Source organism: Cavia porcellus, unplaced genomic scaffold (genome assembly GCF_034190915.1).
Source record: "Cavia porcellus strain 051 isolate PalLab524CR breed Dunkin Hartley unplaced genomic scaffold, mCavPor4.1 scaffold_8, whole genome shotgun sequence".
NCBI lineage: Eukaryota > Metazoa > Chordata > Mammalia > Rodentia > Caviidae > Cavia > Cavia porcellus.
The window spans coordinates 16,092,412-16,163,340 of NW_026947491.1; the positions used below are offsets into that span (position 1 = coordinate 16,092,412).

Genomic DNA, 70,929 nt, shown 5'->3' on the forward strand with positions numbered 1-70,929 from the left:
AGGGGATGGATAACAATCCTAATCTCACCACTTGGAACTTTCCTTTTTTTCTCCGTACAGGATGGAGCTCACCAGCCCTTCTGAGACAAGGCCTTGCTAAGTCAGATTTGTCAGGCGAGGCTTGCGCTTAACTCCTACTGGCTCAGCCCCTAGTGGCTGGAATTACAGGCATGTGCCACCACTTCCAGCTTCATTTTCTATCTTGATTTTCTAATAAAAAATACTGTCATTTGCTTCTTCCAGAATTTTATCCCTTTGATAGGTTTACGAAAATCTTGATTCAACCACGCAGATGAAGTAGGAGGCAGTAGGGGTCAAAGTTAGGGGCAGAGGGTCTGCAGGCTAAAAGAGGGGAGGGTGTTTTGTTCTTATTGTTTTAAGACCCTGACTCAAAATAGGCTGGCCTTGAACTCACAGTGATCCTCCTGCCTCAGCCTCCCAGAGTGCTGGCCTTGTGGAAATTCTCAGAGCTACTCAGTGAAGTTGACTCCTGCAACTGTGCTTGAGGGGTGGTCAGGGTGTGTGGGAGGCGGGGTGGGTGGAGACGATGCCTGACAGTCTTCTAGACTGAAAAGCCTAGGCAATGGTGCAGAGTGCCCTGAATCTGCTGGTTCTGCCAAGGTGGGGATAGATGGCATGACTCCATCAGGGGCCTGGGGACAGGTACAGAGGAGGCAGCCACTAGATTTAAGAAGGGCCTGTATACTTTGTACTTGGTGAGGCTGAGGCAGGAGGATCCATGTTACAGCACAACCTGGGCCTTTTAGCAACTTAACGAGACCCTGACTCAAAACATAGGGCTGGGAATGGAGCTCAGTGTGAGGGCAGTGGGCTCAAGCCCCAGCCTGCAAGAGAGGTTGTGTTCTCCAGATAGACCTGGGTTCTCTGTAGAGCAGATGGTGCGCCCTACATGCCAGGACAGGCCAGGCCCGGCAGTGTGGAAGAGGGACCAGCAGAGAGGTTCAAAGGGCTCCAGGCATAAACTAGAAACCTCTACTTGTGGCAGATGACCTCATCCCAGTGGAACCCAGCCAGGGGCTCAAGACCTCAACTTGAGGTCTCCTCATCCAAGGTCCTCTGGGAACAAATTGACTCCCAAGTCTGGTGCTCCTCTTGCAGCCCCTCACTGCTTGGGGGTGCTTCTCAGAGGGCCCAGCTCTCTGCCTTCCTGTTGCTCTGGACAAGAATACAACTTTTAACTCATTTTAACTGCTTAGACCCTTTGCCCACCCCCTTCCCTGCCCAGAAATCAGTCTAGGCAAAGACTGTACTGGGGGAAGGAAAGGACACACACATCACGGAACACTCTCTGCTTCCAAGTCTGTAAATGCCACCTGACAGTAGTGCCTGCTTCTAACCCAGTGCTTGGGAAGCTGAGGCAGGAAGATCACTGGGAGTTTGAGGGCAGGCTGGCTACACAGTGAAATCAGAACCAGCCTTGGCTACACAGAGTAATCCTGTCTCAAAAAAACAGAAAAGAGAGGAAGAGTCAGTGGAGGAATATCGTGAGCTTGTGGAAGAGTCAGTCCTTCAAAAAATGCACACTCCCCTTCACGGGAGCCGGTGTTCACTTCTCCAGACAGAACTCAGAGACGCTGAAAGCAGCAGACACACAGGCGGTGCTTTGAAACTAATCGGCTTTAATGACACAAATTAGAAAAAGGAAGAACACATATGTTAAAAAACAGCTGTCACACCCAGCACTCATCCACTGGTCCAGCTCAGGGGGTGGCCATGGGTTTGTCCCATCATGGGGCAGGGGGGACAGAGGCAGCTCCCGTTGGCCTCACAAGACCTGGTTTATAGGTCTGTTGAAAAATAACACTTCTTTAGAAAAATATTTTAGAGTGCTAAAAACAGAAAGCACAGCCCACATGAGGCCCCTATCCCCCCACACCCAGGAGGAAGTATAAACACTGCCCTTGGAGGCCTGGGGTTGGGATGCTGGCAGTGACTGCTGGGGATGACTGAGAGCCATGGATGTGGCTGGCGGGGGGGGGGGGCAGCAGGGATGGGGCCACAGCCCTCACTTCCCCAGGATCATCGTGACCTCCACTTGTCCTTGTGTCGTGGCCCCAGCAGGTGACAAGTGACCGACTGGCTGGGGAGAAATCTGTGTTCCATGCTTCAGTCCTCTGGCCTCACAACCCAACTGATCTTCCACTGACCACACAGCGCGGCCAGAAATCCAAATACTATGGATGGCAAAAGGCAGAACCAGAAAGCCCGTCGGACTGTGTGTCTGTCTTTCACAAGGACAGACAGGAATATGGACAAACCAGTTTCTCAAAGGAGTGAACCCCAAGCAGAGATCAAGCTGGATAGTCATGGAAAAGTCCAGTAACCAGCAGCTGGTCACTTCCTCCATCCCAAGAGTGCTACTGGGAGATCACTGGGTAATTGTGGTTTCTTGTCATATTTCCATTTTCTATTTATATCTACAAAATTTGATTAAAACCTGGCTGTGAAGACAGCTGACGGTTACTGGGTAAGCTTTGGATGCCTCTGGATAGGTGTTGCATGGGTCTTTCTGTTACTATTTTACATAACATGTAGTCGTGGGCCTTTTTTCTTTGCTTTATAAAAGTTGTACTAAAGGGGCTGGGAATTTAGCTCAGCGGCATAAGCACCTGCCTTGCAAGCAGGTGGTCGTGAGTTCAATCCCCGGTACCGGAAAAAAGAAAAAAAAAAAAATTAAAAAAAAAAAAAAGTTGTATTCAAGAGCCAGGATCAGTCGTCAAAGGTGAGATAAATTAGTTGGCATGAAAATGTACCTCTAGGATCTGTTTCATGAAGCTTTTCCAATCAATGATCTACAGAGCTTGTCAGTTCTTTATTGGGGTAGGCATGGTATTAAAAATCTATTAAAATAAATATTACTTTAAAACATAGAAAACATTAAGCAGCCTGCCAATTTAAATGTCACTGGCTGCATCCTTTGTACAACAGGAGCCGGAAGAGGCAGCTAACTGGCTGACAGAGCATTCCTACAAAACAGCACTGTGAAAATTTTCATTTCCCATTTTCTTCCATAAGGAGAGTTGCAATACACAGACTTGACGGCAAGGTGTGGCAGGAAAACACTGAAGACCCCTACATTCTGAAACTTTCAATTCAAATTTCAGAGTGAATTTCATTTTTTAAAATGCAGTCTCAAGGCCAGGTATGGTGATGCATACCTGTAATTCTAGCACTTGAGAGGCTGAAGCAGGAGGATCGCCAGAAGGTCAAGGCCAACCTGGACTACATAGTAAGTTCAAGGAGAGCCTGAACATAGCAAGACTCCATCCCAAAAAACCAGACAAAAGAAAATGCAGTCTCTCCCTGCATTGTTGAGAGCCAGGATGGATGTAAACCCATGGTATGAGTACAGCAGGAGGCAGACATTCAGTGTCAGAGAGACCCAGACGCACGACCAGCTACTCACGGAGCTTCCAGGACAAGAGCAGTATCTGTGTGAGTGCCTCCGGGGTTGTGGGGAGCGCATGGACAGTGTTACTTACAATTCTATGCCTTCATTAGATTTCACCCAGGATGGAATCTAAATGCTTGAATTACCCCCACTAATACTGGTTTATACCTAAAAGTTTAAACAAGTTCTTAGCAGACACAGTAGGCAGGCACCTGTGTAGACACGAGAATTCTCAAGTAACTTTTCTTTCAATGGCAATTAGAACACTTAGCTGGGTGTGATAGCTCACATTTGTGATCCAGCACCTCAGGAGGCTGAGGCAGGAGGATCCGTGCAATTTTGATCCTGTCTCAAAAGAAAGAAAAGGAGAGAGAAGAAATTTTTAAAAACAACTAAGAATTATGAAGAACAGAAGTAAATGTAAATGTCCAAGTTTGTCTGTAAATATACTATTTACGAGCTATAAATTTTAAATAAGTTTTTTTTGTCCTAGCCTGTGCAACTGTTATAATGACAAAATTTTAAAGAAATTGTCTTCTGTAGTTTAAAATAAAGGTTAACCAAATTCTTGGAACACCATATATTTTGAGAAGTTTCGTAGCAGTAAACCCAGTCAGAAACGTGATTGTTTTGAGACAGGGCTGCACTATGTACCCCAGGCTGGCTTTGAACTTGGGGTGACCTCCCCACCTCAGCCTCTGGAGTGCTGGATGATGGGTATGCACCTCCACACCTCCAGGCTAGGAAGTGTACCTTCAGTAGAAGACAACCCAGTCATGTCACCTAGCAAAAAATCTAGAGTGGCAGAGAAGGCAGAAAGACTCCCGCCCCTCCCCCCAGGAGAGCCTGTTTCTCTATGAAAGACTCGTTTGAAGGGCTAGACAGGAGAAATGGCACAAAGGTGTCACCTTCTGACTGAATGGATTAAAAGGATTTCCTGTTGCCATGACAACCCTCCCAGTGCTAACTGACGTGGGGGTGGTGTGGCAGTTCTTAGTGAATCCACCCTGGACTCCTGTGGACCCTTTCTCTAGCGGAGGGGACTTGTGGGGTAGAGTGGGAAGGCCAGGGCTCCCCAACCAGCCCTTCCCTCAGTTTCCTCCAAGTGGTTTGTGAGCACACTGGGAGGCTGAGGCAGAGGGGCCCCGAGTTTGAACTCAGCCTGGGCAATATAAGTGACCCTGTCTCAAAAATATAAAAAGGGCAGGTACATAGCTCAGTGGGAAGGCCTTGGGTTCAGTCCTCTGTAGCACAAGCGCATGCACACACACACACAATAGTGTGTGTGAAAATCAAGTGTATGAGTGTCATATATGCTGGGAACCAAAGTTTCAGCCACGTGGATGGTGCTGGCTGATGAGAGATGTGCTAGCTACACTGTTTCAAATCCAGTAAATCCACTTTATCACTCAGTATTTCAGAAACAAAATGAACTTCCCCAATCACCCTTAGCACCAATAAAAATGCTTATATTCTGTTTTTTTGAGACAGGGTCTTGCTATGTAGCCCAGGCTGGCCTCAAGCTCTCAGTAAGCCTCTTGCCTCAGCCTCCTAAGTGCTCTGCTTCCAAGTGTGCACCACCACACCCAGCAAAAATGTGCATTTTACAAAAAAGAATGAGCCACTCCTAAAACGGTGGCAGCTGAGACATTTCAGATTAAATGAATTATTGTTTCACTGAAACGAAATCAAGGGAAGAATAATTATTTTCCCTTGAGAAGTATATAATGAACCAGTATAAATACAATGATCATTGATCATCTCTGAGAGTTTCTGAGCTGTCTGAAGAGTGAACAAATAATATAAATATTTGCTGAATCCCGTTTTGTAAATCCTAGCACTCAGGAGGCTGAGGAAGGCTGGATCACTGTGAGCTCCAGCCTAGCCTGGGCTACAAAGTGAGTTCAAGGGCAGCCTGGACTACAAAAGAGGGGAAGGGAGGGGTGGGGAAGGAGAAGAGAGGAGAGGAGAGGAGAGGCAGGGAAGGAGGAAGGCAGGAGAGAGGGAGAGGAAACAAGGCAAAGTATTTCTAAACTTCTAAAACCACTATCATTTTGCTTCCTTTAACTGAAGCACTGCGCAGCCTCAGCCAAACCATTTCGCCCTTCACATCATTTACACGTCTGTTAGTGATCACAGACTCATCTTAGACTGATGACTTGCATCTCATTAAAACTTTTAAGGCAAAAAGGAAATAAATCTACAAAAGATCAGTCAAAGGACAGAGATGCCTTTGTCAAAGGACAAAAGCCAGAGATGCCCCTGCGCTGGCCCCTCGTCCTCATCCCCCCTAACTCTAAGCCCTCACGGGCTTGGTGCCCTGCGAGAGCCCATAACCCCCATATCTGTACTCCGCTGGCTCAGGGCTGGAGGTGAGGCTCCCGTGTGAGCAGGTTGGACGCACACACTGCACAGTTCTCCAGAGCGCCACTCAGACTGGCCACTGAGCTGTCATTTCCCCTGCGGCTCCCCTGTCATCACCACCCGGGAACCAAAGTGACCCCAAGTAAAAAAGGGGTTAGCCAAAGAGGTACCCTAGTTACCAGGGATTGCTTTAAAACCTTCCAGCCAGCCACCACCGCTTCCTCACCTCTGTGAATGTTGTGTTACCTGTCCTGTGTGTTCTCTGAGCCATTGTCTCCCTAGGTGGTCTAGTGTGTGGCCTTCAAGTCACGATGTAGCCTAGGCATGGTAATCTTTCTGCCTCAGCTTCCCAAGCACTGGGATCACAGGTATATAACATACCTGTCTGAATTTTATATAGTTTATGCTTGATAAACTCCACTGAGAAGCAAGTTATTACACCTCACGTAGCTCCCTGAAGCAGAAAGGGAACATCCTGCCTTTGGCTGCAGGTTGGCCAGCCTTCTCTCTCTTTTTTTTTAAGAACATAAGATTAAAATACCACATTACCAAATCTTTAATTATGCTTAAAATTCCTCCTGGTGGGGCCCTCTGACCACCACAAGGTAATTAAGCTTTCCAGTGAAACTAGCTAGCTATAATTTGGCAACCCAAACTGCAGACAGTTTCGCTGTGAATTTTACTCTCCTTATTTTTGGTAGTTTTTTTGAGACAGGTTCTCCTTAGGTAGTCCTGGCTGGCCTTGAGCTCACTATGTGGCCCAGCTGGCCTCAGATTCTATGGTCTTCCTGCTTCAGTCTCCTCTCCAGTATGTTGGGGTGACAGGCTTGTGCCACAACGCCCAGCTCGCTCTGTGTTAGCTAGGAGATACTTTAAGAAAATCCTTCAAATACTGAGATGTTTATTGCGCTTTTAAAAATTCTCCACAACCTTAAATACCCGGTTTCAGATTCTCCCTAATCCCTCTACAGCATGGACATGGGATCCTGAGGCCGGCTCTGCATACCCTTCCCCCTCGAAGACCACAAGCAGCAACAGCTTCCCAAAGAGAGGGTTTAAGGCAAGACATCCATGTGGGAAGGTGAATCCATCGCCAGCAGGGCCGCAAGGACGCTGCCATTTCTTCGGCGGCCAGGATGCACAGGGCAGGCGCTGGGCCGGGGCCGGCAGGGGACACCAGTGGGCGGGAAAGGTCACCTGCGCCCACCCACGGAGGCCAGGACACCCCAGTAAGGCGTGGCCAGGGCAGTGGCAGGGCTGCGGGTCCCTGGGGCCAGCCATGCCCTCCACGCGTCCCATTCCCACCAATCTGCACAGTGAGGACTGAGCTGTGCCACCGAGAGACGCGTCAGGGCTGCGGGGACCACCGATGTCTGCAGCCCCCCTGCTCCTGCCCCTGCTCCGGCTTCACACTGCTCACGCTGTTCATCACAGGGGTGCTGTTCCACCCCGAGGAGCTGTTCCTCTCCTCTTGCTTTCCAGAAGGGGCCGGGTGCTGGTTTCCATGCACCATCTCTCCTCTCCGAGTTTTCTTCACTGGCAACAACAATAAAACTAAGATTGCACAGATGTGAAGGCAGTAATACCAGGAGCTGAAAGAAAAAGGGAAACCGTTTCATTTCTTGCACTGAGACAATCTCGCTGGAATGTGAGGGGATCCTTCTGCCACAGCCTCTGGAGTGCTGGGATCCCAGGCGTGTGCCGCACGTCTGGGTAGGTCTATCAAATTCTGATAGTAATCCGTGAGACACGCACCTGTGTCCACGCACTACAGGCCCCCTCGGGATGCATTCACTCACTAATTATTCTTCTCTCTTTTCCCTCAGGAAGTAGAACTCCAGAGCGTAGCTGAGGGTGTTTATTTTTAATTTTGGGTTTACTTTAGTTTACTTATTTTTTTCAAGACAAGGTATTGCTATACACTTCAAGCCGTCTTTGAACTCAACTATGTAATCCAGGCTGGCCTTGAACCTGCAGTGCTCCTCCCATCTCAGCCTTCTGAGGTCTGCATTAGCGCATGCTCTCCCAACTCAGCAGCAGAGTGTTTATGAGCCACTGTGTACCCTGGCTGGGGTAAGCTGGGTAAGCCAGAGCCTAGGGAAAGGGTTTCAGAGCCACTGCTAGAGGACATGAACAGAAAGGCACCGATCGCCATCATCCCTGTGAGGCACTCTCTGGTCCACCCTCCCGTCGCTGCCTTCCCACAATCCGGAGCTTGGCAGCAGTGCCGTCTACACCACAGCCCAGACAGGGCTCAGGAGCTGTCAGTCCCAGGGAGACACAGCACTGCTTGGTGTTGAGAAGAAGAGGAATAATGCATAAAGGTCTATGGCACTTTTTCTTTCAGATTCAGATTTTCTTCCAGAAACACCACTCAGCCAGGCGTGGTAGCACACATCTGTCTTCCCAGTGCTCAGAGGGTAAAACAGGAGGATCTCTACCCTGCTGGAAGCCATCCTGGCTTATGTAATAAGTTCAAGGCCAGCCTGGCCCCCACAGCCAGATACTATCTCAGCAAAACAAAACACAGCTGCCACTGCCCCCCCCCACTCTCCACATGAGCCTGAGGAGGGGCGCTTACCTGTAGAAGGTGAGGGATGGCTTCACAGACAGCAGCACGAAGGGCACGACGGTGTAGCTCACTGCAATCTGCGTCACCGACCACGTGAGGACATCGTAGCAGAGCTTCAGCTGTGGGGGCTCCAGGAAGCACTGTCTGAAGTTGCTCCTCATCTGAGACCCAGACACAGGAAGGGCTCACTGTCTCTAAGGCCAGGACCTCAGTGATGCTCGGGCAAGGTCTACAGTATGGTCCACAGTGCGGGAAAGGCTCATGTGTGCATGGTGTATATGAGTGTGTATGCATGCACACACTTGCTGTGGGTGGAGTAAGATGTAAATTGGCGACTGTGAGGGCCGGGCCTTAAGAGCTTATGGCAACTTTTCTGTAGGTTTGCGTGTTTTTGTTTGTTTGCTTCTGAGACAAGGTCTCACTATATAACCCAGGCTGGCTCAAGTTTGCAGTAATCAAACCTGCCCAGTGCTGAAAGTGCAGACAAGTGATATTCTCCAAGTGCTTCTGTGTGCCAGGCATTCGAGCAGTGCGCTGCTTACAGGACTCAGGGCTGGGCCAGGCACGTGGTCCCACCCGCGTTCCCCTCGGTACCCGAGACCCAGGTGCTGAGGTGCAGGTACAGCTCCCATACTCACAGCCCGGGCGGCAACCGTCATGAGCACGCCGGTGAGGAAGGTCAGGTAGTAGCCAGGGTATACGCCGTGCCAGATGGCCGACAGGAAGAAGGTCTGCACCGTGGGGCTGAAGGAGGCGCGCTCATAACACACCCTGGTGATGGGGGACAGCCTACATAAGTGGCGGGCTCCCTACCCCATCACTCAGTGCCCTGGCAGCAGCAAGGCGGGGCAGCCAGAGGGGCAAATGCCATCTAGGGCAGGGGACATCCCTGGTTGCCACCCCAGTGGTGCAGGTACAGGTCCCATTGAGGAACAGAAATTGAACTCCCACTTCTTCCTGGTACACAGCATCACCAAAACGATTATTCCTGGTGTTGGAGTCTACACAATTTAAAGGAATAAACCTTACTAGGTATTACGGTCAGGATTTTAGTGTACATTATTTCAGTACTTTAAGAACTTTTTTTTTTTTTTTTTTAGACAGGGCACTGCTACAAAATCCAGGCGAGGCCCTAAGCTTGCAGTGATCCTCCTACCTCAGTTTCCCAAGTGCTGAGATTTCAGGTGTGCACCACCACAGCTGGCTACAATATCTCCAGCAAAGGGGAGGACCCCGGTGGAAGACAGAGGTCTGAAGCAGGCCAAGGGGACTCAACCCAGAGAGCTCTTGCAGGGTGGCTGTGCACTATCTCCTGGGGACCCCTGCCCCACCCAACCCACAGCCTGTGACAGTGGTGACCCTCAGCTGTGAGGACATGCAGCCCCAGGACGCACCTTTTGAGCCACAGCGCTGTCTGGATGTTCCAGTTATCCAGGAACATCTTGAAACTGGTTGACATCTGAAAAACAAGGGGTTTTTTGTGGGTAGAAGTCATGATGCAAGGGGCTAGGGATTTAGCTCAGCGGCATAAGCACCTGCCTTGCAAGCAGGCGGTCCTGAGTTCGATCCCCAGTACCAATAAAAAGGAAAAAAGCCAAAAAAAAAAAAAAAAAAAAAAAAAAAAAGAAGTCGTAATGCATGATGGTGCCGGAAATAAAAGCTCATCTTAGAAGAGCAACCCGAAATATTAGATAAATGAAAGCAAAGGTAAAGATGGATGCAGGGAAGGGGGCTAAGGACTAGGGAGGGAGAGGCAGGGGATATGAAAAGAATCACAGTGCGTCACGTGCGTGCATTGGCTGAATTCGATTCTTACATATTACAAAACACTGACAATGCAAAATTTAAAAAAAAGAAAAAAATCTAAGAATTACTTCACAATGATAGTTTAACTATTTCTGCTTCTTTTCTTTTCTTTTTCAAGACAGGGTCTCACTGTGTAGCCTAGGCTTGGCTTCAAACTATAAGTGATCCTCCTGCCTTGGCCTCCTGAGTATTGGGATTAAGGTGTAAGCCACCATGCCAGGCTCCTTTCTGTTGTATTATACTGTTTTTCTGATATAGTAACGCCCTTCCATAATGCAGTTTACTTCATGTTAGGACAGCAGAAGGTAAATAAGCATCACCACTTTCTTTGGTGTGGTGACATTCACAAAGCTGTCAGAAGACAGTGACAGTAAAGTCCTGATAGAAACCACCAAGGCCCATACTGACCAACCCTCCCATGGGAACCAGTGCATCCCCAGCATTGTCTGCGAGCTCAGGTACCCAGAGTTATGGCCCCTCCTACTGTCACCCCTCAGGCCCCTGGTGACTTGAGTCTGGGTGCTACCTGGCCCCACCCCCATTAAGAAGAGCAGGTGTTGTCTACCTGCACCCCTGGGCGAGGCTCCCACCTGGGCCCCTGCTTATGCAAGGCACTGTGGGAGCAGCCTGCCATCCCAGGGACATTCTCATGTCGTCCCGTCTTTCTTACCAGATGTAGGAAAAAACCAAAAACAGGGGCCCACTACATGCTCTTCCACTCACCTCTCCCATCTCCCCAGGATTCTGTCGCCCTGGGACCAGCTTTCCCAAGCTCCTACTCAAAGCCAATTCAGAGCTGTTTTTCCCCTCTCTTTTTGAGACAGGGGTCTTGCTATGCAGTTGAGGCCGGCCTTGAACTTGAAATGATCCTCCTCCCTCAGCCTCCTGACTGCTGGGGTTACATGTGTGTGCCACCACGGCAGCTGAGTCGGGTTTTTTTGAACTGCACAGGCTCCACCTCGCAGATCCAGACCCCTTTCCTGACCTTAGACACACACTCCGCAGGGGCTGCACCAGGACCTGTGGCATTTGCTAGACCCTTGGTGCCCTGGTCACAAGGCCACCATCAGCAGTCCCCACCACCACTGGTGACGATGCTGACACCTCCCCACCACACCCTCCACCAGCCTTCGCCCCAGGGCAGTGCACACCCAGAACCCACTGACCTCTATCTGCTGAATCCTCAGGTTGGAGACCAGGTCCCAGCGAGCCACTCCGTTCCTGTCGTAGCCTCTGAAGCCAAAGCCTGCAGCGTTATTAATAGCATCCGCTGTGGCACAGGGAAAGCGAGAAAAAAGAAAACACTTAAGAACTTCAGCACTGCTGTCACCGCCATCCTCCAAGCCTCATCCGCCCTGGTTTAGATCTAGGGGTCCCCAGGGCTCGCCAGGACGTGGCGCGGCTTCAGGGAGGCCATTGATTGATGGAAGCTTAGCAATGATTGGCTGAGGTGGGCCTAAGTGTGGCCTGGAGGGTTTCCCCAACCCTTGCTCTGCCCCCTTCCCTGGGATGCTCTGCGGTGCCCAAGGCCAATGCGGCAGTGGCCATAGACTGAGATGTGCACCCACTAGAATCTTTCCTCTTCTCACTTGCAGGCATCAGTGATGAACAAAGGGATTAAGACACTGCCTCGAATTTAACCTTCGTCTTCAGTCACCTAGAGGGTCGTACACATCTTTGCCCTCTTTCCTGGATCCCCAGAACCCCATCTGTGCAAGGTCCCTGAGCCCGTTTCCTGACCCTCCGCAGCCTCTCACTCTGCACCCCTGCTGGGTGAAGCTGCAGAGGAAGTTTCTTCCTCCCACTGGCTCTTTCCCAAGCAACTGGAAAAGCGCTATGGTTTATTCTGTTCGTGCCAGGACAAAAGCAGGAAGAAGCCCAAGCCTATCAAAACCCCGCAAATAACAAACATCTTTAGATTGTTTTAGTCTTTATAAGTGTGTTCCAGTCAACACATGGGATCTTAAAGTAATTAGGCCTAAGGGAAAAAGGAATAAACAAGTGAGATCTGTTCCTCTGTGGGGTAACCAAGGTCAGCCACAATGGACCAACAACCACGAGCCTTCAGGTCCACTGATCCACACAGCTATGGTCCCGTTTAATAGAATTCCAAGAGAAGTCCATGACTAATAGCTGCATCCCCCCGTGGTCACCATGGTCACCAACTCCTCAAATCTTCACTCTCTCCATCCTCCCTCATTCCCCTAACCACCTGCTGGGCCCCAGAGGGCCAACCCACACTGGGAGAATCAAACCGGAAGTCAGAGTTCAGTCCCCACCCTCCAAGCCCTAGGGTGGGCGTGGCCGGAACTGTCCCTCTGGCAGCTGCATCCTGGCCAAGCTCCACAGGACCCCTCCACAGAGGCAGATTCTGATGCAGCAGCTGTGGTCTCTCTATGGAGCTGAAAATGACCTTGAACTCTCATAGCAATCTTCCTGCCTCAGCCTCCCAAACGGCAGAATTAGCAGCTCGCACCACCATGCCTTGCTCATCCATGGACTCTTATCGTATAGTAATAAAATAGACTTTGATCTAGTTAGGATTATTCTTACAAGCTGAGCACCAAATGGTTTCTTCTACACCGATGGTCTCCAGAGGGCGCTCATGAGCCAGAGTGTGGTGGTGCTGGCCTGCAGCGCCAGCTACTGGGGAGGCCAAGACAGGTGCCATCCCTGGAGCCCAGGAGCCCAGGGCCAGCCTGGCCAACCCAGGGAGTCCCCATCACAAAGCAGCCTCCCCTGCCACCCCGGGCCGCCACTCACCTAAGGTCCAGGCAAAGTAGTATTTGGGTCGGGCAGCCAGCAAGGAGATGTAGAGGTAGGCCACCCTGGTGGGCCAGGAGGCCGTGGCTCGGAACTGCTCATCGATGTTGTAGCCCACGGGCAGCACACTGCAGACCGTCAGGTGCACCAGCAGCGACAGCACGCACACCAGGAGCTTCTGCGTCACTGCTGCCTGTGGGAGGTGGGGGTGTCACCGTCAGCCCCTCAGGCTCCAAGAGGGTCCAATCTAGTCTTCAGTGTATACCACAGTCGGTGCACCAACTTAACACATCATAATCCCTCTCTCCTACCTGCTCCCTCCCCTCCCACTGCTCACTGTATCTCGGTCCCCTTCACTCTGACAAAGATCCATCTCCCTACTTCTATTTTTTATTCTACTTATTTTTTAGTACCAGGGATTGAACTCACAATCTCACACTTGCCAGGCAAGCTCTTATGCTGCTGAGCTAAATCCCTAGCCTCTCTACTCTTTATTTACTTTGGACTTCTTATAGAAACCACGGGACATTTAAGCTTGTGTATCTGATTTTAACATTATAGTCTGAAAGTGCATCCCTCTGCCCACAAATGACTCGCGTTTGTCCTTTACGGCAGAGTAGTACTCCACTGTGTGCAAACACCACTTTCCTTGCATCTGTGGATAGAAGTAAGGGCTCCTTTCAAGGTGCAACTGTTAGGAGTTGTGTTGCTGGAACATGGGATGCATGGGTCACTGTGGGATTCTAAACTCTTTCAGGAGATAACAGAAAGGGAATCCCTCTTAGCTTTTTTCACTATTTTCTCAGGGCCAGCGACACAGCACAAACAAGAGAAAAACCCGGGCAAGTGGCTCTTTCAGAGGGGCTGTGCGATACCCCACACTACACAGCCTTATTTTCTTGAGCAACTGACAGTTTCTAAAAATCTGTTCCCCCTTCCTTCCAGGGTACTGAGGATTGAACCCGAGGCCTTTGCCCTGAGCTACAGCCAAGCCCTTTTCTTTGAGGCAGGCTTTCCCTAAGTCAATAGGTCGTCCAAGTTGGGTTCTGCCTTGCAATCCTCCCGCATCAGCCTCCCAGAGTTTGGGGACCCCAGGCGTGCACCACCATGCCTGGCTGTTGCCCTTTAATCACGATTGCACCTTAGTGAACAACCTAGTTGAGAGCCAGTGTGAGGAGTCGGTACCGGTGGCACCTTCAGAAAGTCACGTCTGGGGAAACAGACCGTGGGAACAAACCCTGTCAGGAGAGAGGAAGATGGGGAACACAAACATGCATGCGCACCTTTGGAGACGGGTCCGTGTGCTGCTCCCATGGTGCTGCCTCCTCCCCGCCGGGTCCCGGCTGTGCTCCGCGATATGAGCGGCCCTCGATGAATGCTACGTAGTCCTTGTAAGAGCACAGAGGGCCGGCCAGGATGCCCATGAAGTTGCACGTGTAGCTCACGTACTCCAGGAGGCTGGGCATGCGCCTGCAACGGAAAAACTGCGACTCAGCCTCGGAGACCAGTGGTGTGGTGGCCTGCACCCCGGATCCCAGCACTCGGGAGGCTGAAGCAAGAGTATCGCAAGTTCAAATTCAGCTGAGCAACTCAGCAAGTCCCTGTCTCAAAAACAGCAAATGGAAGGGATGCAGCTGGGGATGTAGCTCTGGGTGAAAGCTCTGGGTCAACCCCAACACTGCCCCCAAGTCGGCTGCATCCACTGACCAACTAAGCACTCGGCAAGCTCCAGGGCCGGGACACAAAACCTGCACCTGGAGACATGCACTAAGTGTGAACACAGTGCACGCCACGAGGCTGTGCCAGCCCAGGGTGTTCTCCTGGAGGAGGAAGCCAGGGACCCTGGCTGCTCCGCAGGGGTAGGGGTACAGGAAGTGAGGGGCAGGGTGAATGCTGGTGCCCAGGACCTGGGCTAGGCTAGCACTCAAGAGGATGCCAAGCCGCACACATCTGGTGCCACTCAGGGCAGAGGAGGAGTAGGAAAGGCAGGGCTGAGGGGAGTCGGGAGGGGCTGCATCATGGGCCACAGAGGGGAACCACACACTTTATCCTGAATGTGACAAAAAACAACAGTAAGGCTTCTTGCAGTTTTGAGACAGGCTTTTGCTGCCTCACCTAGGCTGGCCTTGAACTTGCTATGGAGCCCAGGATGGCTTTGAACTGAAGACCCTCCTGCCTCAGCTTCCCAAGTGCTAGGATCACAGGCCTGTGCCACCATACCCAGCTCAAAAATGTTCTGGCTCCTGTGCTTGGGATAGGGCTGGATGGCATAGGTATCACAAGTTTACCAAGCACGCAGGAAACAGGCAAAAATGGCCAATCAACACGGAAGGCCATGCAGACTACACAGGTCATCACACATGTGGCCAGGGGCTCCCTTAACCAATACCACCACCCCTGCCCACTGCTGCTGCCCCTCCTGAGACGGGCAAGCAGGGCACTAGCCTGTCCTCCTTCTGGCCAAGCTCCACTCTGCTTGAAAATGCTGCAGGGAGAGAAGCTGAGACTCCCACGTGTCCCTGGCCATTAATCTGATTCTAAAACAACCAGAACAGCGCCCATGCCCTGCCCTCGACTACTGTCTACCAAAATGCTGAGCCAGGAGGGTTCTGAGTTTTCCAGAATCATTTTTCCTATGTGGAGGTGCCCTGGGTCTCAGACTTGTTCCTTTTAGCCTTGAAGCCAAGGGAGGGACCATGTTGCTGGCAGGTCTCCTCCTCCTCAGCACGGCCTGGTGCCCGGACGGTCGGGGGTACAATGCAGCCCTTGTCCCCAAGAAGCCCAGCCCCACTGTGAACAGCAATTATGTCCAGCCTGAATCAAGGTCAGGCTACGCCGCAGGGCCTACTCTCAACGAGTCCAACGATGTATCAGAGTTACAAGGGCAAGACAGCATTCTTTTAATTTGGGTTTTTGAGGCGGAATCTGTGTAGCTCAGACTGGTTTTGAACTGGCAGTTTGAGGCAGTTAACTCCTGCCTCAACCTCCTGAGTGCTGGAATTAAAGGCGTGCACCACCAGGCCCAAGTCAAAAATAGAGTATTTTTCAAGAAAGAGAAAATGTAAGAAGATTCCGGAGACCTGCTAGCTGGGATCAAAGGAAAACAATGGGTCCAGGCCTACCTACTTGTTTAGGATTCCCTCCTTCCAGCAGCTGTGTGATTATTGATTCTGTACTGAACAAGACACTGGAAGGAGAGGTTTCTTTGAGTGTAATGAGTATATGATCTCTAATCACACTGGGCTGAGACCAGGAGTAAACCAGGGCTACTCTCAGGGGGAAGCCTGTCTCAGAACGGACCCTCAAAGAGCAGGCAGCAGTATCTGCCTGGTCCTCCAGTATCTTAAACAGGGTATCGGTGTGCTGCTGGCTCAGCAGCTGTCACAAGCGGGGCCCACACCCAAGGCTTCGCCTGCTGTCACTTCCACCAGGTGGATATGCTAGCTTCCCACCTTCTAGCAAATTGAGTCTCCAAGACAGAACTCTGGTGGACTGCCTGGTGGCCCCCAGAGGGGACCCTGTGTCTAAGGACCCAGGCAAGACTCTGGGGCCCCACAAGAGACACCCAGCCTCGCACAGCAAGATTTGTTGGCAAAGACAAGACGGCCTGACACCTTAAATCCAGCACTCAGGAGGCTGAGACAGGAGGGTTCCCCTAAGTGCAAGGCCCATCTGGGCTACATACAGTGAGAAGCTGTCACAGAAAACTGGTGGCAGAGAGGTGGAAGAAGAAGATGGCTTGAGGCTCACAAGCTTAGCACCCTGGAAGACTCAGCTATGGATGCAATGGGCAATGTGGTCCAGAGCCAGGGCAGGTCCAAGACGGCGTCACCTACCTTACGGCAAGATCTCGCTGCGATGGGGTCAGGTCTTCATCCTTCCGGAACATCCCTGCAAACCCAGTCAGGTGCACTGGTCAACCTCAACTGTTCATAGGACGGCAGCTAGTCCCCTCGCTCAGCACTGGGGCTTGAACCTGGGGCCTGAGCTGCACCCAGCATCTTTTGTTCTTTTTATGTTATTATCCCTATATCTTTTTTTGTTGCTATTTTTTATTTTGTTTTCATTCACTACTTGCTGGGTTCCCCAGGCTGGGATCCCATTTGCAATCCTCCTGCCTCAACCTCCCAGGGTGCTCAGATTATAGGTGTGTACCAACACACCTGGCTGCCAGTCGTTTTTCTCAATTCACAAATTTATCTTCCTTAACAGTAAAGGCTATGACTTTTCTTTTTTTTTTTTTTACCAGTACCAGGGATCGAACTCATGACCACACGCTTGCAAGGCAGGCACTTATGCTGCTGAGCTAAATCCTCAGCCCCAAGGCTATGACTTTTCAAAAAGTCCTATTATGAATTTTTTTTTTTAGCTTTTTGAATGACTAAACACCAGTAATTCGGACAAGTTGGGTATAAAGCGAGTACTGACAGCCTTCCCCCACTGCAGAAGGTCATGCACAGAGCCAGGTGCCAGCCTTCTTAATCCATTTGCTTTTAAAAACACATCCTCATCCTAGGGCTGGGGATTTAGCTCGGAGGCATAAGCACCTGCCTGGCAAGTGCAAGGTCCTGAATTCAGTTCCCAGCACCAAAAAAAAAAAAAAACAACCTTCCATCCAATGTGAAGAATAACTAAATCAAGAAGCAAAGAGCATACTCAAAATATCTGCAGCAAATAAAACATTAATACCCCACAGCAAAAAACAAAACCTAATGCAATTTAAGAAACACTGAGAGCTGAATGTGGTGGCACATGCCTGTAATCCCAGCACTAAGGAGGCTGAGGCAGGACGATGGCTGTGAGTTTGAAGCCAGCCTGGGCTCCACACTGAGTTCAGGGTCAGCCTAGGCTATATATTCACACTTCGACAACAATACATCGAGAGACAAAAACAGAAACACCAAAAACCATTAAAAAAATACAAGGATCAAGCCAGATGTAGTTGCTCACACCTGTAATCCCAGCACTCAGGAGACTGAGGCAAGAGGATTGTTGCAAGTTTGAGGCCAGCCTAGGCTACAAATTGAGCTCAAGGCCAGCCCAAACTGCATAGAGAGACCCTGTCTCAAAGAGACAAAAAAAAAGAAAGAAAGAAATACAAGGATCCAATTAACATATAAATACTAATTTTAAAAATTTACTAATTTAATGGAGAATGAAAACATTAGTTATTAAGAAACGTGAATAAAAGGATGAGACACATGACTTTAAATGGCCCCATTCATAAAGCCCAGGCTCGCCTGCTGGACAGACAGTTTTCTGTATTTTATATGCACACAAAACAGAAATGAATGCCACTATGGCCTCTGAACATCCCCAGGAGCCAGGCATGGCATTGCACTTCTGGAATCCCAGCACTTAGGAGGTTGATGCAGGACGCACCCTGAGTTCGGGGCCATTCTGGGCTATACAGCGAGTTCAACACCAAGACCTTGTTTCCCCCAGCAAGAAAATTGTCCCCAGGAACCGTTCATGGAATGATGGAAACATAAACCCTTTACATGCTACAGGAGAGAAAGGAACTAACAAATAACTCAGTGGAGCACTGAGAGGGGTCACGTGATCCTCCAGAAACCAAGCCACAAACCCAGTCTTAGCCCAACCCTCAGCGGAGGTCACAGTGAGAGCTGCCATCTGGGTCGAGGACTCTCACGGCCTCACACGTGGTGCAAAGCAAGCCAGGTCCCCAGCAGCGAGGGTCTGGGATCACTGCCCAGTCATCCTGGGAAGCAAGAGGGGACACTCAGACCCCTGGAGCAAGCGCGAGTGGCCCCCAAGCCTGGGCGGGACATAGGCACCTCCACCCTGGACCTGTGTTCTCTGTGGCTTGGTGGGTGCTGCACTTGGTAGATGCTCTGGCACCCACCGCCACTACCACTGTGAGCTCTGCTACCTGTGAAATGCTGGCTCTCCTCTTCTGGACACTTGGTGCTCGATGCTTAGTGCACATTGCTTCCCATAGCAGCTCTGAGCTGATCACACAGGTTGGGCCATTTCACAACTGCAAATCGCCTGAGCCACACAGGGTGGATGGATTTCCATGCAGTTTTGGGTTTAAACTACATGCCCAACAGGCCCAGGACCTCTGGGTTAACCCTAACCCCAAGGAACCAGGAATAGAGTAACCAAGACTAGATGACTGATGAGATGCCACTGGGTGGTGCTGTTGTTGGCTTTTGTTTTGTTTAGTGTTAGCAAGGTCTCTCCTGCCTCAGCCTCCTGAGTGCTGGGATTTAGAGGCGTTTGCACCACAATGCCTGGCCATGAGATACTGTTTTTTTTTTGGGTCTTTTTCCTTTACTCATGACTGCCTGCTTGCAAGGCAGGCGCTTATGCCGCTGAGCTAAATCCCCAGCCCCTGAGATGCTGTTTTTTAAAGCTAGTATTTTTTGCAGCCTTGCATGAGGGGAAACAGAACTCCACACTCTTATCAGGCACAAACACCATGTCAACGATGCTGCCCGAGACTGAGGCCCAGCACACCGTCACAGGTCCAGAACCAGGTGAGAAGTCTCAAATTATGCTTAAAAAGTTCCCCAAGTCAGCTGAGAGTGGTGGCGCATGCCTGTAATGCCGGCATTTGGGAGGCTGAGGCAGGAGGATGGCCACAAATTCAAGACTGGCCTGGGCTACGTAGTGAGTTTGAGGGCAGCCTGCAATCCACAGCAAGACCCTGTCTCAAAGATCAAAATGAAAGAAAAAAAATAATAATAACTTGTCTAAAAAACTTAAAGGCTGGAATTCTGAAAGACTCTGCCAAGGCTGATCAAAGCCCAAAATGTTCTAAACCCACAGCTCCCGTAGCGCCACTGGGGAAGTCGGGGGCCAAATCTGGCTGGACTTTGGTCGAGGTGGGCTCTCCGTGGTCAGCAGCCACACCCAGGACAGGGCCCTGGGCGCTATGCAGGGTCTCAGCCCCCAGAGATGATCACACCTTCCCCCTGTACTTCACAGAGCAAGGTCCCTATTACAGCTCAGCGCCAGGACCACCTGGCCCTGGCCACCTGTGAAGAGGCCTCCAGGCAGACATCCTGTGAGCTCACAGAGGGGCACACTTGCTCCCAGCCTGTAGGTGATGCACCTCGAGGGAGTCCTGCGAGAGCTCCCGCCCCCAGTGCATGGAGGCGGGGGCTGCTCACGCCCACCCTCGCTGAGGCGAACTCCCAAGCCTTCCTGATATGGTGTTTTGGACAGGTACTTGGTATGTGATCCAGTCTGGCCTTGGCTTCATAGGCATCTTCCTGCCTCAGCCACCCCAGTACTGCATTCACAGGCGCACAGTGCCATGCCAGACTCTAGACAAGTTCCAGAGATTTTTTAAAGGTATGGACTTTTCCTCCATTCTCTGCAAACTGAGGTAGTTATTAATTCTTCTACTTGTCAGCCGGGAAAGGAAGAAGAAGAAAAGATCCTTCCTTCCTTTACAAGTGTTACAGAGTACAAAGCTGCAGGGCACCTCAAGCAACACATGGTCTGGACAGAAAAGCTAATTTCAGAATTCTTACCATCGTGGATTTCAAAGGCCAAACTCGTGATCTTCTGAGTAATGATCATCATCGGGCTGTGACAAGACAAAAGGTAAATATTTTAAACAGTGAAAGTTAAAACTGCCACCGATGGGACAGTTTTGTTTAAACACCCACAGCAATGACAGGGCATCCTCAAGGCCAGTGCTGCTAGTAATATCGCTTTTTGGCCAGAACACAGACCAGTAGCCTATGGGCCGAGGCAGCCGGAGTCCTGCTGCTCCACTTCCTGTTACTTCCAGCTGGAAATATCCAGCGGATGCTTCCAGAAAAAGCAGCGCCTGAGACCAAAGCCATGTGCCTTTCTGGGCAGTAGGGTGGACAGGGGCAGTCAGAGTCAAGGACGTGCACTGAGCTGGCCAGGACACGACAGTGACCAAAGGAAAGAGAATGGCTGGCACCAGAGAAGAAGAGAACCCTTCAGAGCAATGGGGTATAGCACTCTCCCACCACAGGTGGAGAGAGACAGTGAGAGACACAGAGACAGGGACAGAGGGAGGGAGGAAGAGAGAGGAGGGCAGGAAGAATGGAGGCTCGTGTGCTGTCTTCAATAATCATAAATAATTGCTGAAATCTCTACCAGAATTAGAAAATGCTCTCAATACCAGAATGCCATAGAGAGGTGTAATTACTACATTTTTTAGAAATCTTATATAAGACAATTTAAAGGCACAGGTTACTTTTGTGACACACATTATTATAAATAACCAATAACAAGACAGAAAAAATCTGAACTCACGAAGAAGTTCCGAGCTAAAATGGAAGAACGGCTTTGGCTGGGCTTCTGACCTGCCTATATTTTGTTAAAACCGATGAAACAGGCTCCTGAATCACGGTTTCAATCTTACCCTGAAAAATCTGCAGAATACTGTCCATAATCGAAGATGTAGACTCTGGTGATTTGGCAGACTGTGAGGTACCCCAGAGCAAAGATGAAACAGTATCTGGAAAACAAAAGTAAGCTGCTTTGGTGAAAAGAGAAGATCATTTTATTTGTTTGTTTGTTTGTTTTTGAGACAGGGTCTCACCATGGGCTCCAGCCTAGCCTTGAGGTAACTCATAGCCCAAGATGACTCTGAACTCTCAGAGATCTTCCTGCTTCAGCCTCCCAAGTGCTGGGATTACAGGTGTGTGTCACACACGTGGCTTGACTTCTACCTCAGAGCAGGAACGCTCTCCCTCCTGTTCACACCATCCTACCACCCAGAGAGGATTTCTGCTCTTCACAGCCAGAAGCACCCTGACACTGCCACTACTGATATCACAATGTGCAAAATAACACAGTCCATTTTCTTACTCATTAAAAACACCAACGCTGAACTGGTTTCCCACACCTGATTTCAGAAGGTGAAACTGGACCTGAAATATGTATTTCACTGTGGCACTCGACACGGAAGGCAAACTGTGCAGGGAAAGTCACGCTGCTCGGGGGCAATGGGAGTTAATGAACTAGAAACACACAGACGGGTTATAACAGGACGAAGATGGCATCTGCAGTAAGTCATGCTGAGACAGCCAGACGCACATGGAGAAGAAACTGAATCATCATGAAGAAACATCGTGACACACATAAAAGCCAACTCAAAAGCTGGGTATGGTGGTGGTGCACACTCACAACCAGTGATCCCAGCACTTAGGAGGCTGAGGCAGGAGAACTGCTGTGACTTCAAGGCCAGCCTGGATACACAGCAAGACTCGCTCTCGAAAGCAACAATTAACTCAGTATGGATCGTGGTGAATGCATAACAACTAAAACTATAAAACTTCTACCAGAAAATATTAACAGCCTTAGGGCAGGCGAAACTTTCTTAGAAAAGGCAACCTGTAGCATTTTTTAGAAAATTGCTAAATTTAGAGAGAGCCTGCCAGCCACAGACTAAAACTTGAGCCAAAATAAAACTCATTTCCTCACATTGAGGGTTCTTAGTGTCCATTCACTTTTACTTATTTAGTTTTGCTTTTTGAGACAGGGCCTCTCTAAGTGGCCCAGACTGGCCTCGGACTCACAGTGATTCTCCTGCTTCAGGCTCCTGAGTGTGTACTACCACACCCAGCTCTGATCCAATTCCATCAAATCAGAACCCACCCATGTGTGAGGACCGGGGTACTCACTTGTGCATGCTCCCCACTCCTATGATGATCATGATGCAGTAGGAAATCCCACTCTGTACAAGAAAATGTAAGGCATACCTACAAAAACACAAATGATTTCAGAAGTCACCAACATTGAATTCAAATAATTTAGACTAAAAAGTATTCAAGTACAAACTAGAATATATCTACCTAGAAAATAAGGAACAAAAGGAGGTAGGCATGGTGGTCTATGCCTGCAATCCCTGCACTCAGGGAAGTTGAGGCAGGAGGATCTCTGTGAGTTCAAGGTCAGCCCGAACTACACCTTCTCAAAAAATCTAAAGACAGAAAATAAAATTGTACAGGATAAATAAAAGTCTGGGAATGCCTTAGAGGGAGAATGCCAGACACAGGACCCATGCCTGAGGAGGGCCAAGAAAATATGTCACATGCAGTGCCTCAGCATCTCTGTCACCTAGGAACAGAAGGTGCAGGGTCTACGCGGCTCAGGGATTACTGTGTTCTTCATAACTCAAAGCACAAGGGCAAGACAAAGGAGTAACAAACCGGATTTCAGCAAAGTCCTGGGAAGCATGTTATTTGCCAAACTAACTTCATCTACAGCATGGTGCTCTGCTTTTATCTTAACAATATTACTCACAAAACAACAGCAAGGACGAAGTATTTTAACCTCAAAAAAAAAAAAAAAAAAAAAAGAGGGTCTTCCCAACTCTGTTCTCAAGCCAAACAAACTTTCTTCTAGAACCTAGTCATGCATTAACCTGCTAAGAGGCATTGCTGAGACATTCTTGGCGTCTAGGCTCCAGTAATTTTTAAAGTCCTAATGCAGAAATCAACCCTTAAAGAGAAAACAAATTTATCCAGTTCACAAAATTCAGGCAAAATATGACCAGGACATCTGGAATTGAAATCAACCTGGAGAGATGCCCACAGGGCAGGGCAGGGCAGGCCGGATGCCTCCCGCAGCCTTCCTGGCTCACAGTTCCTCTGTAATAAGACAGTTGGGAGAGAGCAGAGAAGCCACACACGATGGAACCAGCAGGGAGCTTTAAAAAAAAAACTGAAGCCAGCCATGGAAGCTCCTATCTGTAATCTCCACACTCAAGAGGCTGAGGCAGGAGGATCACTCAGATTGTAAAGTCACTCTAGACTACACAGTGAGCTCAACATCAGCCTGAACTATACAGTGAGATCTTGTCTCAAAAACAAAACAAACAAAACCCAGTGGAAACACACTTTTCAGAAGTACTTTTCCATTACCTATTTATTGCTGATGGTAAGAGCTGACTGCAGACTCACTGGGACTGTTGAGGGGAATTGGCAAGACACTTTCAGGGCTTTTAAAACCGAGAAGAACCCCAAACTGTATTCACGTTAAAGAAGAAAAGCATTATTAGTACTCAGGAAATTTGTCTTTTTCCTTTGCTGTGGGTAAATGTGCTAGGAACAGAGCCCCAGGGCAGAGCAGGTCCTGATAGGTGTGCTTCCCCGTTGCCAGGGGGCCATGCAGGGCATGGTGTCCCCTGGCTCAGACACAGGTGACAACAGGCCCTGCAATCCCGTGGGTGGGGCAACATCTACAGCAGCCCACTGGACGGAACCCCTATCTGAGGCACCAGGCCTGAGCTTATCGGCGGGGGCGGGGTCCTATCCACATTCTCTGCTCCATCTGCTTGGCGACAAGCACCCACAGCTCCACTGGGTCATGGCTCCACTCCAATGTCCTGAGGGGCGTTGGAGGGCTTTGCAAGGCCCGGCTCACCCCGGGGCAGTAAGCTCCCAACCATGTCAGTAAAGTAGAAAGCAGAGAGAGGGCACCCCGGGCACCATCCCCCTCAGCCACTGCTCCTTTCCTCCTTTCAGAGGCTGGGAGAGGAGCAGGGGGCAGGGTTGGGGTGCAGGATGTGGGCCATGTGAGCTCCCAGAGCACTGATCCAACACTCCAAAACCAAAACCCTGCTCCATCCCCTAATTTCCATTTATTTTTAGAGAACTCAGTTTACTTTGATTCCAAATCACAGTAAAGACAGGCGCAAAATTAATTTTTAGTGAGACAGAGTACACATTTTAGTTCTGATTGTTCAGCTCCTCCCCCGCCAATGTCTCTTTTGGTCAGGGCCAGTGTACCCTGGCCCCGGGTACACTGGACAGGGGCTGTACCACAGATCCACTGCCCAGCACCGGTGTCTGCTTCCTGAAAACCCCATACCACACTCCGGGGAGACATTAGCTACAGAGACACAAGAAGAAGCATCGTACTCGGCCGCTGGGGCAAACACCAGATGGGCGAGCCCAGTGGATGACCAGCCTAAGAGGGCCTGCTGGGTTGCAGCTGGCAGGTGAGAGATGTTCCCTAGGGAAGTCTACGAGAACACTCCCAAGTCCAGAAAACTCAAAGCCTGAGACACCTCCATCCAAGCACCAAAACCCTGCACTGCTGGTCTGCCTGATGGGCTCCATTAGAGGGAGGAGGAAAGTTAGGAAGGGTAAATAACAGCCCCTAGGTGAGGGCACCTTGGAGGCACTGGAGCAAGAGGCTGAGGCAGGAGGATTACCACAAGTTAGAGGCCAACATAGACTAGCTACACAGTTCAAGGCCAGCCTGAAGTATAGAGCAAGACCCTGTCTCAAAAACCAACAACCAACAAAGAAAGAAAAGAAAAAAATCAAGACAAGATTGGCTCCAGGGGCCAGTGGCTCAGTGGAACGCTTGCCCAGCCTGCAGGAAGCCTGGATTTGATCCCTGGCCCTGAAGAAAGACAGTGTGTGTCTGGCCCTCCCCCTCCTCCCACTTCTCTTCTCACCCCCCCCCCCCCTCAGTGTAGACAACCCTGGCAGGAACACAGCCCCTTATCAGGGCCCTGCAAGCTCCAACAGTAGCTACGGAGATGGATAGAGCAGACAGAGCTCCTCCCTACTGGACCTTGCATCCCAGCCACGGCTGCAGAGGGCATCTGGGTCCCCATGCAGCACTGGCAGCCTCGTGCCCCCTAGTAACCCCCACCAGCAGGGAAAGGTCCCGTCTGCCCGGGACCATGCTGCCTGCTCTCTGTCTATCCCCACAACAATGCACAGAAATCTTTCTTTCCCCGCTAACAGGAGAAGCTAAACACACATATCCACAGCCTTTGCCAGGCCCTTAAAAACCACTTGCAGAGGAAGAACCAAAACCAAAGTGAGTTTTGAAAACCACATTTAAAATAAAATCTTTTATGTCTCGGCAATCCAGGTTTGCAAAATTGGTGAAAAGAACTACTCGGGGCGGGTTAACAGGTCTTTATAGGTCCTTCTTTCACCAGTCCTTTTTCATAAATGATAAACCAATTCTCCCCAAGACACAAAGGGAAGTGAGGTTAAAAGAAAAATCCAGACTGACCGCTGTGCAGTGCCGGCCAGGACTCACTGAAATAAATGTGAATCCTCTCCAAGACCAAGCCAGGGGCATCTCCTTGCCAGCCTCTGTTTTACGGTTAAAAGTACTTTAAACGTTGGCTTTGAGTAGTAAGTAAACTGAAGAACAGAATCCTGCATAATACATCTTTCTATACACTCAGTTCTTAAATATATCCAAGTCTTGGGGCTGGGGATTTAGCTCAGCGGCATAAGCACCTGCCTTGCAAGCAGGCGGTCGTGAGTTCGATCCCCGGTACTGATAAAAATGAAAAAAAAAAAAAAAAATTCAAGTCTTCATTCAAACACGATCAAAATCATTACTTACCATCCAAAGCAAAAAAATGCAAGGTAAAGGCCCAAAAGGGTAGCAACTACATGTCTTATAAAAGAACTAGTTTTGCTTGAATGTAGATAAGTTCGAAACCAAACAGCAGCTAACAAGGCAAAGAGTTGGCACACTACAAAGTTGACCTGCAAAGAAAAATTAAAACTGGGTATTAGCAAGACATGCGTTTTTTCATTTGAAGTTATATTTAAATTCTCAACACACAAAACACACACACACACACACACACACTTACATCCCAGTTACACAAAATAGAGATCTTCCAGTTTAAAACAAGAGCAAAAAAACCGTCACAGTAACCAACAAGCCTCCAGCTCAAAGCATTGGGTCACAGCGCTAGGTCTGCACTGCGTGTGGCTGGGGCCGGGTGTGCCCAGGCTGGGTGGTGTGGACAGAGGGACAGAAGAGGAGCCCAGAGGACATGGGTGGCAGCCATGGAAATGGAGAGCACAGGGCACCCATGGGGCCAGAAGCAGGGACAGCTGTCTGAAGATCAAGGCGCGCTGATACTGTGTAAGTGACGCCCAGTGCTGGGAGCCTGGGGCTCAGGGCTCCAACAGTTTAGCAAGGAGTGCGGCAAAACCTCACCAGACACAAAGGCACTGGACACATCTACCCAGTACCTTACAGCTGAGCAACTGTCAAACACCTCAGGGCCTTCTTTTAAATATCTCAACAACAAATTTAGCCCAGCTGTGATAGGCGAGACACAGGAAATTGAAAGCTGTTGGCACCCAGTATTAGGCCAGGGTCTACACTGGAGTTTTCCCCTCCCTTCCCCATCCCTCTTCTCTCTCCTCTCCTCCCCTCTCTGGTTTTATTTGCCCAGGGTAAATTTAGACTCTAATAACAACCACCACTGCCAAAAACCAGCTAAGAAGTTTCAGTCAAGCCTCATTCGCACCTTGCTAGAAGCCAAGGCCAAGTCCTCAGGACCCCTCAGGATGGGCCTGGGGGGACCAGTGTCATGGACTAAGGGGTGGTGACATGGGACCTGCAGCTAGAGCAGCAGCCCAACCCTGCCGACCCCCCACCGCCCTCAGCCCATCCTTTGCGCCCAGATGACAGCACAGCACACTGAGCAGGGGCCCTGCAAATGCCTTGGCCTCCTGGCCTTCGGGTCCATCCACCCTCAACATCATCCTCGACAAGCCCAGGAACGAGCCTCACCTTGCTTCAGATGTTGAATCCGAACCTCTAGAAGCAGAACTTTGCTCACATCTATTAAGAAACCAAACCAAAAAACTGGGAGCCTTTCAGTATCAGTGAGACTGTGAAGCTACTGCATTAAATATCTGCCAGAGTAAGACCCAACCGTGTCCCTGCGAAGCTTCAGAACAAGCGGGCGCTGACTGCATGCATGGGAAGGAAACATTCCCGAGCTCCATGGCCCATGCCAGCCACCGTACTTCACTGTCGCCACCCTGGCTGCCCAGCCTGTCCCGAAGCCTGCGCTAGCCTCCACAGCCTGGGTGCACAGAGGCTCTGGGAAGCTGCCCTGCACTACGGCAGGGCAGGAGCCAAGAATTCTCGGGACAGATCCTGCCACTGTGCCACCAGCTCGGAGTGGGTCGAGCCATGCCATCCCAGGGAGCTTTTCCAGAGTATCCACAAATTCAGGCCTGAACTCAGGGTGGGAGAGGTCACGAAGGATGTCCCAGAAGGCAACACGACCGAACACACCTTCACAAAAGCAGGCTGTCGCAAGTCAAAAATTGAGACAGCTCCTGAAAACACTGTGCCCTACTGTGTCTTATGAGGCAAAGAGGAATGAATGTAAGACCGGTCTTACTTTGGGGGGAATACAGTATGAAAGCATTCTGAGTACACCTGCTGAGCATTCATTTCACTTGTTCCTTTTAGTTTTGGACAACACTAGTGCCATCTCATCAACTGCTTCAAAGATTTTCTTCCTTTCATGAAAAGAACATAGGAACTGTCACACGTACCAAGCCAGAGTTCGTTAATGAGCTCTCCATTAGAAAGAGGCTTCCTACTACACCCCAATAATTGATTCATAAATGTAAAGCAAAACCACTTAAATTCCAAGACCGCTCAAAACTACTACAATCCTCAACAAATCAATAAGATCCACCCTAGCCAGAGACAGCACACACCTGTGGGAGGCTGAGGCAAAAGGATGGCGAATTCAAGTACTATCTGGGCAACTTATGAAGATCTTGCTTCAAAATTAAAAGATAACCTGAAATAAAAAGGACTGAGAATGTAGCTCATGGTAGGCACCTCTGGGTTTGATTCCCAGTAGGCAATAAATACAAGATCAACTTAAAAGCAGTCCCCAAGTCAATGTTATACCCACATCTACCCATGGAACACAGAGCATGTCTGCAGGCTACGTTCTTCATCATGCCAATGGACGGTAGGATCACACAGGCTTCCTCCTCTCTCTCCTGGATCACCGGCAGGCTCTGCAGACCCCAGTGGAGGGGGGCACAGGAGGGAGCAGGTGGACCACCAAGGCCTAAGGTCACAGGGTGACAAGGCCCCGCCCCCACCACCTCAGCCTCCAGGGCTCCACCTGCTTCCTCCCATGTGTATAACCTACACAGCAATCCCCGGACCATCAGTCCACAACAGGCTCCTGGGCCCTAGGGCCCCAGAATGCTTCACTCCTCAGGTTCAAAACCCCCCAGGACAAAACTCATAGGCAGCTCTTAGGAAATCAAGAATCTCTGCAACCACCAACCTCTGCCCCCAATTGGCACCTAACCACCGAACCACAGCATCATGCAGAGAGGTAGAATACAAGGACAAAAGGAAGAACTAGGCTTAAATGCTCGTATGCTGGGGGTCATGGTGCACACCTACAATCCCAACAGTCTGGGAGGCTGAGGCAGGAGGGTGCTAAGTTCAAGCACAACCTGGGCTACTTAGCAACTTAGACTCTGCTTCAACATTTAAAAAAATAAAGAAACTTTTGGAGCCGGGGATTTAGCTCAGTGGTATAAATGCCTGCTTGGCAAGCGTGAGGTCGTAAGTTTGATCCTCAATACAAAAATAAAACAAAAAAAATTTAAAAACAGGCTAGAGATTACAGCTCAGTGAGAAGGCCTTGGGTTCAATCTAAACAAAAGAGAAACCCAAATAAGACACCATTATACAGCATGCCCGTAAGATTGGCAGAATCTCCAAGTCTGACTGAATCAAGTGCAGACCACAGCTCCCACCAGGCATCATCAGGACCGTTCATCCTGCCTTCCAGGACTACAGATGCATGTCTCCATGGCAACCACCCCACCACTTCCGGATGTAACCTGAAAATCGGGGTACACCACTGTTCATGTGGTTCCCATCACGTGACAAGGGGCAACGCACCAAGGGAACATGGCCCCTTACACAGGGGTCCATTCCCACATCAGGGAACCTCAGACAAGGAAAACCAAGGGACACGAGGGTCATAGGCATTGAACTCAGCACCCGATACCATTTTCAAAAAACAATCAAACAAAATTCAAACATTTTGTAATTCACTCAGAACACAAGCATTGAAAGTTCCCAACAGCAAGCAACAAGCCATTGTAGTGGGGACATCTGTCTAAAAGAGGGCCGGGACACTGCTCAGCAGCACGGCACCCGCCTAGCAAGCACACAGTCCCCAGTTCCATTCCTAGTACAAAAAAAAAAAAAAAAAAAAAAAAAACCAACCCAGGAAGAGAAGCACTGAAAGTGATTATCACCGAATCCCTGGAGGGTTTATCGACCAAGGCAGAGAGGAGGCTGCCACAGAGAGACACAGAGCACATCTCTGGGCTAGGACTGCTTCCCTGTTTGGTCAGTGGTTATAGCGATAGTGACTTTTAGGGCTTTTAAACTTTATGTGTCAGTTATGGTAACATGAGGGCTGTAATAAAAAAAATGCCCCGCCTCACACCAAATGGCCCTATTTGTGTCTTCTGGATACACAATCAGCCCCATGCTTTGCAGCAATTCACCCACTCAACTAGAAGGCCAGTGATCCTCTCTCCTACCCCAAGCCACCCTGACTGATGAGATTCTATTGGTGGATACCTTCTCCAGACGCCCCTCAGCTCCGTCCAGGTCATTCAGACACCAGCACCACACTATAGTCAGGACAGACAGCGAAAAGGGAAGCTTTGTTTTTGATTCAGCCATTTCTCAAGTTGAAAGTGTCCATCCCTCAGAAGGCTGAGGCAGGAGGATTGCTGCAAGCTCAAACAAAACCCTGTCTCAAAAAGATGAAAAAGGTATCCATCCACAGTTTTCTCACCATGACCATGAGCCCCGTTTAGAAACAGACTTGCTCAGGAACTGATCATTGGCTTGAAATGTTACAGACCATTAAGAAGATTCCAAATAAAATGTCCTAAGTATAAATGAAAAACAAAAGACTGCATGAACAAGAAGTTTATTTTAATTAAATACTTTCATTGGTTACAAGATAAGAGGAGACTGATTCTTACTTCAAATGCAACCCTTTGCAGAAAGCTGGGAAACAAAATGTTCAAAGCAGTACCAAGTAATGGGTTTTTAATGCTTAAATTAAATTATGCAATGTCTCATTGGCCCTGCTATCAAAACAACCCTTAATAATGAACTACCCTCCTCCTCTTCCTCCTTCTTCCTAATTAAAACTCATTAAAACTCACTACTTGGCCCAAACTGGCCTTGAACTCAAGGCAATCCTCCTGCCTCAGCCTCCTGAATGCTAGGGTCACAGGCGTATGCCACCATGCCTGGCTAATAGTTTGTTTGATATCAGGAATCTCAGGACCTTGCGCTTGCTGCCAGGCAGGTGCTTATCCTTCTGAGCTATATCCCCAGCCTAACAGCTTATTTTTAAAATGTTGCTGGTTTGCTGGTCTATTCAGATATGACCAACTCATGCGGGTCTCTTTTACTCACCACCGAATGCCGGCTCCTGCTCACTCGGATCATAATACTACGAGGACTAGAAAAGAAAGGCTGCACAGAGCAAGCATTTGCTGTATACTAAACTGCAGATACTGTTCCCCCCCACACACACACTAAACCTTAAATGAGGTGTGGAGGTGCATGCTTGTGGCCCCAGCATTCCAGAGGCTGAGGCAGAAGGATGGGTCCAAGTTTGAGGACAGTGGGGGCTACCTAATGAGAACTTGTGTCACAAAGAAAAAGAAACTTTTAAAAATATACGATTCTCAAAATGAGAACTCTGATAACATAAAAATGTCTCTTAAACTTAGTGTCTTAAAACAGGAACATTTCCCTTGCCCTTAAACCCCCTTCTTGGCTGAGTTCTGAAACAGGGAAGGCCCCGGCAGGCCCTCCTCGGGATGGGCCAGTGTCTGGAATCACCTCAGAGCCCAGTCTCTCACTCTGCAGCTGTTTCCCAGACCTTATGGGGGAAGGAACCAAACACCCATATGTGGGCTCACTCATAAGAGATGAGGCTTCCAGGTCAGGCATTCCAAGAAGGAGACACAAAAACCACAAACACATTCACACGGAGTAGGTGTCCTTTAATTTTTTTTTTAAATTGTTTCTGTTTTTTTTAGGCAAGGTCTCATGATCTACTGCAGGCTGGTCTTGAACTCATCATGTACCCCAATCTGGTGATCCTCCTGCCTCAGCCTCCTGAGTGCATCCTTTTAACGGGCTTAGCAGCACTTCCAGGATGGTTCTGTGTCCACCTGTCCAAGGTCTAGGTCAAGGACAAGGAAAATGAATTCTATCCCTTGCTACAAGAGCACTGGGAACTAGAAATACAGCTACCGTGTTGTCACAAAATAAGGTCTGGAGAAGCTTCCTGGACACATAAGTAGTGAGACAGAACATGTCAGAGAAAGGACTTACCCAGGAAGTCCAATGTCTTAAGAAATGAAGAGTTCCAAGGCACACACAAAGGAGAGAAAAGACTACAGCAAAGAAATAATTCTAGACCTAATAATGTGATATTTAATATCAGATATAAACAGAATCTTCAAAAATCAGTTTGACTGCCAAGTTAAGGGAACTGGCCCAGTGCAGACTTCTCACAAACAAAGCCAAAGGTGGAAACCATAGCATAGGGCCCTAAATTGAAAGAGAAAGTTACTGTTACCCTAAAGTTCTAGGGAGACACTGGCAAATCCTGCTGTTGAAATTGATTAGAAAGTTCCATTTTCTGTTTGCTTGTCTGCCTTTCAGCTGGGATTACAGGCCCTTGGAGATTTAGTAACAATAGGTAGTTACCAGGTCTAGGCTTCATCAAACAGCCAAGTGAAACACAGTAACACACACACCTTGCTTCTCTCCTCTGACCCACATTTCCCTGTGTCTGTCCTCCTCATTAACAGTGGGTGGTGGCTTCGGCTGCTCAGGGGAGGCTAATTCACAAACATCTGTGCCAGACTCATTATCTCATTAAAAGGAGTGATGCCTCCTCCTTCCCCATAGCCTCTGTATCAGGCAGAGACGGTGGAGTCCTTTTCCGTCAGGTCCTCTCTCTGTTTACACCCAGTGCAAGTGAAGAGGGCGATGAGTCCTTGTGGCGTGAGAGTCACTATGACAGATGCTCCTGCTCCTCTCCTGGGCCCTCATCTTTGTCATCCTGAGCTTGGTTCACCGTGGTCCATGGGGTGTACCTGTGCACCCAGGCACTCCAGACACTGCCTGGTGACCAGGTGGGGGACGTTCACATGTTCTCTGTAGCACTGGCCCTGCCTGGGCCCTGGCACAGCAGCCTTTCCGACTTTCGAGTCCAGGCTGAGCCCGGGAATGCTGGGAGCCCCAGTTGCCTCCTGTGACCGTGGAGCTCAGTGGCCCTGCCGATCTGATGGCCCCTCTAGTGATCAAGCGCAGACAGGGTCAGGGAGGGGGCATGCAACCCAAGTAGCCAGCTGTCCCCAGGATGTGTGCACAGGGGCAGCTGTGCCTGTCCCCCAGCTGGCCAGGGCCTCATACCTGGGCTGGGAGGGGATGACATGGGGGTAGGGGAATGTGCCTCATGTGGCGCTGACACCGAGGTTGGCATCAAGGTGCCATCATAGGAAGTACTCAGGTTTCAGTGTCCACTCTTAGTGACGCTCACATTTTTTCAGAGTTTTGTGCTGGTTTTATAAATTACTTAGTCTAGGAATCTTTAAATACTGATAACGAAGCTGGGTGTGGTGGTGCATGCCTGTAACCCGGATCTTAGGAGGCTGAGACTTGAGGACCTCTACGAGGTCAAGGCCAGCCTGAGCTACACAGTGAGACCCAGTCTCAAAAAGCCACACAGAACAGAGAAACAAAACACCAAAGCAAAACCTGGCAATGCTGGCCGAAAATGGAAAAGGGTATTATTTGCCTTTTTCAAAGCAGTGCGGGGAGCACATTTTAACAGTCATTGTTTTCATTTGGGGAGAAAATAAACTTCTTAAGAATTAATCATTGGCAAAGGAACAGCTCTGATTTGATTTGATTTCTGTAGTAGTAGCAATGAACCTGACCTTTGCATTGAGCTCCACCCCCGGTCCTTTTTAGTTTTCATTTGAGCCTGGGTCTAGCTGAATTGAACCAGGTCTGGGTTCAAACTTGCAATCCTCCTACCTCAGACTCCCAGAGTGCTGGAATTACACTCAGCAGAGATTCAGACTTTTTAAATCTTGTTTTTGTCTGAATAGTTTTCTGTCCTTTAAACCTGCTACTATAAACCAAGCATGGTGGCACATGCCTAGAATGCTAGCACTTGGGAGGCTGGGGTAGGATGGCTGAAGTCATCCCGAACTGTACAAAAAGACCCTCTCTCAAAAAATTAAGCCACTAAAATTCAGTTATTTCATAATTCTGATTTGTTATGTTGTTTACTGTACTAACAAAACAAACTTTAAGAATTATATTTTTAAGTTTTACTTTCAGTTAAATCATGAAAACAGACCTTTTTTTAGTGAAAATGCTTTTTTTTGCAAATTCTATAAATTCATGAATTAAAAGCAAAAAGAATTACCTCACCCATTTCAATTTCAGAAGGAAAAAAATAACCCCAAACCCAAGCATAATAAGAAGCATGATCCTGAAACCCAGTACTCAGGAGGCTGAGGCAGGAGGATCACCAGAAGTTCGAGGCCAGCCAGGGCTATATAGTGAGTTCAAGGTCAACCTGGACTACATAGCAAGACAAGACCTTGTCTCAAAAAACACCACACACACACACACAAGACTGGTTCGCCTGCTCGCAAAACCTGTGCCCCGCACCTGACTCCCAGCTTTACCGTCTCTCACCCTCATGTTACAAGAGCCAAAACTCCCCAGCTACACACTGAGCAAACCTGGGGCTAGGAACAAAACTAGGAAAAGTCATGTGACCCATTTTCAGGACTCTGCTTCTAATAAAATACAAATAGGAGAGCAGCTCAAGGCAAGCCTCTGGTCTGCTGGTCTTTGCTGAAACGCTCCTGACACCTTCCATCTTTAACAGCCCGGGAGAACTTTACTCAAGTGCTTCCTACCCAGAAAGACCCAGAGAAGTATCAGTGATCTCTGCATAGCCCGGTGTGGTAAAGCTCCGCCTCTAGGCAAGTCCTCCGGGGACTTCAGATATCTCTAGGAACTCTACTTCCATACCTTATTTTTAAAAACTGCTGCTGTCCAGCGGCGGAGGGAGCTGAAGTGGCCTGGCTCGGGCAGTGGCAGCAGGAAGCGGCATCGGAGGGGTCAAGGACTCGTGGGTTTAGCATCTATAAGTCGGGCTGCTTTCGGTCACCGTTCACTCCAACACCCAGAGAGGCAGAGAGTAAAAGCTACACACAAGTATGGCGAGGAAACCAAACCGAACCAAAAACACCAAAAAACTGAGCTTGGGTTTTGTGTTTTGGGGGCTGCTTTGTTTGGGTTTTGGGTATTTATTTACTTATTTTTGGTGAGATGGATCTATGCTGCCCAGGCTGGTACTCAGTCTTCTACCTTTGCAAATAATTCACTAACCCCAAGCCATATAAAAATTTTTAGCTAGACCAGCTGGGCATGCTGGCACATGCCTATCTTCCCAGCACTCTGGGAGGCTGAAGCAAGAGGCCCAGTGCTCAGCCTGGCCAGTATAACAACTTAATTATCAAAATAAAAAAAATGAAGAAAGGGCTAGAGACAGCTCAGTTCAAAGGCACTGAGTTCAGCCTCTAGGACTGCAAAATTAAATAAATAACCAAGCCAAGCGTGGTGGTGCTCAGCTATAATCCCAGCACTTGGGAGGCTGAGGCAGGAGGATCACCATGAGTTCAAGGCCCGCCTGCATTACACAGTGAGTTCAAAGCCAGCCTGAGCTACACAGTGAGACCCCATCTCAAAACAACAACAACAAAATCACCGATAAGTACCAACCAGCCTACCTAGAACTCAGCAACGCCCCAAATCCCACTGTCTGTCTGGTTTTGATGCATACATCCCTTTGGCTAGTGGGAAGCCGAAGGCCACATGACTCTCACCCAAGAGCGTGTGGAGTTGGCCTGCCAGGCAGTGACCAGACCAGGACACCTGTGTCCTGCTCCTGACCCAGTCCAGCTCTGAGACGTTTGCCACCCCGCCCTGCCCTGCCCTGCCCTCCACCTCCCCCTGGGGATCCTTGCAAACCCTGCCGCTTCTATTCTGGTGGCGCACAGGACAGCTGTCAGTCCTGGTTTAGCAGAGCAGCTCAGAACAACATGTGCTGTGGACCCTATTTCAGCCCTGAAGCCAGAATACTGGCCGCGAGATGGATCACTCTGGCCCCAATCAACACTCATACAGGGAAAATAGAAAGCATAGGCCTGGCTTCAGTCATTCAAGGCCTCCCCAGCAGCCAGGCTCTCTCTGTGGAGTGGGACGGTCTGAGCACTGATACATCAAGGCTCATAAGCCCAGGGCTGTATAGCAGTGCAGAATTCCAGCCTTTCCCTCTGGGGAGGGTGGAATTGGGGCCCCAGCTCTACAGGTCACACCCCAGATGGACCCCTCCTCCGCATGGAAACAACCAGTCAGGCAAAACTGAACCCTAAAACTTTTTCTCGGCCAACTTAAGGGAAAAGATAACTAAAAGATGAAAGAATAACAAAGACATCTTCAGCAAGCGTGCGGTGCCACATGCCTAGGGTTCCAGCACTAGGGAGGCCGAGGCAGGAAGATCGCAGTGAGAATCTGCCACAAATAAACAAAAACAAGCAAAGGAAGGCATCTGTAGCTACCTCTCACAGAGCCCTGAGCCTCACTTGGCTGCTTGCTCTCGGGTCCTCGAGGTTTGAAGTCGGGGTGCACAGCAGCCGAGGAGGTGAGGGCTTGCAGGGAAAACTCGAGGTTTCCCAGGAACATCTGAAAACTCAGCTTTGCTGTGTTAAGACTCCAGGTTGTGACCAAGACGCCAAGGAGTGAGAGGAGGGGAGGGAAAGAGGATTCAGCTGTGCTCTGCATGCCAGCCGCTCCCATGGCGCACACAATAGTTGTGTGTGCCAAATGCAGACCCACAGAAACAGTAAGGAACAGAAAACTTCAATTCCCAGCCTCCTCTGAGGAACCAGGGCTGGGGGTACCGGTACCCTGCCCAGAGCTGCAACTTGGGAACTGACTTCGCAGCTCAGAGCCCGGCCGCGCCCACATGCGGCCCATAACCTACCAGCCGGGTGACACCCACGACTTACAGACCCCCTCTGTTTACTGGGGACAAGCAATAACCCAGGGCAATTTGCTTTTTTTTTTCAATTCGAAAGAAAAAAAAAATAAAAACAATGACACAAAATTTCTAAACAAGACAGTAAGAGTAACAATGGTTAATACATTGCGTGTATTTTTTCTTCCTGCTTTTGGTGTTTTGAGATAGGGTCTTGCCCGGTAGTCTAGGTGGGTCTTGAAGTCATTATGTGGCCCAGGCTAGTCTGGCCCAGGGTGAGCCTCCTGCCTCAGCCTCCAGAGTATTGGGATCACAGGCATGCCTCACCATGATAGTCTAGCCTTGGGCATTTCCTTGTGTAGCTAACTTCTGGAACTTCATTGCATGTCTACTCATCTGTCTTGAAAGTTAACATTTAAATTAGATGCATTCAATTTAATCTCTGTTTATTGAGCACTCAGTAGAGCAGAGGTTTTTGAAACTAATGGTTGTGCAAAGGCAGAGCCCGCTCTCTGTGCAGTGGCCACAGGGTGGGCAGCACCTGGACCGCCTTCCTGTGCAGATGGGAGTCAGGCCTGTCATTTCCTTAAGAAGTGAAAGTCAAAAAGTCAGAAGTTTCATCTGCTTGCATAAACTCAGAGCTACTTATTTTAATAGACATGTAACTGAACAACTTAAATGTACATAAAAGTATGTATTATCTACACCTCTAAGCTCCAAACAGCTAGCCTGCCAGGTGTGGTGATGCACACCTGTCCTCCCAGCACCTGGGAGGCTGAAGTAGGAGGATCACCAGAAGTTTGAGGCCAGCCTGGTCACACAGTGAGTTCAAAGTCAGTCTGAACTATATCAAGACCCTGTTTCTTAAATACAGAAACAGAACATTACAAACCAGCTAGTTCGGCATAGAAAACCTAAAAAAGTAAAATTTTTCTGTGGGATTATAGGTTAAACAGGAAGTTCACCGCACAGACAAAGCCAGCTGGCTTGAAGCCTGGGGCCAATGCGCTCACCCGCAAGGACACAGTTCATGGGCTCCTGTGAGCTGGCCGGGGGACCATGACAGTCACCTGCCACTGGCTGAGCGCCAGACTTGCCCTGGGCTACAGAGGAGGGCAGAGAGGACACGAGACAAGATGGGAGTCCCCTCCGAGGGCCCCACAGGGGACAGCAGAACACCACATGGTCAGAGGCTGCTTCTGTCTGCATCTCTGGGTTCCAAGGCTGACGAAGCCCCTCCTGGCCAGGGAACCCTCCGGCTGTGACACCCACGCCCACGTGTCTCATGTCATCTTCTCGCTCCCACAGCACCCGGTCCATCAGTCAGCCGCCCCCTCTGGCCCCTGTTCCGCCTGTCTGGAAGGTGACAGCATCAGGCAGCGAGACGCGAGGGCTGGCTTCTCCCCCACATACATCTGCCGTGTGTTCCCTCAGGAAGGGCCACAGCAGCTGTAAACGAGGGGGTGGCGGGCCGGGGTGGGGAGCTCCTGGCCAGCAGCAAAGCGGGGCTCCCAGGTCCCTGACCCCAATCTGATTCCTGTCCAGGAAGGCAGGAGGAAAGGGACATGAGCAGATGGACCCTGCCCGACCTCTCTGTCACCCAGAGGACCCTCCACATGGCTGACTCCTCCAGGGAGGAGCACACCTGTCACCCCAGCACTCAGGAACGAGGCTGCAGCAGATCGCTGAGAGCCTGAGGTAAGATTGCTGCCTGCAAAGACCTACGCAGACCTGAAGTCCCCTCAGGCCCAGGGAGTGGTCAACACCAGCACAGCCTGGCCTGGGCTCGTGCACATCACCTCCACCACAGCCACCCCAGCCCAGGGGCAGAACCACTGCACACCCCACCTCAAAAGTCAAGGGCATCAGGGCTCCAGGGAGAAGCATCTTGCCAGGGCACACATCATGCAAGCGCTGATCAGAGTGAAGGCCACTCCGTGTCACCCTGGTGTGGCTTTCTGCAAACACACTATGTGCTAGGAACAGCCCCTGGGACTCAAAGGCACAGGTCCCGAGGGATCTGAGGCTCAGCAAGGAGCCCTGTCAAGAGTGAGTAAAGTGGGCTGGGGATTTAGCTCAGCGGCATAAGCGCCTGCCTTGCAAGCAGGCAGTCGTGAGTTCGATCCCTGGTACTGATAAAAACGAAAAAGACCAAAAAAAAAAGAGTAAAGCAACACATGCTGAAGGGTTGAGGAGCAGGTCACAGCAGGACAGAGCAGGGACCAGCTGAGGCCCGGAGAGATGGGGACCCCAGTGCACAGCTGCTGCGAGCTGGCCAGAGGCCAGCGGAACAGGTAAGGTCACTAGGATTCACTGAGATCACAGACCCCACACCAGGTAGCCAGGACAAGCAGCAAGAGCCCAGAGTACAGGGCAAAGGCAGGCAGGACTGGGCAGGCTTCCAGCTTAAGTGCTGCACCATGCCTAGAATGCACACAGGAAGCACAGGTGACAGCTCTCCACCAGAGCTCCAGGAGCCACGCACAGTGGCCCATGCCCATCGTCCCAGCACTCAGGAGGCTGAGGCAGAGGGATCCCAAGTTGAAGCCTCAACTTAGTGAGAACATCTCGGGCTGGGGATTTAGCTCAGCGGCATAAGCGCCTGCCTTGCAAGCAGGCAGTTGTGAGTTCGATCCCTGGTACCGATAAAAACGAAAAAGACAAAAAAAAAAAAAAAGGGAGAACATCTCAAAATAAGAAACAAAAAGGGAGACACTCCATCCTCACAGGCTCCATTCCCATGCTTTGTATAAGCACAAGATGTATATAAATGAACAAGTAAGTGGGTTCAAATTCTCACACCACCTCAAATGTGCCCAGGCTGAGGCTGACATACTCTTGGGCATCTGTCCCGTGCACACACTTACCACATTCACAGGAAGCACAAACTAGGAGACCAGGGACCAGAGAGGAGAGGGTGCAACTTGAAATGCTCTTTGGGGACGCACAAGTTCTACTTGAGGACTGCACAGTTTCACCAGGTTGCAAAGGCCACCAGGGCTCCAGCTGGGGAAGAGGTCAAGGCAGAGGCAGAGGCCAAAGGAAAGGCAGGGGCTGGGCTGAGGAGAGCAGGTGAGATGCCCGTGCCAGTTGGGCTGTGTGCAGAGCCAGTGTGGTGAGGGGCACAGTGCCCACCACGCCACACCCAGTCAGGCTGTTTCAGGGAGCTCAGGAAGAGGGGACCAGCAGGGCCTGGCCTCAGGCAGCAACCCTCCCCACAAACCCAGCGTGCATGGTCACAGGAGAGAAGGGCAAGGTCAGGAAGACGGCCACGCTGCTCAGCTGGACCTGCTTGGGGGCTGTCCCACCCAGAGCAAAGTGCTGGGAATGTAATTCCCCCAGAGATTATCACCTTCATCATGATGATGTCCAGTGCTGCAGAAGTGTGACTGAAACACAGTCAATGTTCATGTTTATTCCAGTAAAAGACACATTGCCTCGCATTCCCACAAAGTCTCCCCCCGCCCCTACCCCCTCAAGCAAACTCGTCTCCTTACTCTCGGTGATTTCTGCAGTGACTCTAGGATCCTCTCTCCTGAGGGTCTTTAGCTGCACTGTCCTGGCTGCCTTGATGTCCTGAATGGATTCAAACCTTCCCTTTCCATGGTCACTGTGACTTCTAGAAAGAGCACAATGCCAGACCCAGTGACTAAGGTGGGTGAGGACACATTATCTGGTTTGTAGGAGCTGCTTTTCCTCTGGATGGAGCGAGGCAGCATTGTCCACCATCCTGATGACACTGGGAAGAGGACTCCAGAGCTGCTGCAGAAATCGGCAAGGATAACCAGATGAGCATGTTTCAAACAAGGTGACTATTTTAAAGGAGATTATGGCTGTGCATCTTTTGCAGTAATAAATGTTTTAATTTAAACACACACCATATATTGTGATTATAGTTTGTATTTTGCTAAACACAAACGTTTAAAAAAAAATCACCGTTTTCCTTTTTTCTGTTGTGTTGGATACTCAAATCCTGGGCTTCAAATGTGCTGGGCTAGTGCTTTGGCATTGAGCTCCATCTGCAGCCCATCACAGTTCTGTAACCTTTAGTAACATGGAAAACCTAAAATATCTGGCCCATGTTGGGCCTGATGACAGTGGGCACGGTAAGATGAGAAGCTCCATCATAATACAGGCTCCCTGGCCCTCATTAAGCAGGTAAGGGTAGAAATTGGGAATGTGTGTGTTTTTATAATCCTCTTAAGGTTTTTGTTTTGTTTGAGACAGAGTCTCATTCTACAGACCCAGGCTGGCCTGGACTTCAAGGCGATCCTCCTGCCTCGTCCTCCTCACTGCTGGGATCACCAGCATGCTCCAGCACACCAGGCGCCATTGCTCTTTTTTAAATGTGTGTGACAGAGGAGAGAATAGGAAAATGCGCCAGGGTGGATGACACAACTGTCATTGTGTCATGAGGTAGAAAAACAAGAATGTTGTTTGCCATCGTGATGGTCATCAGCTGGGGCGAAAGCCTGATGCCCTCTGACCTGCCCTGCTTTCTCCTGTACCCTGCAACACCACTCTGTCCTCTCAGGGGACCCCAGCAGGAGACACAGGGACAGAGGGGGCAGGCAACCATCTGGGGGCTATGTCAGCTGACAGCGACTGTCCTGGCCCCTGCTGGTTCCCCCAAGCTGCCCACGTCTTGGCAAAGGGCTCTTTCCATCTCCACCACCCAGCGCGATCCGCCTCCTACCACAGCCCTGGCAGATACCTGCACCCTGAGCAGACAGGAAATGCTGGACGTGGGCCAGACTCAAAGTGCTCCAGGGCCTGAGGCAGGAGACAGAGCACCTGGTAAGATCTGGGGAAAGACTGGCTTTTGGGTTGCAGTGCACTCAGTGGGTGGGTGGGATGGGTGAGGATCGGCCCCGTTAACGTTGCTCCCAACGCACAGAAAAAGAAGACAGGGTGATCTGGGACATTTGTACAGTCCCTGTTTCACTTCAGTACCTGCATGGACTCTTAAAAATCTGCCACACCCAGCAACAAATGACATAACTATATTCAGTAACACCAGATCTTCTCACACGTTACCTATGCCATTCACTTTTTTTTTTTTTTTTGGTGGTACTAGGGATTGAAAACAGAGCCTTCATTTACACTGAGCTACATTCCTAGCCCATTTTAAAATTTTTTATCTTGAGACAAGGTCTCACTAAACTACTAAATTGCACAGGCTGAGCTGCAACTTGACATCCTCCTGCCTCAGCCTCCCAAATTCTGAGATTATGGATGTGGGTGGACCATGCCTGGCTATGTGTCTACTCCTTTTCCACCAAACTGGTCTCATTTCATCCAAATCCTTCCTCAAAACTGACCTCCCACATACTCCTTTAATCTCACTTGCCCAGGAAACATTATCCAGGCAATAAAGTTGCCAGGAAAGCAAGGCCTAGGAGGAGAGGGAACATCAGAGGCTGGATCTTTCCTATCTGATAGCATCATGGAACCTCACTGAATTCTAGACTTTATATTTTTATTTAAATTTAAGGTCTACAGATCTCAACTGGATGTGATGTTGCATGCCTGTGAGTTCAAGGCCAGCTGAACTACATAGAGAAACCCTGTTTAAAAGAGAAAATAAATTTAAGGCCTACTGAAAAACACCTCAAGGTCACTCCGAAATTCTCAGTAAAGATTAAATCATCTGGCCTCTGCTGGCCAAACCTGTGGCCATTCTAATGGCCCTCACACCAGCAATTTCTACTATTTCACCAACTGACTCACCATAAAGAAAGTTATTTTTTTTTGTCTTAAACCCCTTTTTCCTGACATCAAACAACTGCTTTTATGGTTCTCTAAATTTTCAAAACATTGTTAATTAGCACATACCAAATTAACATACTAACAAGTGATACTTTTTACACTTTTCATTTCCAGATTTGCCCTTTTCCTGTTGAATCACACTTATTTGATTACAGCCAGTTCTTGGGCTTTCTCTGAACTTGACTCAATTATTCACAAGTTATAAAAGTTTTGTTTTGCTTGATTTTAAAATAATGATTAAATGACTATGCATCGCGCCTGAGTTGTTCCTCCTTCCAAAAGTGACAGCAATAAAATGGTTCTTTGGAGCCTCAAGAAACCATTTATTATCACACTGAAAAGGTAAGGCCTGCGTGTCACTAACGCCTCGGCGCTCTTAACACTTGCTTGGAACAGAAGGAGCAACACAAAACACTCTACAAATGACACTTGAGTGTGTACTGCACATGGCCATACAAGTTCAGAGTAGTCACAAGCCAGGCGTGGTAGTGCACACCTGTGGGATTCAGGAGGCTGAGGCAGGAGCATTAACACAAACTCGAGGCTGGACTGAGCTACACAGTGAGAGCTTGTCTCAAAAACAAAGACAAATATTTAGAGTAGTTGCAACAAAATGAAAGTTGTCCAAGACACTACATCAAGACCTGTGGCTAATAAGGCAGGAAAGTCAAAAGGATTTTAAACCCCCTCAGCTCCACTTGACTCTCCTACGGATTTCGAATAAAAAGAACTTTCTCCAGATTGCTGAGATATGTAAATTAGTTCATTAACATTAAATCAGTTTTAAATGATAAGCATTATATAAATGCCCAGACATCAGCATTTAAAAATATTTCACCAGAGTAGGGAGGAGCAGAGAGACAGAGAAAGTAGGGTAAGAATTTGGAAACATAACCTGTTCCCCTACATGAAATGCAAAAGTCTAAGCCTGAGTCTCCCTCACTTCTCATTAGCAAGAAAATTTTTCGACAGATCCCACCCCCCCCCAGCGGTGGCACACGGGCAACAACCTACTTAGGCCATGGCAGGTGTGACAAATGCGGAGGTCAGACACTGCTCTGCCATTCTGAAAGGGGAGTCAGTCCCTCCGGTCGCCCAGGAGCCTCTAAATCCTTCAATTACGATCAGCTCACTAACAGAGAGGTCCGCTTCATCAAAGATGGGAGTAAACGTTACTACTGGGGCTTTTTTCCATTTAACGTGGAACAGGTCCTTTCCTAATTCCCACAAGTTAACCTCAGCTATGTGCAAAGACAGCATTCACGTAGGCAGAGTTTTTAAATGCTCTCTGTTCACACGTGGGTCTATTTTATTTCAAACAAGATAGCACAGAGCAGTTAATATACTACGAGAGCGCCCCAGCCCTTTCCACGCACAGCCAGGTAGACACCGAGGAATCCCGCTCCGCACACGGAGTCCCCGAGGGCAGCAGATTCCAGCCGAGGACAGTGACCATCGTCCCCACCCACAGCTTGCACCTGCAAGCCGAACTGCCTAAATCAGCGGCTCCCAACCGCCCAGGGCCAGAGCAGCCACGCGCGCAGCCTGGCGCCAGCTTCCCTGCACCTCGCTCCGGACCAAGGCTTGCAAACTTTCCGAGTAACGAAGGCGCCGCTTCCCAACGACGGCGCTAAGTCCCATGCGCCCCGGGACCAGCACTGGGGTGCCAGCCGCCGCCCCCCGCCCCCAGTGTCAGACGCCTCCGGGAGAAGACCGGCGCAGAGGACGCGCTGGCCGCGACGCAGCAACTTCGAGGGACCCCAGGATCGCGAGCACCCCCTGCTGCCCACCCCCTCCCCCACAGCCTCGTCCTCGCGTACCCCCGGGACCCCAGCTGTCCCGGGTGCGGCGCCCTGCAGCCCTTGCACGCGCGTCCGAGGTGGCTCCGGCCCCGGCCTCGGCCCCGGCCCCGGCCCCCGGGTACCGCGGCGGTCGGGCCGCGCCGTCGCGGGCAGGGAGGGCGGATGCACGCGCGCACGTCGGTCCTGCGCTGTCGCCGGCGCGGCAATGGTGGGGGCGGGGGCGCCCCCCGGCCGGCGCCGCACGGCCGCCCCGCCCCCACCCAACCCCGCCCTGTCTGGCCTGGCTCTGCCCGGCCCTTGGAGGCGCGGGCCGCTACCTGGTCGATGGGCAGCCGCACGGCGCGACTAAGCGGCTGCAGCAGGGTGGAGCCGGTGGTGCTCGCGGTGGCCATGGCGTTTGCGCGGCGCCCGGCGACGCGGGCGAGGATGGGGATGCAGCGCGCGCCCGCCCCTGGGCCGCCCGTGGTCGGAGCACGGCGCGGGGCGGGGCCCGGGCGGGGCATGGGCGGGGCTGGGGTCTCCCCGCCCCCCGCTCCTCCCCCGCGGCGCCCGCCGCCCCTCACTTCCAGCAGCTTCCAGCGCCCCCTCCCCACCTCGCGCGCCCGCGCGCCAGACAGCCCTGCCGCCCAATCGGGGCGCGGCGCCCCGACACCCGCAGCCAATCGAGAGCAGCCGGCCGCGCAGAGCCCCGCCCCTTTGCCGAAGACCCGAGCGAGGGGCCGAAGCGCGGCCCCGCTCGTTGCTCTTGGCTCGCGCTGCCGGCAGGCGCGCTCCCGGGCGGGGACGGGGACTGAGATAGGGACACGCCCCCACCTCCCCACCCCCCGGCCTGTGTCCCTTCTCGGGGTTCGCGCCCCCGCCTTCACGGGGACGACAAAAGAGGAAGGGGAGGTTGGGGCAAGCAGCCCCTTTGTCTCCTGGTCGCCGCCGCAGCTCGCGCTGGGCGCCCTCGCCGTGACCCAGACCCCCCACCAGCTCCGGAAAAGCTGAGCCACTCGCTTTGGGCTCGGGTCTCGAGTTGTGGATGCAAGCTGGGGAGCCCTGAGCGCGTGTATTACATCTGTGCCCCAGACCAAGCAAATTGAAACTGTTAGGACTCCCCGAAGAGGTGGGGAGGTGGGGGCTTTGAGAGCTCAGCGCTAGGATTTGTGGAGGCGTTGGTCATGTTCACTGAGAGTTTAATCCAAGCACACCTGCCTTTCTAGTACGGTTTGCAGGGCAGCTTTAGAAGTGGAGTAACTTTCTTGTTTTGTTTTGAGACAGGGTCTTGCTCTGTAGTCCAGAACTCCCCGTGTAGCCCAGGCTGGCCTTGAACTCTCTGTGAACCTCCTGCCTCAGCCTCCCGAGTGCTGGGATGACACGTGTGCACCACTGGTCCCAGTTTAGGATGATTTGCTTACTTCCCCAATAACAACCCGAGGTCAGTGCTGTGCCCACCTCGTGTGTAGGAGTTTGACAAGGCCAGGCGTGGTGAAGCAGCTGGTCACACGCCCATCGGGAGGCAGGAGGATTGGGCCAGTTCGAGGCCAGTTTGGGCTCCACGGTGAGTTCAAGGTCAGTCTGAACTACACAGCCAGCCTGTCACAAGGAAGAAAGAAAAAAAAAAAAAAGAATTTGAGTTACAAAAGAATGGCCTAACTTGACCAAGCACTAAATAACAGGGAGGGTTAGAATTAAAATAACACAGGTCCAGCTCTGGTTGGGCAAATGCTGGGTCCATGCCCCTCACACCCCAGGCTGCTAGTTGTGTTTACCTGATGAGTGCTCAGTAGTTTTAATGATTACAGCGTAGAGAGAAACACATGAGCCCCACAGGCTACAGGTTGTTTGTTTTTTTTTTTTTTTTTTTTTTTTTTTTTTTTTTTTTTTGTCTTTTTGGAGACGGGATCTTGCTAGGCAGTTTAGGCTGGCCTTGAGCTCACTTTGTAACCCAGGCTGGTCTCAAACTCACAATGATCCTCCCACCTCAGCCTCCCAAGTGCTGGGATTACAGGTGTGAGCCACCACACCCGGCATCAGGCTACAGTTAATCCCAGCTCTAGGGAGACTGAGGCAGAAGAACCACCACAAGTTCAAAGCCAGCCTGGACTATATCGGGGGACCTTGTCTCAAAAACACCAACATAACTACATTAATCGGGCTTTCGGCTTTCCGCTAGGAGGAGGCAAAGGTGCAACTTTCTTTGGTTGTCCCGAATTCGGGTTCATCGGACACCAGCTGCCTCCACCACGCCACCCAAGTTCGACCCCAACGAGATCAAAGTCGTGTACCTGAGGTGCACCAGTGGTGAAGTAGGTGCCACATCTGCCCTGGCCCCCTTGGGTCTGTCTCCAAAAAAAGTGGGTGATGACATCACCAAGACCACTGGTGACTGGAAGGGTCTGAGGATTACAGTGAAGCTGACCATTCAGAACAGGCAGGCTCAACTGAGGTGGTGCCCTCTGCCTCTGCCCTGATCATCAAAGCCCTCAAGGAGCCGCCGAGAGACAGAAAAAAGCAGAAAAACATTAAACACAGTGGAAATACCACTTTTGGTGAGATTGTCAACATTGTCCAGCAGATGCGGCACTGGTCTTTAGCCAGAGAACTCTCTGGAACCATTAAATCCTGGGGACTGCCCAGTCTGTGGGCTGCAATGTGGACAACCGGCACCTTCATGACGTCATAGACGACATCAACAGTGGTGCCGTGGAGTGCCCAGCTAGCTAAGAAGCATAAAAACAGTTCAATAAAAAAATGGTTTGACAAAAAAAAAAAAAAAAAAAAAAAAACATAAATCGGGCCATGGACTTCAGCTGTCTGGCAGAAAGCAAACTGAAATAACCAGTACAGTTCCTTCCTGCCGAACACTCTTGGATCTTCACCTTAATCCCAGCCTGGTAATTTGTCAGCCTACTTGGAGTAGAGTGTAGACGGAAACATCAAAAAACTGGAGTTTCCTCGTCCCTGGGGTAGCGTACCAGCAAGAGCTGTCACCAATTATGATGCCACAGCTTATTAAACTAAATGATCCCAATAATCTTGACCTCTATTAATATAACTTTTGAAAAAGAAAAACATTTCTTTCTTTCCTCCGCTCTGGGAAAGCAAAGAGGAAGCAGCCAGGTGGTAGAGCCTGCGGTTTCGGGAGAGATTAACCAATCCTCCCAGCCACTGGCCGTTGGCCGAGTAGGTATTCAGGACCGACTGCAGCCTCAGCCTGAGCAAGAACAAACAGTGGTTCCGGGAAGGAGCTGCCTTCCACTGAATTTTTTTTGTCACTAGGATTTGATGCTACCTCTTCTCAATGGGGGGAACCCTGTGACATCATCTACTCACCCCCCTAGATGAGGGAGAGCTCTACCCATCAACGAACTTCAGTTGTATCAGAACTGGAAGATTCTAGGTAGCACATGTAGTAATTAAAGTTACATCAAAATTTCTAAAAATGTAAGCGTCATGCAGTGCTAACAGCCAAGATGTCAGCATCTGACAGTTCGAAAGTCTTCGCTGTCTCTGCCATTAATTACCGAGCTCTTCTGAGCCTCAGTTTCCTCCTGTTTAAAAATGAATCTCGTGAGTCGTGTGTGTGACGCACGCTTCTCATCCCAGCCCTTGGGAGGCTGAAGCAGGAGGATTGCTGGGAGTTCAAGACCAGTCTGAACTACACAGACCTTGTCTAGAAAAGAACAAAAACAGAAATATGAAAGAGAAGGGAAAACACAGTATTGCATCTAGATTTAAGTTATAGTGTGACCATATATCAAAACGTGGTATTGTACACTATGAATCTGCACACTTTGCACTTAACTGTATCTTAACTAAAAGGGCATCTTCCGGTCCTCCAGAGGCATCTGGGGCTCTCATTTAAGCAAGAGCTCACTGGCCCTGCCCCCTGAGCTGCATGTCTGTCAGCTTAAGCCAGGGGTCTTCACATGGGGACAACCAGGAACAGAACAACCAGGAACAGAACTAATTCTACCTAAGTGCTCTTGCTCTGTGAAAGCAATCAACAAAATGTCTGAAATCTGTTGTTGTTTCAGGAACCGTGTAGGATGTAAAAAAGAAAAATGACAGTTATGGAACAACAAAACCATCCTATACCCAGACAGAGTATTATGAAACATCAGTAGTTAAGTTTAAGGATTTGTTTTGGTTTTGTGTTGCTTTGTATGTGTGTGTGGTATTGGAAATCGAACCTGGGACCTTTGAACTAAGCTACACCCTAGTTCCTTTTTAAATTTGGAGATAAAGTCTCTAAATTCCCTTTGCTGGTTGGAACTTGGGATCCTCCTACCTCAGCCTCCCAGGGATTACAGCTGTGGGCCACAACACCTAGCAAAAAAAAAAAATTTATGTTAAAAATCAAAATGAGGGCTGGAGATTTAGCTCAGCGGCATAAGCGCCTGCCTTGCAAGTGCGTGGTCATGAGTTCAATCCCCAGTACTGATAAAAAAAAAATCAAAATGAAACACTCATCCTAGAGAAGAAAGAAACTTGGTTGGAAGCCAAAACGCCTGAATTCTAATTCTGACAGTTGCACCAAATAGCTGTGAATTTTAGAAATTCTCTATGTCTTTTGCTGCCTGCTGTTCATGACAGATGATGAAAACAGTTCTATCTCAGTGGCAGGGGGTTGTGACTCTGAGAATGGAATTAACAGGCCAGAATATTTTACTAATAGTAAAGTATTAGAAATATTAGAAATCATAATAAGTAGTAGAGGAGTTTTAGTAGAGCAACCTAGGCCGGCTGTGGTGGCGCATGCCTTAACCACAGCATCCCAGGAGCCTGAGGCAGGAAGATCACTGCAGGTTGGAGGCAACCACGTTTTCTTTGAGACAAGGTCTTGCTATGCAGTTCAGGCTGACCTTGAACTCACTATGTAGCCCAAACTGGCCTTGGACTTGCAGTGATCCTCCTGCCTCAGCCTCCTGACTGCTAGGACCACAGACGTGCACCATCATTCCCAGCTGGGGTGGCAGTGTTCTTTCCCGGCTCCTCAGTCTTGCCTATGAAAATGGCTATGATAAGTAGAGGTTGCTACCGTGAAATGTCCCCTGCTCGACTTCTCCTTACCTTTGAATAAGCCACAAGTCATGGGCCAAGCAGCTACTGTGATGTTAAGATAGTGCATGACATGAAATTAGAGGTCTCTGGCAGTGATTTTGCCTCTTTTATGCCCTGGAAAGACTTGGAAGACAAAGGATACCAAATTCTCCACCTGAACCAAGCCCTCAAGCTGGCTGCTGTCCACTGGCATCAGGAGACAGCGCTAGGCAGGAAAAAGTGAGAAGAAGAAAATTTGCAATAAATATTCACCAAGAATATCCTAGTATTTCCCATCTGCCTTTTGTTATTTGTGAAAGATACCATCATACAATTTAATAGCGACTGGCTCTGTTAATGGAGGGCTTTCTGTTTGGAAATAAAGTTGATTGACAGGGAGATCAAATAAATAAAAATAAACAAAACAAGAGATTGTGCCAGCCTCTGAGGGGAAGGCGGAATTAAGGACAGGGCATCGTCCCCTGGAACCTGGTTCCATTGGGAAATCTCGGGGCAGAGGTTGCTTCCCTCCCACTCTGAGCCTACCTGGGAGATGTAAAAACTGCAGGACTAGGGGCTGGAGATTTAGCTCAGCAGCATAAGCACCTGCCTTGCAAGCAGGCGGTCGTGAGTTCGATCCCCGGTATCAATAAAAAGGAAAAAGACAAAAAAAAAAAAAAAAAAAAAAAACTGCAGGACTTCAGTGGTCTTGCTTTCCTCTGCAATTATGGGACCCCCAAGGATTTTTGAGACTTCTCCTGTCTCGCTAACCTACATTCAGCCAAGGTTTATTCAGCTGCAAGGTGTAGACAGCATGATTATGCACCACGGCTCCCACAGGCAGCATGGCTTCCGGCTGGTCCTCGAGGTCAGAACTCACCATCATCTGCAGAGTTCTCGGCAGCCAGCCTTTCTTCCCAACAATGGCTCTTCGGGCATGACTGCCCGTAATCCCAGCGCTTCGAGGCTGAGGCAGAAGGATAGCCACAAGCCAGCCTGGACCCTATCTCAATAGACAAAAAAACAGCTGGGTGTGGCAGTGCATGCCTGTCACCCCAGCACTTGGGAGGCTGAGGTAGAAGGATCACCAGAGTTCAAAGCCAGTCTGAACTACTTAGGGAGACCCTGTTTCAAAAAAACAACAAAATAAGCAAGAAAGCATCTTTTAAAAAGAGTTAATGTTTGATTTTATTAGTGCTGTTTGCAATGCACACAGTTTGCAGTCATCCTGGGGAGCGGGCACATGTGCGTGTCACAGTTTGTCTCTTTGGTTTTTGACTCCCCTCCCCTGTCCGCCCTTCTCTCCCTCCCCTAATCCCCCTCACCTGTTTTTTGTTCTTGTTATTACTGTTAATCTTATCTTGGGTATGGCACATAATGCTTCCATTCATCGAGGTTATAGCTTCCTGTAACACGGCACATCTGCAGTCTACCTAGTTCCCCTCCCCGTCCTCCTCACCCCTCACCCTTCACCCTGGTTCCTCGGCCCACTTTCCTGTTGCAAGAGACCCGTCCATCCTGTCCCCTTCTGCCCATCCTTAGTAATCCCTTTGTACTTTGCTTCTCTCCAATGAGAGACACCATGTGCTACTTAAGCGGGAGTGTCTGGTTTACTCCACACAACCTTACGTTTTCCAGGTGCATCCATTTCCTAAAATGTCTGAAATCTGTCATTCTTTATAGCAGAGTAATCATATTCCACCACCCAAAGATGCCACCTTGTCTTCATCCAGTCATCAAAACAGTATCTTCTGACGCAGGGGTTCCCTGCTGCAGCTCTTCCTCCAGGAGTGTCTTCTTTCTCTTTTTCAGATGCTGGGCTGTGGTCCACCGCTTACAACACCGGCATCTAAGCTCTCAGCAGGGCAGAGCAGGAGCAGGGAGTCTGTACTTGCGGAGTATGTGGTTACCACATCTAACCCAGTTCTCCTGCCAAAGACCCACTGCACCCATGGCGGAGTCCCTGGGCTCAACCTGAGGCACCGGCTGCGGAATCCCTATCATCAGATAAAGCCAGTTTCGATTTCATCAGGCAGTGTTTTAATTTATTTTGCATTTGCAAGCAGGTACTTGGGTTTTTGTGTGTGAATTCTGGTCTGACCTAAAATACTGTCTGTCACAGGCAGTTGCTATTAAAACCATACAAAATTTATGAGAAAGGGCACTGTCTTGTGAAAGAGATACCAAATGATACCAAAGGAAGTTTAAACCAATTGTGGTATTAAGTTTACAGGTATGAAGTTGCCACTTCCAAAAGGAGGGTATGGATCACAGAGATAGAGAAGACCACCAAAGGAGGCTTTATTCCGTTCTTCATTTGAAATGCTGGTGCTATCAGCTGTGGTGGTGCACACCTGTAATCCCAGCACTGAGAGGCTGAGGCAGGAGGGGGATGTGAGTTTAGGGCCAACCTGGGCTACATAGTACATTCGAGGCCGTGCTGAACTACAGAGTGAGACCCTGTTCCAAAAAACAAACAGACAAACGAACATTCAATGATTTTACAAAATCTCCGTCTACCTCCAATGAAAATATTAAGAATTTTATGACTACAGAAATAAATAAAATGACAGCTAGTTTCAATTTTTTACTTCTCATCAACTCTGGCATAGATGGTGCTAAGTAAGGACTAAAAACAGGCCAACGGTCACCTACAGAACATGTGGTTTGCACCCTGGAGCACTACTGACCCACTCAGAATCCTCACTCTGGCTGAAGGTGGTAAGTCTCAGGCCCCATGAGCCACACAGCTTGGTAAATTATTTCTTTGGAGACCACCCTCAGCCCACAGTGGTTCATTATCTTTGGACAGCACCCAGCTGGGAGCCAGTGAATGAGCCTACAGTATTTCAGGCCAGGGGCCAGGAGCTCGGTCCTGTTGTCCCCAGTAAAATACATTTGGTTATTGGTCCCTGGATGCTTTGCCAAGAAAGCACTTGACACCACTCCCTTCGGGTTTCCCTGTGTGTGAGCAAGGAGTGAATTAAAAGACAAACAAACCTGCACTCCAGTGTGCTCCAGCCAGCTCAGCCAGCTCAGCCAGGCTCTGGCTCCCAGCCCCAGCTTTTTCAGCTCACCCTGGAAGCTGGCTTCCCGGCACACTGGGCCTGGCAGCGCCCACCCGTCACCCCAGAGGCTAGGAGGCTGAGGCAGGAGACTTCCTGCAAGTTCAAAGGCAGCCTGGACTATGTGGTGAGACCCTGTCTCAAGAAGAGAGAAACAGGCAGCCAGAAGGGTGGGAGGAAGGAAAGAAGGAAGGCGGAAAGAGAAGGAAAGGAAAGAAGAAACTACTGTTCGCAGTTGAGCTGCACAGTGCCATACAGTACCCCGCAGTTCCCGTACCCTTCGCTCTCTCCTGCAGTCAGCAGTTGGCTTTTCTCCCTTTTCTCTCCCCCGTCTAGGGCTCCAGTTACCCCTCAGGAACTCAGACTCATCTCTGCACCCTAACATGGCAGCCGGCAGCTCCTCCAGCGCCGTCAGGGCCCTGCGCGCTGGCCCCTCCCCGCGGGCGGCCACTCCTCTAGTCAGCCTTAGGAGCCGGCGTTTGCCGTGGTGAGGACCACGCTCACCGGCAGGCCTTGGTCCCAGCTCCTAATGCCCCTTATCCTCCTCGCCGCTCTCTCTGTCCCCTTCCCCTTTGTGACAGCTTAATCGCTCGTGGGTCTTCAATCCTTTCGTTTCCATCTCCTTTCTCCTACCCCTTTGCACTCCCCCATAGCTTGACCCACTTCCCTTTTTACAAAGATCTATTTCCCTACTTCCTATTACCTGTCTTTTACCTTGTTCCTAGTATATACTTTGGGTTTCTCACATAAGACAAACCATGTGATAGTTAAGCTTATGCCTGATTTATTTCACTCAACACTACGGCCTCAAGACACAGCCATTTCCCCACGTGACTCAAGCTTATCCTTCTTCATGGCAGAGTAGTACTCCATGGTGTGTGCATACATTTTCTGTATCATCTGTTGATGGGCACATAAGCCCCTTGGAGGATATAGCTCCTGGCTGCTCTTAAGCTTGGGTGTTCCTTTTGGTGTCATGGAGGGTCCCTTATACTCCCATACTGGATTCCTGGTGCTGCATGGCCAGGGGCAGCACCCCAGCCCTGATGGGGACCCCACCTCTCCCGCTTGCTGATTGGTGCTGCTCGTTCTAGGCAGCAGACAGAACATGCTGGATGGGCTGTGGAGAAACTGGGTTGGGAGGGCAGGGATGGACAAATCTCACATGTTCGTAGGGCCATCAGCACACTTCTGTGGTGTTCAGGTCTCCTGTGTGGGTTAGTGAAGGAAAAACTCCTCCCTGATGATTCAAAAAAGAAGATGGGGGGCTGTGTGCTGGATGAGGGTGCTGGGTGGACCCTGCGTCAGCCAGGCCGCAGCTGAGGGGCCCGGGCGGGCAGGGCTGTGCAGGGGAGGCTGCTGTGGGTAGGGCAAGGGTGTGACATGCATCAAGGCAGCCTGGAACACCGCCAGGGCTGGTCTGTAATTTTAACCAGAACCCTCTTGACTTGGAAGCTTTGCTGCATCTACGCCTAAGTTCTGATGATGCTGTTGAGAAAGAGCCATGCCCGGGCTGGGGGTGGGACTGTGTGGCGGGACCTGGATGGCTAGCACGAGGCCCTGGGGCCCTTTCCCAGCAAGGAGAGGGGAGAGGGGGAAGGAAAGAGGGGAGGACGGGGGAGGGAAGGGGAACAGAGTGCAACCCACAAATGCACAGCCTTCAGTTCAGGGAACCCCTTTGTCTTTTGATCGTTTTCCTGAGTCTTTGTGGAATTCTTCATTGTGGAACACTGGACTTCTTGGATTAATTCTGTTTTGTCTCTATTTTCTTGATCTTTGTCTTTTCTTCCCAATGACTTTGTCAGCTTCCGACCTTCTCTCAATTAACTTTTTTAACTTTCAAACATCTTTATGTATATATAAATACATACCCGTAGTCATATATATATTCATTTCTCTTGTTGAAAATTCTTTTAATGACTTAAAGTATCAAAATGAAATAACAGTAGCCAGGTGTGTTGGCACAGCTGTGATCCCAGCACTTGGGCTACATAGTGAGACAATGTCTCAAAGAAAAAGAAATAACAGTGAATTGTAGTTCACACACTGGTAAAGTTCATCTTATGAGAAAGAGAATTTGCTCAATCACAGAAAACAGCAAGGCGATGAACACACCCCACACACCCAGCCACACCCAGCCGCAACCACCGCCTCCCGCTGTGGGCCTTTGTTCACTTAATTCCCGGGTAAACCATTGATGAAATATAACTGGGACCCTTAAGAAATGCAAGCACCATCTCACGCTTCTGATTTCACAATATCAGTGTCTTTATGGACTCTGAACATGATGGTTTCCAAGGTTTAAAAAACATAACAACCTAATTGTTATAGCTCACCAATCAGGTTTTGCTGAAATAGTGAATTTCATTATAATTATAAGGCGAATTCATCACAACCTATATAAAAAACACATGTAACAAGGATCTCCAAATAAATATCACTGTGAGCGAGTTGACATATATTAAAATATCCCTTTGGACCATGTTTTAGTGAAAGAAAATGCCCATTATATCAAGTTTAGGAATCCTAAGATTTAACTCCATAGCAAAGAATAGGGACTCAGCTGCCAAAGGGTCCCAAGATTTACTCCCAAATTAATTGTTATGCACTTGTTATGAATTACAGTTCAGAGGGAGGGAAGAGTGAGGGGCTGTAAGATGTGCTGTCTGCATTCCCCACCACAGCCGTGATCAATATATGATGCAAAATTGTATTAAGAACAATTTAAATACAAAAAATTTTTAAACTTATACACTTAAAAATAATAGCCTAGGGTTTAGCTCAGAAGATCAAGCACGTGCCTGGTAAGTGTGAGGTCATGAGTTTGATCCCTGGTACCAATAAATAAATAAACAAATAAATAAAATAATAAATGGCAACAACCTGTGGTCCTCACTACGAAGGAGGCTGAGGCAGGAGGATCACTGTGAGTTTGAGTCCAAGGCCAGCCTGAACTACGCAGAAAGACTCTGTCTTAGAAAAAGAAAAATCAGGGACCTCCAGGAAGACGGTGGAGTAGTGAACAGCCTCTCTGAAATTCGGTGCCCAGATGCTGGAATATTAATGTGAGGAAGAGAAGAAGGAGGGAAGTGGGTCCCTGGGACCCAGTAAGGACCTGGATGGAGAATTGAAGCCCAGGGGGAGAGGAGAGAGAGAGAGACATCAACACAGAAGGAGGTGGCAAGAGATGTCTTCTACTCAGCCTGGACTCCCCACATGAGAGGGGAAGCTCACCCACAGATGCACAGTGACTACTGGTGACCCCTGAGGCCCCCACAGAGAAATGCACCCATGGAATGGGCCAGTGAACCCAGCAGACTTCAGTGGCTGGTGAGTTATGTGGATTCAGATGCCCCCCAGGAGAAGGTGACTGAGCTGAGCTTGGAACTCAGAGCACCTGTGGCCTGGCCCCGCCTAGCAGGTCCCATTATCAAGAGGAGAAAGAATGGAATGCAAGTGAGCAGGAGGTCAAGAAGCCGCGTTCAAGCTGGCAGGAGGCACATGGACGGCTGCGGGGTGGACAAGTGGGGTCACAGCCTCACGGCCAGAAACCAGCCTGAACTTCAGTGGACCTAGCGGTGCAGGCAACTGGCTTAATCAGACCCTGTCTGCCCCTCTGTGCACAGTGACAGCAGAGACGTGTCCTGACACGGACGGTTTAGAAATTTTCTTCTTTTTTTCCATTTTCTTTTTTGTTTGTTTCTTCTGGTTTTTTTCTTGTTTTTATTTTTTAATTTTAAATTTTTTTGTTTTTGTCTTTTTGAGACAAGTTCTCTCTATGCAGTTTGGGCAGGCCTTGAGCTCACTTTGTAGCCTGGGCTGGTCTTGAATTTACAACAATCCTTCTGCCTCAGCCTCCTGAGAGCTGGGATTACAGGCGTGAGCCACCACTTCCAGCCTTAATTTTAATTTTTCTGTTCTTGTTTTTATATGAATGTGAACATAGTTTCTAGTTGTTTTGTGATTGTTCTGTTCTTGTTTCTCTTCCTTGCTTCTCTCACTCCTGTCTTCTTCATTAGTTGCCCAAAGTTCTTGTACATTTCCTTTGTCCTCCAGCCTTGCTTCCAATCTCTTCCTCTTCTTCAGTTTCTATATTTCCTTCCCCCAACACTTTTTAATTTTTCTCTCCTGACGGTGAAATCACCATATTGAGGGTTAGTTTACCATATGTATACAATTTTCTTGTTTATTTTAGAATTCATTATATAACCACAAAAATAGTTCATTCAGCTAAAAGTGGCAGATTAATAGCACAGTTTGCCATTGTCTGGGCTGTGTTTGATGCTATTGTTACTGCGGATTGTACTGCTTAGCCGAGGTAAGGTAATTCTTCTAATCAGTTGTTCTTCTGGGTATGCCAAGGCTGAGATTGCCACAGGTCATAAACAATACTGTAGGCCAGTGCCAAGCACCAGGGGATAGGACAAGTAGGCAGCAACTTCTCATCCCCAGCAAACTGAAGAGGAAGGATCTTCCACAGCCTCAGAGCCCAAAAGCTAGCTATGCCTGGAAGACACTTTCTAAGGGTTCTCAATACTTGCAATACATAAGCAGTTAGCAGTTAGCAAACATCAATCACAAGCAATTAGCAAACATCAACCCAGGAGTTAAGGGAGTTAAGGGATTGATGAAGCAATGCCAGTCTTCCAGCTCACCAGGGCAAACCCAGGGGCAACGAAGTGGAAAAGCCACGTACCTGGCCCTAGGAAGTGGTAACCGCAGAAGTCACAAGGCCAATGAATGAGGCTCCAGAAAGAGTCAAGTCGGAAACAGTTTCTCAGATAACTGCAGAGATGGTGACCGCAATGACAGACATGCTAGTGACTCAAGAACAGACATAGATTTTTTTAAAAAAAAGAGGTGCTTAACAAACCACAAGAGAAACAATAAAGGAAAGAAATGAAATCTATGAAACAGATTCAGACAGGTTTCCTGGAGATTAAAAATTCCAGTGGAAGTATATGCAGCAGAATAAGTCAATGCCAGGACGGAATCTCAGATTTAGAAGACAGGATTGCAGTTAGCAATCATGAAAGGAAAGATTTCTTAAAAATGGCAAAGGACTATGGGAATAAATCCAACAGCTGCTACATGATGCAAAGAACAGTAACACAAGACTGAAAATCTTGAAAAAGCAGGAGACAGCAATAACATAAAAGACCTGCTCACAGAAGTCATGGCAGAAAACTTCCCAAGCAGGGAAAAAGAATGTGACAGACAGATATGTAAGGCATATAGAACTCCGTTAGCCATAATTAAAACAAAAAACTATGCCAAGGCAGATAATAATCAAGGTCCTAGGAATTCAACACAAAAGCACAATATTAAAAGCAGTTAGATTTTTAAAAAAGTTATTGGAGCGAAGAAACAAATCACCTGTAAAAGAAAGCTCATCAGAATCAGAGCAAACGTCTCAACACAAGCTCCTCAGTCAAAGAGAGCTGGAATAAAGTATTTCAAACCCTAAAAGGGTCCAGCCCAGATTGATGTACCTGAAAAACTATCTTTCTTTTTTTTTTAATTTTATTTAAGAGGAAAAAGAGAAAAACACAACACAAAACAAAGCAGTGTAAGGTTACACATAATACAGAACTACAAAAAAAAAAAAAAAAACCATAACAGTAAGAAATCACCTGTTAATAGATTACATATTATCATCTTGGAAATAGTTGCTCAAATCACAGTATCAAAGAATACAAAGTAGACATTCAAACAGAGAGACTGCAAACAGCTGTGTTCAATGATCCAAAAACATTAATATCGTCAGCTATTTAACACCCCTAAACACACTTGCTGTTATATCCGTTAGAGCTCTTTTTTTTTTCCTCCCTCTCTTTTTTACAACAAAATGTACACATTTTGGATTTTATTGATCCTTAGTTCTTATTACTTTTTTTTGGGGGGGGAGAATAAAGTCAAATATGGCAAAACAAAGCTGTCAGTCAAAACCAAGGATAGACATAGCACATGATGTAGAACAGACTACAAGGTTATTAACAATGGTTATCAACTTTGTCTCTTGTTTCCTTAAAAAGAATTGTCTATCTCATTAGATATTATAAAGTTGGACAAAACAGTAGAGAACAAGACCAATAAAACTTAGGCATTGTAAACATTACAGGACTTCCAAAGGAGACAATAGTCAAACCAGAATGGGCATCTTTGTGAATCTTATTGCCTTCAAAGTAGTTGCCTATACCCTCAAACTTGATACTATGAAAAACTATCTTTCAAAATTGATGGAGAAATAAGATACTTCCATGATTTAAAAAAAAAAACTCCTGAAAAAATTTATGACCATGATAAAAAAAAATCTATGACAAATCAATGGCTAATATTACACTAATTGGACAAAAACTGAAAGCTGTCACTTTAAAATCAGGAAAAAGACAAGGATATCTGATGCCTCCACTCTTACTCAGTATAGTTCTGAAAACATTAGCCAGAGCAATTAGACAAGAGAACGAAGTAAAAGAAATAACAACAGGAAAGGGAGAAGTCAAAATTATCATTATTTGCAAATGACATAATAGTCTACATAGAGGACCGCAAAAACTCCACCAAAAAAACCCCTAGAATTAATTATCAAATTCAGTAGTATAAATGAATACAAAGTCAACACTCAAAAACCAATGGCATGCCTGTATGCAAATAACAAATTCACTGAGAGGGAAATTAGAGAAAGAACATTGTTCACAATAGCATCCAAAACAATGAAATACCTGGGAATCAATGTAACAAAGGAAGTAAACAGCTTTACATTGAAAACTATAGTGCTCTGAAAAAGGAGATGAAAGAGGATATCAGAAAATGGAAAGTTACTCCTTTTTTTTTGGTAAGAAGTATCAACATAATGCAAGTGGTTATACTTTCAAAACTGTTATACAGATTTAATGCAATATCACTCAAAATTCCAATAGCATATCTCACAGAAAACATCAAAGAAAACAATCCTAAAATTTATTTGGAACTAGAAGCGACCTAGAATAGCAAAAGCAGTTCTGGGCAACAAAAGCAAGGTGGGGCATCACAATCTCTGACCTAAAACTATACTACAAAGTGACTGAGATTTTTTTAAAAAAAGGTATGATATTGGCAAATAAACAGACCTGAAGATCAAGGGAACAGATTAGAAGATGCAGAAATAACTTCAAACACTCAGCCACCCATTATCTATCACAAAAGGTCCAGGAAGTTCTCTGGAAGAAAGATAGCCTCTTTAATAAGTGGTATTGGAAAAACTGGCTTTCACCTGCCAAAGATTAAAAGTAGGCCATATGCTTCACCACACACAAAACTAAAATTAAAATGCATCAAAGGCCTAAATATTAAAACAGAAATACTCAACCTGTTAGAAGATAGACTAGGTAGAACTCTTGAAGACATCAGTGTAGGCAAAGACTTTAAGACCAAAATGCTGTTTGCATCAGAAATATCAGAACAACTTGGATGACATCTTACTAAAAAGCTTTTCCAAAGGAAATCCCCAACACAGTAAAGAGACAACCCATAGAGTGGGAAAATTTTTACCAGCTGTTCCTCAGACATCTAGATACATGAAGAATTAAAAAAAAATTATAGGGAGCTGGGGGTTTAGCTCAGCGGCATAAGCGCCTGCCTTGCAAGCAGGCAGTCGTGAGTTCGATCCCCGGTACCGATAAAAACAAAAAAAGACAAAAAAAATCATATTCCCCAATTTAAAGACCCAATACCGAAATGGGTATCTGAAATGAATAGACACTTCTCAGATAAAAAAGTAGACATGGCAAATAAATACATGAAAAGAGTGTTCAACGTCACTGGTCATTCAAGAGATGCAAATTAAAACCATGCCAAGATTCTGTCTCACTTCAGAAAGAAGGGCTGTCACCAAGATATCACCAATAAAAAATGCTGGCAGGGCTGCGGGGATAAAGGAACCCTTCTCCACTGTTGGTGAGATTGTAGGATGGTGTCATCACTGGAAATGAATTGGAGATTCTGCAAAAATCTAGAACTAGTTGTTCCATTTGACCCAGAGATTCCTCTTCTTGATATCTTCCCAAGAGAATTGAAAACATCATACCACAATGCTATATGCACATCCGTGTCTATATCAAGCAGAGTTTGTAATAGCTGAATCTTGGAAATAGCCCAAATGCCCATCAACCTTTCAGTGAATAAAGAAGATGTGGTTGTTTTTTAATACAGTGGAGTATTACTCTGCCATAAAGAAGGATGAGCTTGAGACATTTCTAGCTAAATGGATGCACCTTGAAACCACACTCTTAAGTGAAATAAACTGGACATACATGTATAAATGCCACATTGTTTCTCTGGATTGAGAAACTGGAAATAAGGACCAAAATGTACAATAGATACTGGGAAATGGGAAGAACATGTTCAAAGGAGAAGGGGAATGGGGGAGAGGTGAGGGGGAAAGAAAAGAAAGGATAAGAAAAAAAGAGCATGGAAGGGAAAAAACGGAATCAAAGCTTTTGTGAATAAAGAGGAGGAGAGGGGTTGAAGTGGTGAGAATGGGAAAAAAGGAGATTATAGATTTATCACCTACAGGCATGCATTCCTAAAGTGAAAGTGATCCCTATGTAAACTCCAAAAAAGGTTAAAAAAAGAACACTCAGTGTCTGAGCAGGTTCACTGCAGGCTTGTTAAAAGGACACCTCTCCAGCCTGGCTGACAAAGCTTCAGGCCTGGCCAGGCTGCTCCTGCCGGGCTGGCCAGGCCAGCAGTTCTGGTTTGACTGCTCAGCCCCGGGGCTGAGAAAGCACAGCCTTGCCTTGTGGGTCAGGGTGTCGATGTCCGCTCCCGGCCGGCAGGAAGGACACACGACAAAGTCTGGCAGTGGACAACCTTTTCTTTTATTTTCCTTCTCCGTACAGCCTGCCCTGGGATCGCTCCCAGCCGAAGCCTCCTTTGGTCCGCTCCCCGCGGCTCCTTTTGGGCTTCTACTTCCGGGCTTCTTCTTCCCCCCCAGGGGTGGCACCAGTATATATACGGATACAGTGTCCAATCATGTTAAAGTAAGCAAGGCAAGCTGATTGGCTAACATCATCAGTTGCCAGGCAGACTATATTGTTGAGCGGGTTGCTTACGCGGTAAACAGGAAACTAACGTGCTCGATGGGAGGGGTAATCTACCTCAGGCTTTACTCTTTACTACAGGCCTCACGTCCGCCAAGTGAGGCGACCGGGCTCGGGGCTGCGGCTCCCAACATCTCCCCCTTTTTTATTTTTTTATGAATGTGCGCATCGTAGCCCTTTCTGGACTGGGTGCAGAGGCTTATGCCCTATGTGTAGGCCCACCGTAGGTCCTTGGCTTAGACCCTGGTCGGCCGTCCCATGGTCCGCCAAGGCCCTGAGGCCCTCGTCCTTTTTCTAGGGCCAGGCACAAACTGGACGGAACCTGGATGCACACAAGCTTGCACTCATTTCCTCTCCGTAAAGAAATCCCCTCGGAGAGAAATTTAGACCTGGGCAGCATCTAACAGTCCAGCGGCTTACGTGCAGGATGGGGTAGGGCCTGGCTTAGGTTGAGTCGCACCGGGGGAGTACGCTCTTACCCGTCATTGACTCTCCTACCCAGCTATGTCATAATTTTTTAGAGGAGGAGTGTGGGAAGCTCACCACCCCTAGACTCGGTCGTAGGCTAGGCGAGCGAGCCATGCATATGCCTGAGGATCTTCTTGTCCATTTCGGGCTACCGCTATTTCTATTCATCTTGTTGGTTGGTCTGTGATGGATCTCCGGTAGGGCAGGTCTGATCTTCAGTCGAGGGCTTTGTCGCCCGTGTCAGTCTCTCCGGTACCCACAGTGGTTCTCGTCCCGATTCCTGTGGGAAAACACAAACCGCGCCTCGGTTCCAGCTGACCACTGGATCCGGGCCCATCCATTGTCCTGTCAGGACATCTTTCCACTTCACCCACCCTTTATGGTTGGGGGAAGGGTTGCAGTGCTCCACAGCTGGGGAGCGATTATCATTATTTAAATTTAAAAAATTGTGTGTGAATAGTGCCATGGATAATCGTGCCTTTGGGGCCAGGCCTTGGCCTACTCCCCCTTTTTGTTTTTGTAAAATTTCTTTGAGGCTTCTATGAGCCCTCTCAATGATTCCTTGACCTTGGGGATTGTATGGGATACCATGTTTTAATTGAACCTCCATCATTTTGCAGAACTCATTGAAGGCTTTGCCTATATAGGCTGGTCCATTATCAGTTTTTAATATTTTTGGTTTGCCCCATGCGGCCCAAGCCGCCAGGCAATGATTGATCACATTAGACACTTTTTCACCTGTTTCTGCTGTTGCAAATATGACGTGAGAACAGGTGTCTGTGGAAACATGAACATATTTAAGAGTCCCAAACTCCTGTATATGTGTGATGTCCATCTGCCAAACATCACCAGGGATCAAACCTCGAGGGTTTACTCCCATCGGTATGGCAGGTTTGTATGTGGCACAGGAGTCACATAGTCGCACGATATCTCGTGCATCTGCTCTGGAAACATGGAAATGGTTTGCTAGTGTCTTGGCATTGACATGAAACTTATCATGGAAGGCACGGGCTCGCTCGATTGGTGTTAGTAAGGTAAAAATCCATAACAGGCGAGTGGCAGTGTCAGCAGCCGCATTCCCCTATGCCATAGGCCCTGGCAGGGATGTATGTGCTCTTATGTGGGTGGTGAAGACCTTATGGTGTCTGTTCTGAAGCAATGTCTGGATAGACAGGAACAGCCCAGCCACTGTGGAAGTGGATCTAATTAAACCGGCAGTCTCAAGCACTTGCATAGCATTGACCACATACCTAGAATCGGAGACAATATTAATGGCTTCTGAGAACCGTTCAAGAATCATTTTAACGATCTGCAGTTCCACCACCTGAGGCTGATCAGGTTCAAATTGTATGGTAACCGGGGGCTTGCCTAGGATCACATAGGCGCCTATCCCCGTCTTGGAGCCATCTGTGTATATTGTAGTTGCTGGGACTAATGGCTCAGAGGCAGTAACCTTTGGAAAAATTATAGGGTGCTGAGTGACAAATGACAAGATAGGGTCTTTAGGGTATTGATTGTTTATATCCCCATGGAAAACACATCTCAGAATGGCCCATGTATCTATGCAGGCAGCCAGGGTCTTGATCTGGCTGGCGGTATAGGGTATTCGGATGGCTTGTGGTCCTGAGCCAAAATGTTGGACAGCTCTATCATGCGCTTCAAGGGCCAATGAAGCGACTGCCTCCGGGTAATGCTCTATGACTTTTGCAGGTGAGACCTTAGGGTGTATCCACAGTAATGGTCCTTTCTGCCAAATCACCGCTGTGGGCTGTAGACTAGTCTGTAGCAAACAGACATCAAAGGGTCGCCCTGGTTCAATTCTGTGTAAGGTAGCCCCACCTAAGGCTTTTTCCACTCTCTGTAAGGCAGCTCTTGCCTCAGGAGTGAGCCTCCTGTGGGAGGCTATATCTGGGTCTCCCTTTAGAAGGTCGAACAGGGGTTTGAGATCTGAATTTGGTATATGTAAATATGGCCTAATCCAATTAATGTCTCCCAATAGTTTTTGCATGTCATTTAGGGTCCTAACGCCATCCGTCCTAATGGTGACCTTCTGTATAAGTCTGGAGGCGACACTGAGGTCCACACCTGCTGACCCAGGGGTGGCCCTTGTTGAAGGCTGCCATCCTGAGCTGTCCTGTCTCTGGGGCGGGGGCCCGCCTGTGAAGGGGGCCCCCTCTGGCCGTTTTTTGGCCCTCTAGCATCTCGTCCACAAATACGGTTGCCCTGAGCATCAAAGACCGACCTACACTCCTCAGCTTTGTGTGATCCCCTCTTGCATCGCCCACAAACATATGGTTCTTCATTCCTAGGGCGAGGCCTAGCATCTATATTGTTTGGGCAATGACGTTTAATGTGTCCTGGCTCCCCGCAGGCAAAACACCCTTTAGCCTTACATTCCCCTTCTAACCCGCGAGGTCCCCTCTGCTGTACAGCCGCGGCCAGGAAAGCAGCCACTCCCGAGTTGGAGAGCGGCCCCCCTATCTCTCTGCATATCCTAATCCAGGCGTTGAGGTCCTTGTTCTTATGAGGAGCTATCGCTGCCTTGCACTCCTTTGTACATTGCTCAAAAATCAGCTGCCTTACCAGCGGTCGAGCCACTCCCGGATCAGAAAATATCTTATCGGCAGCATCTTGCATTCGGGCCACAAAGTCAACAAATGGCTCTGTGGTACCCTGAATTATTTTTGAAAGACACAAGGAGGCTGTTCCGGCACCGCTTACCTGCTTCCAGGCGCGGAGCCCTATGGCATTGATTTGTTCATAGACAGCGCCGGGGAACTGAGTCTGATCATCAGCGTGCCGACCTTCTCCCATAAGCATTTCCTTGTTCCACCCCCGGTTTCCCCGATTGGCGTTTCTCTCAGCCTGCTCTGCAGAGAACTCTGCGTACCAGGCTCGCCAATCCAGGTAACTACCCGAGGGCAGACACGCCTTTGCCAGCTGAATCCAGTCCGCGGGGGTGAGGGGCCCAGAAGACAGATTCTCCAGCATGGCAATGGTGTAAGGCACAGTCGGCCCAAAGGTTGTAACTGCATTTTTAAGTTCTCTAATCTGCTTTATCTCAAAAGGCTCCCATGCATTGCGTCCCTGGCCCATAGCTACTTGTACAGGAAATATCCCGTAGGGGCCACTATCTATCCCAGGTGGATGTACCTCATGAGACAAGCGTCCCCCCTGCCAAAGCCGCCTGTAAAAATACCGACCCGCCGGCGGCGGAGCATAAGACGGCGGCCGTGATTGGGCGGAAAATGGGGGCCCGTGCATCACTTCCTGTTCTGGCGAAAGGGGAGGGAGCTCCCAGGCGGCCGCCTCGTGGCGAGGGATCGCCTCCCTCTCGCGCCGGGGAGCGCTCAGGAGCTCTCTACTCCTCCGCAGACCAGGTTGAGCAGAGCGCAATTCGCGGCGCAACGCTGGAAAAGAACCCTGTGACTCCTTATCGAGCGACTTGGGCTCCTGACAGCTGGTCTCTTTGGCCTCCTTGCCATTCAACTTTCCCTCGTCCTCGGAGTCAGACGACTCCGAGGCTAGAGCCCCATCCTCCTCCTTAGCATCTTTGTTCCCCTTGACGGGCCCCTCTCGGGAGCTCCCTGACTGGGCCTGCTCAGATACCCTGCGTACTTTTGTAAGCTCTTGAGAGCTTTCTCCACAACCACCCTCGCTCTTAGTGTTGCTACCTAGCATGTTTCCCATTTTTTAATATGTTACTCACCGCGTGAGGCCCAAGGAATCCGCCACTTACGCGTGAGCCTGAGGGGAGTCTAAAAGCCCTGTAGGTGCGCGCCACCCAGAGCCCAGGCTTATCCCCAACTCACCTGTCTCGCAGCTCTGTACTGGAGCGTTGTCCACTTCCACGTCTCGGGGGTGATCAGTCCCCGGGCGGGCCCCCAAATGTCGATGTCCGCTCCCGGCCGGCAGGAAGGACACACGACAAAGTCTGGCAGTGGACAACCTTTTCTTTTATTTTCCTTCTCCGTACAGCCTGCCCTGGGATCGCTCCCAGCCGAAGCCTCCTTTGGTCCGCTCCCCGCGGCTCCTTTTGGGCTTCTACTTCCGGGCTTCTTCTTCCCCCCCAGGGGTGGCACCAGTATATATACGGATACAGTGTCCAATCATGTTAAAGTAAGCAAGGCAAGCTGATTGGCTAACATCATCAGTTGCCAGGCAGACTATATTGTTGAGCGGGTTGCTTACGCGGTAAACAGGAAACTAACGTGCTCGATGGGAGGGGTAATCTACCTCAGGCTTTACTCTTTACTACAGGCCTCACGTCTGCCAAGTGAGGCGACCGGGCTCGGGGCTGCGGCTCCCAACATCAGGGGAACCTGGCTAGGCTGCGGCTGCGTTCACCCCACCTTCTGAGAGACCGAGGCTGAGCTTTTGCAGGGGGAAGAGGCCAGGGGAGGCGATGCAAGAGGCCTGGGGTGTGTGGCGTCCAGTGACCCCTGCCCCTGAGGACAGCGACCTGAGGTGCTCAGCCTGCACCCTTGCAGGTACGAGTGAAAGCACAGAGGCCAAGTCCTGGGGAGGAGCTGGCCTGCTGCCAGTGAGCAGGGAAAGTGCTGCTTCCTCAACTGCTCTCCCAGGGGGGTCCGGGGACAGTAGTGAGGACCTTGGCCTTGCCTTTCGCTGACAGACAGGAGAGGCCTGGTGGCTACAGGGCAGGGGCCACTGCTCAGGTGGGGCAGCTCTTCTGCTGAACATGCTATGACCAGCAGCCTGTTGCTCAACCGTCGAGGACAGTGTGACCAGTGTGTCATCGTGAGACTTTATGCTTGTACAAACATCAGAGCAGATGCTGTGCCCACTTGCCTGGGCAGGGCACCAGGATCCCACAGCCCAAAATGTGCTATAGCTCGGCCAGTTTTGGTTTTGTTTGGTGTTTTTACGCAGCCAGCGTGATCCTCCTGCCTCAGCCTCCCAAGCACTGGGACTCCAGGTGTGCACCCGTGCTCAGCAGGGGGCTCTGAAATGCCTGGGCATGACACAGCAAAGGCATTCACTGTGTCTGTCCTGGGTCCTTCACCTGCCTCGTCGCGGCAGCACCGCGTCCTTCCTGAGTGTCCTGACCACGGCTTTGGCTGAACTCTGAGGAATCTGGCTCCCCGGCCCCACGCCCTAGAGCTGTGTTTTCTCCTCCTCCTCCTCCACCTCATTCTCTTCTCATGGTGCTGAGTCACTTTATTAAGCTGTTAAACTGAGTGTATGACAGTCAGCCCACACCCCTTTAACTCTCCCCGTGGGTGGTGAGAGGCATTTGACAGCAGTTGGCTGGAGGGGATTAAGCGGGTTCCTGAGCCTGCCAGGGCGCTGTTCATTCCGTAGTTCTTCAATTCTGTCAGGTGCCCCGCAATGGGCCTGTGCTCCCAGCACTTCGGGAGGCTGACACAGGAGGGTCTTACGTTCAAACCCAGACTGGGCAATTTAGGGAGACTCCCCCTGTCTCAAAACAAAAGATGAAAAAGGGCTGAAGTTATAGCTCAGTGTGAAGACCCCAGGTTGAAACTCTCTTACCAAAAGCAAAACAAAACAACAAAAATCCCACTTCATTTCTTACTTTTTTTTTTGCCACTATAATGAAACAGTAATCAAAATTATCAGTGTTCTGAGAGTCAGGCTCAGATTTATATTTTGTTACTGAAAGACTGAAAGACAAGAGTCCGTCTATTGATTACAGTAAGGCATGTTTTATTTATTTATTTATTTATTTTATTTTTCATCTTTTTGACTCTGCCGTCCTGGCTGGCCTTTGACTCACTTTGTAGCCCTGACTGGCCTTGGATTCACAGCGATCCTCCTGCCTTCCGAGTGTGGAGGTTCCAGGCGTGCACCACCATGCTCAGCTCCAGTCATGTTTCAAGTTGATCTTTCTCTGTGTGGAAACATTTAATCCACGGATGTCATAACAAAATGTGCCTTGGCTTGGATTTACCATGTGTAGGAAGGAGAAAGTTCAGAGGATAAGGAGCTGCAGTTAATTGCGCACTCTTCTCCCGAGGGCCAAATCTCCTGTCACATGTACCAGAACGGAAAGAACAGCGTTAAGCTGACGATAGCATCCACGGAGACTCTGCCAGGTCTATTCACAGAGAGCCTGTCTGTCAGGTCTATTTGTACCCTCTCTTCAGTCAGCATAGAGATAGTCTACTGCTTGTATTTTTATTTTCATTAAAAATATTTTGGGTTTTGAAGCAGAGTCTTGCTAAGTTGCCCAGGCTGGGTTTGAACTTGAGATCCTCCTACCTCAGCCTCCCAGAATGCTATGCTTAAGGAGCAGGCCACCAGGCCCAGCTGGTATATTGTATTTTCTTTTTTTATCGCTACCCAGGATCAAACTCATGACTGTGTGCTTACAAGGCAGGTGCTTATGCTGCTGAGCTAAATCCCCAGCCCTGGATATTGTATTTTCTGTTAGATTCTGATCATCACAAGTAGCACGAGAAGAGTGTTAAAGCAGAGGGATGGCATTCAGGGAAAAAACAGAAATTCCTCTGTGAACTACAGCTTGTCTTGGGGAATGTGCCATTGTTTTATTATATAAATTATTCTTTGGAAATGTTTATAATGAACATAAATAAGAGAAAATCAAGTTTATAAATAAACCTGTAAGTTTATCTTCCATTCAACATAGCAGAATATGCCTTCCGGAGGAAGCTTTCTCTTCCAAAGCTTACTTGGAAGGGAAGAATAATGCTTAGTGCTAGCCAGGCATGGTGGTGCACGCCTGTCATCCCAGCACTGTGGGAAGCTGAGGCAGGAAGATTACAAGTTTAAGCTTAGCCTGAATAATTTAGTGACTGAGACTCTATCTCAAAATAAAAAATGATGAAAGGATTATGATGTACCCCAAAGTAATGGCCCTAGTTTAACTACCCACTACCAAAAATGCATAAAAGTTCATACAAACAACGCTTGGGTGAGGATTTTGGTGAGAAAATTTTCCCAGGGGTTGTGAGTCAGATACTGAAGAAACAGGAGGATTAGAGACCTGGCCCACGCTGTGAGTGGCCTGGGGAGGTGAGACGCAGATGTGTTTATGGGTTTCACCTCCCGGGGAGACATTAAATTCTGGGCAAGCCCTGCCAGTGGCTGGAGCAGGCCATGGAGATGTGGTGTGAGGGCAGGACTTGATGCTGACTCAGGCTTTGCCATCCAGCCCAGGGCTTCAGAACAGTGAGAAAGAGTTCTAATTTTTGTTCCAAAGAAAGGAAGGAAAACTGAATCTGCGCTCTAAATTTATAGCCCATTGTCCTCCAAAAAGACATTTTATTTTATTATAGTACTGGGACCTTTCACAGGGAAAGGTCCATCCCTACCCTTTGATATAGGGTCTCACTAAGTTGCTAAATTGCCTAGGCTGGGTTTGAACTTGCAGTTCTCCTGCCTCAGCCTCCCAGCATGCCAAAAAGGAAGGCAGAGTATCATAAACCACAAATATAACAACAGAAATAAAGTGATCAAGTATTAGTGAAGGAAGATTTTAAAAACCTATAAATTAGAACCCTTAGATGAGAAAACCTCCTGCAAATATGCTGAAGGCCAGCTCTGAACTTCCCGCGGGAGGAGACAAAGAGGGAATCAGCACTTAGCACTCTTAATAAACCAAGTCTTCTAGCACCATTCATGGGGGGCAAGGTACCCCTGAGTGTTACTTGTTTGCTTGTTTTTCAGACAGGGCCTTGCTGTGTGGCTCAGGCTGGTTACACAGCCTGCTGCTTCCTCCTGCTTCAGCCTCCTGAGTGCTAGGATGACATGTGTACCGCCACACCAGGTTTGAGGAGTCAGTTTTGGGGATGCCCTCTGGACAGCATCTTGCCAAAGGCAGCTGCTCTCTCCCGCTTCTGTTCCTAGGCCTGGCCACCATCTGCTCAGCCCAGCAGCTCAAAACCCTTGGCGTGGCTCCAGGTTCTGCACCCGGTGGTGCTGTTCCCTTACCTGCTGGGAACTCTGGGTGTCCTTGGGCCCCGAGCTCTGTGCTGCTGGGAATGGCCAGGAATGGCCTGCTCTGTGGGGATGGTCGTGCAGGGACTGCGGCCTCACACCCTGGAAACTGCCAGAGGTGAGGCGTGTGTGGCTCCCCTGGAATCCTAGCCCTTGGGAGGCTGGGCAGGGGGGTCACCCCATGTTCAAGGCCAGCCCGGGCTGCACAGGGAAACCCTGTCTTAATTGATAATAATCAATTTGTTGTCTAAAAAGACCAGAAACAGTTGTTGCTCCAGAAGGATAAACTCAGACTTGAAGTGATAGTTTGGACAAATAGGAAGAGATTCAAAAGAACAGTTAGCACCCTTCATTGGGGGATTTACTGTCTCCAAGATGCTGTTACTCATCAGTAGATTAAAGAGACCCCCATTCTTATAAAGCTTTAGGAGGAACTGAAAGTATTTGTAAAGGTACCTTTTTTTTTTTGTTTTGTTTTGTTTCTTCTTTCTTGTTTGGTTAGTTTTTCTGAGACAGGTTTTCACTATTTTTATCTAATATGAGGAAGATGTTCAGATGGAGAGGGGAACAAGGGAGGGGGAGGGAAGGAAGGATAGGAAAGAAAAATAAGAATAGAAGGAAAAATGGAACTAATGCTTTGCAAATAGAGGGCAAGAGGGGTCGAAGAGAGGGGAGGGATTGGGGGAAAAAAGAAGAATCCAGATATTGCATGTAAGGGTACACGACGAATGTGACCATATGCATACCTAAAACATACCAATACAATTAATTAAAAATAAAATACATTGTGCAATTAACAACCACACAAATTTAGAAAGACACTGTCATCAGTTAAATCTGCGACCACTTATTGAGTCCCCACTACTTGGCAGATATTTTCATGCATTTTCTGCACAATAAATCTGCAAAGCAGCCCTGTCCCGTCTTAGGGATGAAAATGGAGATTCC

The 70,929-nt window shown here is 49.0% G+C and overlaps 1 protein-coding gene and 1 pseudogene across 5 annotated transcripts; one reads left to right on the forward strand and one right to left on the reverse strand.

The window, feature by feature from the left end:
• Window positions 1–1,620: 1,620 nt before the first annotated feature.
• On the reverse strand, window positions 1,621–44,898 carry Mboat2 (membrane bound O-acyltransferase domain containing 2). 5 transcript variants are annotated; one of them, XM_063254430.1, is made up of 13 exons: window positions 44,720–44,898; window positions 26,256–26,401; window positions 22,556–22,633; window positions 21,292–21,387; window positions 20,423–20,478; window positions 16,754–16,808; window positions 14,201–14,387; window positions 12,918–13,110; window positions 11,321–11,424; window positions 9,743–9,807; window positions 8,987–9,119; window positions 8,358–8,509; window positions 1,621–7,368 (listed from the first exon to the last, which is right to left on the reverse strand). In XM_063254430.1, exons 1-13 carry the CDS (start codon window positions 44,792–44,794, stop codon window positions 7,125–7,127), a joined length of 1,584 nt encoding a protein of 527 aa, XP_063110500.1. In that variant the 5' UTR covers window positions 44,795–44,898; the 3' UTR covers window positions 1,621–7,124. The 5 variants fall into 5 exon arrangements, with proteins under 5 accessions (XP_063110500.1, XP_023418715.1, XP_063110501.1 ...); XM_023562947.2 differs by lacking the exon at window positions 44,720–44,898 and adding an exon at window positions 44,421–44,570; XM_063254431.1 differs by lacking the exon at window positions 44,720–44,898 and adding an exon at window positions 30,306–30,557.
• Window positions 44,899–46,537: 1,639 nt separating this feature from the next.
• LOC100724266 (large ribosomal subunit protein uL11-like) lies at window positions 46,538–47,126 on the forward strand (annotated as a pseudogene).
• The last annotated feature ends 23,803 nt before the right edge of the window (window positions 47,127–70,929 follow it).

Excerpts from the sequence above, each read along its gene's own strand:
- Mboat2 (XM_063254431.1), bottom strand. The coding sequence starts at position 30,410 with ATGGCTGAATCAAAAACAAAGCTTCCCTTTTCGCTGTCTGTCCTGACT. Across the intron at positions 21,388-22,555 it reads GGAGTGGGGAGCATGCACAA|ATACTGTTTCATCTTTGCTC; the intron begins GTGAGTACCCCG and ends TTTGTTTTCCAG. Across the intron at positions 14,388-16,753 it reads CAGCGAGATCTTGCCGTAAG|GCGCATGCCCAGCCTCCTGG; the intron begins GTAGGTGACGCC and ends TTTCCGTTGCAG.